This window comes from Camellia sinensis, chromosome 12, assembly GCF_055761805.1.
Source record: "Camellia sinensis isolate YWXY chromosome 12, ASM5576180v1, whole genome shotgun sequence".
Lineage (NCBI taxonomy): Eukaryota > Viridiplantae > Streptophyta > Magnoliopsida > Ericales > Theaceae > Camellia > Camellia sinensis.
This window is the reverse complement of record NC_138972.1, coordinates 147412774-147478415: the sequence shown is the minus strand read 5'-3', so window position 1 is coordinate 147478415 and position 65642 is coordinate 147412774. Positions and strand designations below refer to the sequence as shown.

Below are 65642 nucleotides of genomic sequence, written 5' to 3'. Positions count from 1 at the left end.
CAAACAAAGATATGGCTAAGCTCTTATGCAAGAAATGGGCCAAAAGATTGCCAAAGCACAAAGTATGCTAAATATCCATCAAACAGCCAAAGGCCCTTAATGAAACATTAATAATGGGCCAAAATAAGACTATCTTCAGTTCTGTAAAATGACCAAAAATGGAAGCATAATGGGCTGCCAAAGCATGCAAAAAAGGGGACCAAAGAGGGGATATAACATGAAGTGGCACATGGAGGTCCCAAACACTGATGAGCCCTTCTTCAATGTTGAAGAGGGGCTCAAAATAAGACTATTTTCAGTTCTGTAAAACGCCCAAAAATGGAAGCATAATGGGCTGCCAAAGCATGCAAGAAAATAGCATTCAAGGAAGATATTGAAGCAAGTGCAAGATGGGGGGCTCAAACAGGGTTGAGCCCTTAAGAAAAAGTGAAAAAGAGCTCAAAAGAAGGCCACTTTCAGTTAGGGCCGGAGCTCAAAACAGTAAGCATATATGGCTAAGAAATGTTGCAAAAATAAGCTCAAAAAGGGGGAAATGGCAACTCACCCTTGTAGACCAATCTTTGGTTGCTTCTTGGACCAAGTTGCAGCACCTTTAGCCTCTGAGAAGCCCTCCTTGCTTCTGAGAATGGAGTGGTGGTGGTGGTGCTTGGTGGTGATGAAGGAATGGGGTAGAACTTAGGAGTTTTTGAGAAAATGAGAGAGATGGAGGGAGATTTGGATGCCTATGCTTGAAGCAATTTTTTTCTAACCCCTAAAACAAATGTTGGCAGCTGGTTATAAGGACCAAGGAGAGGGGGAGCATGGAGGGAAAGGGTGGGGGAAAAGGACCAAAGCTTTTCCCCAAAAGGTGTCCCCCGGATTTAGATATTTCTGGGGAAGAACAGCTATCCAGCTGTAAAGTTCATATTTCATGGATCAAGGCCGGCCACCTTTTGGAGTTGCAGGTGGTCGGCCGGCCACCCCCCCTAGCCGGCCGGCTAGGGGTCAAAAAGGTCAAGTTCATTTAGTGGCCGGCCACCACATAAAGATGTCCTCCCAGGTCCCCTCATCACAACCTTGTGGTTCGAATTTGGAAATTGTAAAACAGGAGAGAGAATAGGCCATTTCTAGGAGGGGGTCAAAAGGGTCAGGGGGAATTACTGGCCAGCCACAAACTTTTAGGGTGCTCCCATGTGTGTACAACACAAATATGTCGTTTGGGGTTGAAGAAAGTGGCCCCAAGGTGTTCAACATTGGCTCGGAAGTGAGAAAAACGGGTGCCGGAGGGCAAAAATGGAATATAACTGGTTGCTAAGATAATTACTGGCCTCCCACCCTCTAGTGACCTTCCTGGTGATGAAACAGAGGCACCTACCAAAAATGAACGAAAACCGATGCAAAACGAATGCTCAGGGGCCAAAACACGCAGTTCGGGGTCCCGAAAATGGGCTGCCAAGCACCGAAAGTGGCGTTCGGCCATGAAGTGGGTTTCTCAGACCCCAGTATCCCTAAAAAGGGAGTAAATAAGATGCATGCCAAAAACCGGAGTGATAGGAGATGGTTAAGTGGTCCCGAACTGAGGCACATGCCTAACGGTCCCGAAAAACCGGAAATCGGGCTCCGAAATGGGCAAAATGGCCTACGGCCACAAAATGTAGCCCACGGCCACTGAGAGATGGTCTACGGGACCTCTCCCTCCCCTCAGGAAAAGAAACAGAGAAAACCGAGTCTGGTTCGTAAACCGAGGCAAGGCACAGAAGAGGGTTCGGAAATCCAGAGGCAGGGCTCACGGCCGCGATTCTGAAACTTCTGAACGAGCATATTATGCAATATCACTAAGCGCTCAACTGGTGACGTCTGAGTCTTAAGGTCGGTCAAAAATGGGGTGTCTACATGATGCCCGAGGTAACACCCCCAGAATCACCCGACCTTTGTACAACAGGACTGACTCGATACAACAAGACAGACCCTTAATCAAAAACACTGACTCAAGACAATGAGACAGACTCAAAACAAAGCTACAGAACTGACTCAACACCCAAGTCGGAAACTACAAAACTAGCATTCGCAAATGCTCAAAGCAGTGCGTGCCAAACGCCACATCTGAAGTAAATTGAACACCGTCCGCAGGTGGTTCATCCTCTGATCACATTCTTGTATTATCCTCGAAATTTGCTGACCTAGTGATGGTGGACTTCACCGAGCTTGGTGGGAGGACAACCCCGTTGTTAAACAGATCTTGTACTTCATGACAAAGACGGAAGCAGTTGTCGGTGGCGTGACCAGTCTGTTGGTGGTACACACAGTACATGGTAACATCATGTGAGAGAGGGAGATTACTTGGGAGAGGTCGAGGCTCGAGGGGTTTGAGATATCCCTTTTTAGCGAGGATTTGAAGTGCCTTAGACAAAGGTATGTAAAGGGCATGAAAGACCCTGCGACCTCAGGGCAGATACTTCGAGGTCTGCGAGCTTTGGCTGGACGCACTTGAAAAAAGATCGGCAGGTGCTGCCTTGGCTCTCTAATTTTTTCCCGGTGTAGAATTAGGAGTGGAAGGAACTGTTCTGGCATGATGGGGCCTATCCCGGTTTTCCACCTGGCTTGAACTGCCCTCGGCTGGAGTGGGGAAAGCATCATCCACAGTCTTAGCCACAATTGCGAATACTTGCTGTTTATTCAACCCCCCAGCTTTCAAAGCCTCGACTGCCCACAGCAGTTGTTCAACAAAATTAGCATCTGTTCCCACTTTGTTCTTACCTCTAGCCTCATCTTGATCGAGGGTTCGGGTTGCTACATCAGTGCGAAGCCCGGTTGTTGTTGACACGTCATTGCCGTAGCTTGAGACAGCTTCAGGCTAGCTGAGCTCGATCACAATTCGCCCCAATAGCCGGGGCTCCTGCGGTACAAAATTCCCGGCATATGATGCATTTGGTGGCGGAGCCGACATTCCGTAAGCGAGATCAGCCACAGACCTCTGGAGGTCGCAAATCATTCCCATCAACTCAAACGTGGTGGGCTTACGAGCTTGAAACAACTGGGATGTCCAGATCGGGTGCGCGGCAGGCGACTTGGATGGATGTGGCACTTCAACATTGGTCTCATCCTGCAAGATGATTCCTTGGTCTAATGCGGCTGTCATAACCACAATTTCCTCTGAATTTTGGGTCATCATGAGTCTGCTGAACTGAACGGAAGTGATGTGACTGGTGACTGACGGATCGAACGTCTGCCTTGCCTCGGCGAAGGAGAATACTGGCTATTCTGAACTAAATCTCTGAACCCCCCCTGAAAGAGAAAATAGGCAGCATTTGAGCCCAATTTCATCAAAACAGACATAGACATAACTGTACAACTGTATTCAACCGCTGATCACTGTTTCCCAAGTCACTGCCCCAAAAATTGAATCTGATACCCACAGGTAAAACCGATTCCCAAAATAATGAACTGGTGCCCGCAAGCCTGATGCCCAAACTTGCAAACTGATACATGCATTCTTGTAGAGACGCACTCTAAAAGCACATAACAAGCAAGTGAGAGCCAAAACACCCCTATGTTGGGGTAAGGTTTCCCTGTCCTATTTTGTCAGGAGCTAGGGTTTCACTACGCACGCAGCGGTTTCAAATAACCTATCGGGTAAGCAACCTGTCCTAGCTTGAAATGGTCACTATGGATCCGAATATGCACTAGGTCGAATGGTCAAAGGGGTGCCCCTGTAAAATCGGGGTTTGTGTTCCCATACTGCCAGAGCCCGTAACCGGTAAGTCTTATGGCACACAGCCTCTAGCAAACCACTCAGGAATAGCAGATGGCAAACATGGTGCCCTAGGCGCACCAATGCAAATGTAATGCAAAGAAACACATAAGTGTAGACAAAACCAGATATCATGAGTTCAAGTCAAGTTCTGTAATTCCCCAGCAGAGTCGCCAGAAACTGTAGACGTCCCCGAACGCCCCGGGAGGATGAATCCCCCCCGTTTTGTTCATTTGGGCTCACTACAGTTCAGGACTCAATGTCACGGTCCTGTATCTAATCTCGCAGAATGCAATGCAAGACCGATGAATCATCAAAGAGTCCAAATCCGGCAAATCGTTTTTGAAAACAGATTTTTTTGAAAGAAGTGCCAAACATGGACTGCTTTGCCAGATACAGAGTCGCCGCCTAAATATTTTATTTTGGGGAATTTAGGAAACCCTGACTCGTTGCCTAAGGCCACGTGTCCGTCATCACCAAAGTTGCCTCGGCTCGGGAACTTGGGTACGATTGGGGAAGGTCACTTCGTGAGCACCCCCGCTCGCCCGATCAAAGATCGGCCTCTACTAACCATGATATCTAGTTTTGAAAACATTGTGTGCTCTTATTTCGGTTATTATCCTAGATTTACTATGTGATGCGCCCAGCATACAAGTATAGACTGGATCACCTTAATTGGAACAAAACATCTCATGTTTGTTTTGAAAAGTGGTTTGCTACTCGCAAGTAGGCTTAAAATATAGATTTTGCCACCCTCGGGTGGGCTTAGAAAAGATGGTTTCGCCACTATCTAGTGGGCTTACAACTCACAGTCGATGATTCGTTCCAATCAAAATAACCCAACCTTCACCCACAGGCATTCAGACAGATATATCACATAAGCATATAGCCTCATGGTAAGCATGCTATCATGGCAGTCACTCACACGCATGCAAGGATGCTAAAGCACAAAAACTTACTGAGTACTCCAAGCCAAAATAGAAGCTATGTTAGAAATCCATGCATGATCCTAACTATACAGAAATGCCTAATGCAACACATGCAAAAATGCAACTATAGCAGGCTCGGCTATTCTAAAGATGGCATGTGAAATGCTACAACTAACAAGTATTCAACTCGAAATAGAAATACAATACAGTTAGTATGATGCGCCGAGCCCGGTGCATGCAAAACAGATGAATGAATGCAAACATGCTATCATACTGTATGCTAATTAAAACATGCCCTAATCTAACCATCATAAGCTGGTAAATAAAAGGGAGAAAGACGTGGGGTTGGAAGACATACATCACACACACGCACACTTATTACAGTTGTGCCCTCGCTCGGAGGGTCCGAATAAATAATACAGTCCCAAATAAATAATACAGTCCGAATAAGTACGAAACCCTAATTAATTAACAAATTAAACTAGGAAAGCAGTAAATTAGCATGCAAGCCCATGGACCGCCTCAGCTCTGTTCTGAATGGTGAATGATGCATGCTTGAGTTGCCTTGCGCAGAACTCCATTGCGATGCCCCGGTTTGCCTCTATTTGCAATTAATCCCGGAATGTTGTGCAAAGCTTTTGAAGGATGTTGATTCTGATTTGCTGCAACAGAGAGCAAGAGAGGGGCATGGCAAAGTATTTTCGCATATGTATGCATACCTCGATCCTTGTGCCACCAATCACGCATCTCAATGCATGATGGCCGAGGAGTCGAATTGCACGACTCGATGTGGAATGAATGCACATATAAACACAGCAAGACCGAGACTCCATCATGGTTAATCCGGAGTGTCGGCGACCGGGAATTGAGACACGTTTCATCACTTGGAGTACGAAACGTCCCTTGTTTCCCGTGTTTGGGATAACTCCTATCCCAAACACAATGCAATATGCATGACATGCATAAATTTAATCCTAACATGCAACCTAGCATACGCAATGCTATGAAATGGCATACACAATGCTCGATGTTACATGGCATATACAATGCTCTAACGTGCAACCTAGTATACTCAATGCTATGGAATGGCATACTCAATGCCAGATGGGCTTACACAAATATGAGTGGACCTCAGCCACACTCACATCAGCGGCCATAAGATGAAAATGAGACAACCGAAATGCGTGCACACATGCACGAATACCAAGGATCGTACCTAAGGCATCAAATGCTACTCTACCAAAGCATGGCAAGCGATGAAAGATGACATACAAACACATATGTTACAGCTCTGAAACATGATAAACAATGGTCCTGAATCATGCAAACATGGCACACTATGCGAGCTAGGGGGCCAGGGTACCGAAACTAGTGAAGTGTGTTACACTAGAGGCACCCAAAGCAATGCACTAATGACAAAACCAACCCCAAACAGACCCTAGGCAGGTCTGAAACAGTGGGAAATTGGCCTAAAATGATGGCCCAACATGCATGAAAATGAAGCTCATTCATTGATCGGTAAGCAAGGCATTCACGCACAACTCTCAAGCACACTTAAAGAGATGAAAACATGGCAATATGGCATTCAAATCAGCTCTGAAATAAGATTAAAAAATGACCTCAAAACATTAACACACCTCAGCACATGCATGCAATGGACCTCCAAAACTCAAAGTTAAGCATGGGTATTGAACTACAAGCATGCAAAACAAATATCATTTGACCATGAGGCTTAAAAATAGAGCTAGGGTAGTCCAAAATAAGCACATTATCAGTTTATGACATGGCCAAAAAGTGCTAAAATCAAGGGTCCACAAAGCATGCAAAGAAAGCTAGTGAACCACTAGTTGTTCTACAACTATATGAAGCATATGAAGGCTCATCCAACCAACCAAAAATAGAAACATTTCATGCCAAAATATGCCCAAATACCCACTGAAACTCAGTCAATGCATGCAAAAATGAGGGGCTCCTTTGGAAGGCTATGCAAGGGGGTGTTCTGCACCTATATGATAAACAAACAAAAGGGAAAAACCACCTCTGGAAATGAGTTATGAAAGCCCTAAAACCCACCAAATAGGCCCTGAAATCAGTCTAGGAAACATGCAAAGAAAGGTCCCTTTGAAAGGCCTCGAATGGGATTGCTCTACACATGCATAAGGGACATAAAATATGGCAAAATGGGCTCTTGACAGAGCTTAGGCAGACCTTAAAACCCACAAAATGAGATCTGAAACATGACTTCAATGCATGCAAAATAGAGTCCCTTTGGAAGGCCAACAATGCTAGTAAAGAGAATGAGGGGTGAGAGGGTCACCCCTCTATGATTTTGGGGCTCAAAGATACATCAAGGCCACTGAAAATCCACTGGATTTCAGTGGCTAAGAGGCCAATGCAAATGCTCAAATGCATGGCTCAAAGCATGAGGAAATGAAGCATGCAAGGAAGAAGATGACTCCAAACAGAAAAGTAACCTCAAACAAACTTAAAGAGGAGGTCAAAACAAGACTACTTTCAGTTTACACCAAGGCTCGAAAATGCTTGCAAATGGAGCTAAAGTATAGAGCAAAATAGTGCAAAAAAGGGGTAAATGAAGACTTATCCTTGTGGCACAGCAATGCAGCAACTTCTGGACCAAGAATGTGAGCTCTCAACCTCCGCAAATGACCTCCAAGGTGCTAGAATGGATGGTGGAGGTGGTAGGCTATGAGGTGTAGTGTAAATGGCCAAGAATAATGGCCTTTTGAGCTTTGGAGAAGAGAGCTATGGAGGATGGAATGTATAAGCCTTAGCAAAATTTTTTAACCCTTGCAAAATGAGATGGAGGCTTGGTTTTATAGAGGAAAAGAGACAAGGCTTCTTGGAGAAGCCTCAAGAGGGGTCCAAGCTTCTCAAAGAAGCTTAACTCAAAAGGGTCAAGCTTCTTGAGGAAGCTAGACCAAAAGGGTCAAGCTTCCTCAAGAAGCTTGACAAAAGAGTCAAGCTCCTCCAAGAAGCTAAGCAAGGGGATCAAAACCAACTAAAAAGGATCAAAAAGAGGGTCAAAATCTCGGACAGTGGGTCAAGTGCAAAACAGCTGGCACAGCTAGAACACACTCACAGAGGCAAAACTGGCTGACCAGTTCAAAGGGGCCATGGTGGTCGGCCGATCACCTCCCCTGGTCGGCCGACCAAGGGTCAAAAGGTTCAAGTTGAAATGCTGGTCGGTCTATCCAGAAAGGTGGCCTCCTAGATGAGTAGAATACAGTTGTGTGTTGAAAAACCAGAAAATGTAACCCAAGAGAGAGAAAAATCAACTTTTTAGAGGGGTTCAAAAGGGTCAAGAAGAATTACTGGTCGGCCTACCCATATTGGTGGGCTCCCAGATGAGCACAACACAATGGTGGTGTGAAAAACCAGAAATTGTGGCTCAAAAGTTAGAAAAACCAGCTTTCTATCAGAAAAACCGACTGGAGGAGAGAGAAAAAGGGGAAAGCTGGTTTTTCAGGGGAAAAGGTGGCCTCCCACCAAACCACCACCTTCCTAACCATGAAAATAAGGTCTCTACCAAAAATGGACCAGGACAGATGTAAAACAGAGGTTCGGGGACCGAAACGCGCGGCCCGGGGTCCCGAAAACTGACTATGAAGCACCAGAGGTGGCGTATGACCACAAAGGTGGTCTCTCAGGCCACAGTGTCCCTCAAAAGAGGGGAAACAAGGTGTGTTCCAAAAACTGGAGCAAACGGAGGTAGTTAAGCGGTCTTAAACCGAGGCACACGGCCGACGGCTCAAAAAATCGGAAACCGGTCTCCAAATGGGAAAAATGGCCTACGACCATGAAACGTAGCCTATGGCCACTGAGAGATGGTCTACGAGACCTCTCCCTCCCTTCGGGAAGAGAAGACAGAGAAAACAGGACCTGGTTCGCAAATCGAGGCAAAGCACGAAGGAGCCCCGAAGTCTGGAGTCAAGGCTCGCAGCCGAGACTTTGAAACCTCAGAATGAGCACAAAATGCACTATCACCGAGCACTCAATCGGTGACGTCTGAGTCTTAAGGTCAGTCAAAAATGGGGTGTCTACACCGACCAAAACTTTGGTCGCCAAAGTTTAATTGCAAACATTATGCTAGCTTTTTGGCAACCAAATTTATTTTAGTAGCCAAAAACTGGTATACCACGACTAACAAAAATTTTAGTAGCCTAAAACAAGATCTAATGCCGACTAAAATAATTATTAGTCACCTATTGTGGCATATTTAGCGACAAATGTTTTTTAGTTGCCAATAATTAAGATACAGCTACTAAAAAAAATCAGTAGCTAGAAACCATATTCAATGGCGACCAATGTAATTTTTAGTTGCCAATTTTACAACTTTTGGCGACTGAAAAAAGTTTATCCAAATTTGATCGCCAAAATTGCAAATTGTTATAGTGTGTATAGCTAGTAAATTACTGGCAAGTTAACTAGAATCGTTTTATTCTATGCACAAGATTCATAGAATCAGACATGAATAACCATAACATGCTCTACTCAATATTCTCTCAATCTAAAAATCATTCATAAATTATGCTTAGAAAAAATACCAAAAATAAATATTTAAAATATGAATTTATTATGTAAATTTAAACTTAGTGCACTAGTAAGTCATACTAAAATGAATCTAGTCAAAACATTCCAAATTCGAAATACTTTTTGTAAGCAGGAGGCACTACTAAAAAATGATATTATAAATACAATCTTGAGAGATTTTACATTATTAATTTGTTTTCAATGTTTTTGGTCTATAATCACTCGTGTGAATGCACCATAAACTCACCCTTTGACCTTCCATAAATTAAATCAAAATATTTGGAAGGTTCTTAATTTTTATCATGAATTTTTTAAATTTGAAAGTAGTTATATATGGTATGAATAATATAGTAATATAGTAAGAAAAAAGTTTTAATTTTTTTTAAAGGAAATAAAATAAGTGGGAGATGATTAGGCTGGAGAGATATGGAATATTTTTTTATCTTTCCATTTGAAACTATAAATTATGGAATTATTAATATTTTGAAAACTATTACTTTAATGGATTAGCCAATTTAAATTTATTTTTTAATTCAATAAATTTACAAATTTATTATGAGGTTTTGGAGCTTCCACAATATTCCTCACGAGTGTACAAAACAAATAAAAAAAGAAAAAAAAAGTGTACAACAGGAATTAAATGTGTGTAATTAAATCAAAATATTTTGAAACTTCCTAATTTTTATCATAAATATTTTGATCTATTAAGTCATTTTGTTTATTTAATTTCCCTTGATGATTCAAAAATTTCGGGCATCACATTTCCAGTTTTAAAACTGATTACATTATCAATTTTTTCATTTTTAAAGTTATTTATTTATTTTTTTAATCATCAAGTTATGGACACAAAATTTTCAGTTTTGCACAAAAATATAATTCAATTTTTTCAAAAAAAATTAGTTTTATTTTTTTTTGCACATAATTTTTTTAGTTTTTTCAATTTAAAAGTTGATATTTTAAAGTTTTTAAAATCAAATTAAATATCAAATTATCATATTCTTTTATAGATAATCACAAATGATAAACAATCATTGTTTGAAGGGCAACTTAGACTATTAAAAATTTAATGGGACTTGAATGTTGAAAAAAATCTTAGTTAGGACTTAATGGAGTATAAGTTCATAAATTAGGACTTGTGTGTAACTGTTCCTTTAAAAAAAAAAAAAACTTGAGGTGATATGGAATTGCCAATTGTACGCCTATCACAGTCTTTCTATTTGAATACTGATTGTCGAAGTTAGTAATAATGAAACAACAAAATCTCTCTCTTTAAATAGTTATGACTCATTTCTAGGTTTATACCTTTTGTGGTATTTATTTATAACTCATTTTTTATTAATAATTATGAGCCTCATATGATTGAATTATTCATAAATTGCATATGGTATAACATTACCTTTATAACATTATTGTAAATAATTTTAACTTGAAAAAATAAGCAAGAATTAATTGTCATCAATGCATATATATAGTTGGTACATTACTGGCAAATTAACCAGAATCGTCTCATTCTATGCACAAGATTCATAGAATCAGACATGAATAACCATAATAAACTCTGCTCAATATTCTCTCAATCTAAAAATCATTCATGAATTATGCTTAGAAAAAAATATCAAAAAGAAATATTTAAAATATGAATTTATTATGTAAATTTAAACTTTGTGTATTAGTAAGTCGCACTAAAATGAATCTGGTCAAAACATTCCCAATACGAAATATTTTTTATGAGCAGGAGGCACTACTATGAAATATCATAAGATTTTACATTATTATTTTGTTTCCAATGTTTTTGGTCTAGAATCACTCGTGTGAATGCACCATAAACTCACCCTATGACCTTCCATAAATTAAATCAAAATATTTGGAAGGTTTTTAATTTTTATTATGAATTTTAAAAATTTGAGAGTAGTTATATATGGTATGCAAATAATTGAAGACGAATGGCAATCCTGGAAAATCAGTATGTATTCAGAGCTATATAATGGCCCTATTTGGTAGAGCTGTGGGAAAGTGCTTATAACTTATGCCTCAACAGCTTATAGCTTATAACTTTCAGTTTAAACTGATTTCTAGCTTATTCTTAAAGCATCTCCTGCCCAACTCAAAGAATAAGCTGATTTCTGACTTTCAAAAAGCTATAAGTTATAAGCTATAAGCTAAACTAAACACATCAAAATAGCTTAAATTAAGCTGAAAGCTGAAATAAGCTATAATTAAGCTCTGCCAAACAGGCACAATAAACATGGGTAAATTACACTTACCTCTCCTGAGGTTTGAAAAAAATACAACAAACTCCACAATTTTAGCATATATGCATTTTAATTGGCTTTGTCATTACCAGTTTTGGATAAATATTTGCTTTTGTAGTTAATGAATTGAACTTCATATACAAACATTGTAGTATGGTTATGTAGACTAAAGCTATGCTTGAGTTTGATTAGTTGTTAAAGTGCAGATAATTGTTTGAGGCTTAGGATGAAAGCCATTCTCCACACCCCCTAACCTTTGCATGCGCTCTCCCCGTCTTCCAAAATTGTGCTAGTATGGGGACAGTTGGGGAATGGGGGATGGGGAAAGAGGATTTCCCTAGAGGTCAGAGAAAATGCAAGATGAAATATGTCTATGTACATCATGTAATGAAAATTGATGCATATGAAATTTGATATCTACTTTAACATGAATTAACAACAAAAACACGCGTTCTTCTTTCTTGCTTCGTTGAGAGGCTGAATTAACATAAATTTAACAATTTTTTTTCCTTCTGGCAACTTTAGTCTAGAAGTTTCTGGATAATCTAGTGGGGCTAAGGATGGTGTTTCTACTGCTGAATTTACAAAGAAAACTAAAAACTAAATTATCAAAACCAACATTTTTGAACTTGCAATTTGCTGCACTACTGACCAACTGTCTTGGGAAGGTCTATGCCCATTTTTTTTTCTTTTGTTTTTTTTCACCTTTCCTTTTTGGCAAGACAAGGGGGCACTTGTCCAAGAAACTAACCAAATGAAAGGCAGAAACACAGTAATGCTGTGTTTGGATCTTGAAAAATGTGAATGAAAATTGAAAAAACATTATATATATTCTTTTCTTAGGCTAGTTTTTAACCTACATTGTCAGCATCAACAAACACCAACATAATCAATATTTAAAAACTTAATAAGATTAATACAACCTAATTTCATTTTATTCATACATAAATAATTTATAAAATAATTATTTTGCACTAGTTCCACTTGGTGCAATCAGTTGGTTTGAAAGAAATTACACTTTTGACAAGATCATAACCGATCAAGAGGTTCATTTGTGACAAGTTTCCAAAGATTGGGAGTTCATCAGTAGGAACAAAGGCTAAACACACCGGACCATTTCCGTTTTGTAAGAAAGTAATCAACAGTGGCAGTTCCCGGTCAGTTCCGGTGAATTTGAATGTTATTGTAGGCAACTTGGTAATATCGATGCTATTACTATAACATAAGCTGAACAACCCTAGTGGGTCTGAAGTATGGTTTCCTGTAATGACTTTTATCAATTCTGATTATAATTTTTCATACAACTCATTTGGAAGGAGCGTTAAAGTTGTCCCCGAGTCGATGATGATGTTACCCTGATCAACCGAATTCGCTTTGGAAGGCATTGTGTATGTTAGGCTCTTGTTTCCAACTTTAATGCCCTCCAATGTGAGGTAATAGAATGTGTCGGTTGGTTTTTTGGTTATTGGAGTTGAGATGACCCCGACACCACTTTTTTTTTTTTGATCGGCAAAGAAAATCTTTATTGATGACAACATACAGAGTATGGAAAAGTACATCAATAAAGAGGAGCTTGGAGCTAAAACGAAGCTCCAAGTGCCAGTTGGAGAGAAACCAACCTCAAAGAAAAATGAGAGAAGAAAGGGAAAGAAACACAGCAGAAGAACATGAGAACAAAAACTACATCAATAAACACCTCAACCCCTTGTTCTGGATCAAAACTCCTGTATTTTCTTCAAAAGGCACCCAAAAAACACACCCCTTGAATACCAAACAACCAAAAACCCCTCTGCTGAAGCAATACATCACCACCATCAGCAGCAACTCATCACCCACAGCAGCATACAGCAGCAACAACACATCTAGCATAAGTATAACAGCAGCAACAACACATCAGCCTAAGCATAACAATGCAACAGTAGCAGGATTAGCACTGCAGCAGCAAACCAAACACTCTCCATCCCTTCAAGCAGCCTTTATTCAGCCCTTCAGCCACCCAACCCACCCCAGACAGAGCAGAACAGATCATTCATCTAGCACCTAAGCATAGCCATTCAAGCATAACATAGCCAAAACACAGCCAGAGCCTAGCCATTCATTTAACTAACAGCAAGGGCTGCCAACTCTACAGCAGCTTAAATGCAATACACCAGCAAACTAGAATTGCAACATCGGCCCCCTGCTGCCCTGTGCACTTTAGCAGATTCCAGCCCAAATGTCCAATTTTACACTCATTGATAGATCCCATTAATCAACTGAAATGAAAACCTAATAGCAACATCAAAAGCTGTCATTGGAGCTTCTGTGTAGATCTGACCCTCACATCAAACTTTCATAAACTCATTCAGCTTCTGAGGAGATATGATCCTCACCACCAAACATAGCATTGAGGAAGAATCAATTTGGTGTTTAACCATTCAAGACTGATCATATTTGAACCCCTCAACCAATTTCCACATAGATTTAGAGAAGAACAAGATACAACACAGATGGAGACCAAAACACTGATCTAACAGCAAAAAATGCAGCAGCCCAACTTAAATCCAGTGCAGTTTACCACTTCAAGAAAACTCTGATCTTACAGCAGATTACAGCAGTTTAAACACTGCATTGGAGCAGATCACAGCTTAGACCAATACACTGATCTTACAGTAGCACAAGCAGATTACAGAAGCACAAGCAAAACTCAAAAGTCCAGCCCAGATATCCACTTCAATTCAAAATCCAGCCCAGATATTTTAAAACAGATTCCAAAACACTAATATCCACCTCTGATTTGCCTCCAATTATAGAGAAGATCATCCACTGAGTAGGGGAAGACCTTGATGGAAGCTTTTAGCCAGATTGCAGCTCTGAATTTGATGAGTTCGAGAAGACCTGTATAGGTGGGTTGTGCATTAGAAAACACACTTTCATTTCTGATTTTCCAAATAAATGGGGTTGCTCTCCAAATTAATCTGTGAAGCTTATTAAATTTCCCACTCATCCACCAAGAGAGTAGACCATCCACTAACTTAGGAATACACCATTGGAGTCCCCATTCCTCAACAATAGCAGACCATATTGACCAAGAAAGATTGAAATGCAACAGAACATGAGAGGCAGTTTCTAGCTCGGAGCTGCAAAAGTGGTAGAGGGGTGATGCATTGCTATCTAGAATCCCAATTTTAAGCAGAAAATCTGCACTTTTGATCCTATTTTTCCAGGCAAGCCATGAAAAGAAAGAGACTCTGGGGGGCAATAATGAATTCCAAACACATCTGCTTATCTTCAGGTGAGGGCCAAGAAGAGATGAACTGTTGGAATACAGGGCAGAAACCGAAAAGCCAGAACCTGAATCATTGCACCAGACTTGACAGTCTTCACAGTCCAAACATAAAGTTGGAGCAGAGGATAATAGAGTATATAATCTCACTTCTTCAGCCAATTCCCAAGAATATAGCTCTCTTCTATGATGGAGGTTCCAATCAGTTGGGTTTGTTTTCCTTACAAAAAAATTATGGAGAGAGCCTTCCTTATCTGATGACAGATTATAGAGCAGTGGAAAAGAGGATTTCAGACACAAACCATTGCACCATTTGTCCAACCAGAATCTAATTCTGGTACCATTCCCAACCTTAATAGAACAGTTGTCCACAAAGAAGTTGAAAATAGGACTGTTAAGAATCCCAATTGATAAAATGTCACTCAACAGTTTGGAATGTTTATATGAAGAGCTCAAAGGTGGAACCCAACAGGCTTCATTGATTTTATATTTGCTGCATACCACTGACCTCCAGAGTGCCTTGTTTTGGTTTCCAAATTTCCACCACCACTTGAGAAGGAGACACACATTAACATCTCTAATCCTTCTGATGCCTAATCCACCTTGATCAATTCTCTTTGTAACTTCCTCCCATTTTACTAAATGAACTTTTCTTTTAAGATCACTACCACCCCATAAGAATGCGACCTCCAACCTTTCAATTTCTTTAGCCACTCCTTCAGGAATTTTAAACAAAGAAAGAAAGTGATGAATCTAATGGTGGTAAACAATACGAGAATTTTCCACTTACCACTACATTGTCGCCAAAAATTAACTTGGTTTTTGAAAGTGATGAATCTAATGGTGGTAAACAAGACGAGAATTTTTTGTGAATTGAGTGCCTTAATTGGCTTACAAATGAAAGTTTGCCGCCCCCAAGGCCAACTATACCAGTAGCTGTCTCGTTGAACGTGCCCTCATCATTATGTCCACACCCGAAGACCATGATGGGGATCGGAACTGCCCGTCCATCAGTCGATGATTTGAAGGTGAATGTTTCAGCAGCAAGGTGACCGATACTGAAAGAATTGTCTCCGTAGTGTGTGCTATACTGGCAAATGCTATCCCTGCTGGTACAAGTGGAGGGATTAGCACTCCCCATGAACTCACAAAATTGTGACCGACACGATAACTCTTTGTATGTTGATGAATGCTTGGGATCGAAGTACGGTAAATTTTGCTTGAAACACTAAGTTCAAGGCTCGCATTGTGTCCAAGTAAGATCGCTACCTGTATCCACAATCCTGAACAATGGAACAGGTGGAGTTCCAACGGATAACTTCGTGATGTACTCTCCACTAGCGTAAACAATTTGGGTTGGATACCATCAGTTGAAGATTTTAAGGTCTGCTTCAAGTGACTGGCACGAGAAAATGAGCGACAGAAAGAGTTGACGAGGCGGTTCAACTTGTTGGTGGATGGGTGGTAGAGTGGGGAGAGTGGGGAGTCGCGGTGGATGAGTTCAGCGGTGAAACCACCACCACCAAAACTACTGTCACTAGTCTGGGCTGCAATGGGATAATTAAGTACTGAAAGCTGAATGAAACAAAAGAATGCCAAAAGATAGAAGCCAGAGTATGAATTGAAAATGGTTGCCATTACTAAAATTTTGAGAGAAAGAGAGATAGTGGTGATGATTAAATGTCTGAACCATTTAAATAGCTACCTAGGCAGAGGGTGACAGAGGAGAAAGCGTCCGGATCCTCTAGAGTAACTCTCTAGAGTGATCTTCTAAAGTGGATGATCGGACGGTTCAGAATAGTCCTGAGGATTTTCAAAAAAAAAAAAAAAAACATTTTTTCCCGATTTCAAAATTCCCCCCAGGCTGAAGAATATCATTCCAGCGGGAAGAAGCAGACCTACGAAAGAAGGAGAGAGGGAAGAAAAGTTACAGAACAGGTCGCCCCGCCGTGCATCCCGTCACCCCCCCGCTGTCGCCGCCATCGTGTATCCCGTTGAACTCCACAGAACAGTGCATCCCGTTGAACTCCACAGAACAGTGCATCCCGTTGAACTCCATAGAACAGAACAGGTACAAAGATCTTCTCTTTCCATAAATCTATGTATGTATATATGTATATATGTCAACAGTGGTGAATGATGTAGAATGTATCTGAGCTATTTGTGTTCTTATCATCAACTGCAACCTGCAAAACTAGTAGAACCCATGTCAAGATTTGTAAAAAATAGGTCAGATATGTATATATGTCATCTATTGTTTTTTTAAATTGTATTTTATGCCCGTATCTTTACTATAAGATGTTTGGTCTGCATTGTGGGACTTCAACCTTGCACCTAACAAACTTCCAGATTTGTTTATCTTCCAGATTTCATTTTAGTTTATTTTTAGTTTATCTCATTCCAAAATGTCAAGTGTTTTTTAGTTTATCTGTAGATTTGATTTGATTAATTTTTATTTTTATTTTATTTTTTTCTTTGCAATTACTGGAAGTTTCTTGATCTGTCTAAATTGAAAAGGATTAGCCTTAAATTAAAGCTTTGGTGATGTATAGTTGATGAGAAGTAACCTCACAGTTGAAAATCAATTATTAATTTAGGAAGTGTCTATTGTGCTTGTTTTTCCTTTTGTCAATTTGGTTTCTAATTAAATGTGAGGAAGAAGAAGAAACTTAAAATGTTTATTATTAGAGTATTTTCTATTTAAGGCCCAAGGAAATACAAATTAAACTAAGCATATGATCAGTCTTTTTAGTTTTGTTGCACTTATTTTCCTTTGAACTCTTAGTTAGCAAACATGGGATTTCAGATTATAGAAAATGACTAGTTAGAAATATGGAAAGGTAGCTGATGCTTTACTAGTGAATTTATCTGCTTCATTTCTTATTTGGCCTGATATGGTCTAGTAATTATTGATCATAAGAGTGTAAAAATTATTAATTAGTAGAATTGTTCCTTGTTTGTTTATATATATTCAGGTGGTACGTTTGTTATTCGTTAATTATCTTATTCGGTTTGTATACAGTTTTTATGCTAATATTGAGCACTTCTTTATTTTTAAGTGACTTGGCACATTGATATGGAACCTAACAATCATGAGAATGACGGGGGTGAGTGTGATTGGAAGCCTAGAGTTTGCATGACATTTGATACAGAACAAGAAGCATATGATTTCTATAATACTTATGGAGGAAGGTTGGGCTTTAGTATTTTGGGCCGATGCTCAGATGATCATGGATTATGGGCAATTTGGTGATGTTATCACTTTCGACACTACTTACAAGTTAAATAGTGCACATAGACCATTTGCGTCTTTTGTTGGATAAAACCATCATAGGGAAACTGTGGTATTTGGTGCAGCTTTGATGTATGATGAGACCACCGATTCTTTCGTATGGCTTTTTAGAAGATTCTTGGAGGCAATGTCAAGTAAGGCTCCAAAAACAATTTTTACGGATCAGGATGCTGCAATGGCTAAGGCCATACCTATTGTCATGCCTAACACAACCCACCGCCTTCGCACTTGGCATTTGATGCAAAATGCATTAAGGCATGCAAATTCTATCTTCAAGGATAAGGCAATGGAGGATAAGGGGATGAAGAGTGTTTTATACACGTTTATGTAGGACATTGAGGATGAGGAAGAGTTTATGTTAAAATGGGAGGAAATGCTTGACAAGTATGAAGTAACAGATAATCATTGGTTGAAGTTAACATTTGGGGTAAAGGAAAAATGGGGTTGGCCATATGTTAGAAATGCATGGGGTGCGGGCATGAGTAGCACCCAACTTAGTGAATCCTTTAATGCTTTCTTGAAGGATTTCATTCAGTCTGATCATAACTTAATGCAATTTTTCATGCATTTTGATCGAGTTCTGTCTGAGAAAAGGTACAAAGAGTTACAAGCTGAATATGCTCTATGCCAAAAGTTGCCCAGGGTGAATATTAAAGTGAAGATTATGGAGCAAGCTGCAGCTGTTTACACAAATAAAATTTTTGAAGAATTTCAGATGAGTATGTCAAGTCCCTTGAAGTCAACATTGAAGAAATTGAAAATGATGGTGAGAGTACCGTTTATACGGTTCTTGATAGTGATGGTATAAAGGTGAGGAAGGTGAGGCAAGAGTGTGATGATTCGGTCACTTGCAATTGTAGGAAGTTTGAAATGAAGGGCATTTTGTGTAGTCATTGTTTGAAGATCCTTAGAGAAAGACTCAATTTGAAAGAGATTCCTTCACAATATATTCTGAAGAGATGGACTAAAAAAGCAAGATCTGAAAATGTCAAAGATAGGTGTGGGAATGATATTCAGGTTGATGTAAGATTGCATCAAACTTCACGTTATAGGTCATTGATGGCAATATTCAGATCAGTAGCGTGTAGAGCTTCTGAAAGTGAGGAAACATATAATTTGACGGTCGAGAAAGCGGATGAATTAATTGCAGACATTGAAACCATGTTAAGCGCAAAATTCAATATGCCTTGTTCAGATACTATTCAACAAGAAAGCCCCCCCAACACATGCCCCGAAAGCTTTGAAGTGGATGGTGTAGTAGATAAAAATGTAGTCCAAGCAAAAGGACTCAAGAGAAAAGAGTGCACTAGCAAGGGACGAAGGCGGACAAAAGGTGGTTTGGAGCTTGCGTTGGCAAAGAAAAATAAAACAAGTTCACATAATGCTTCTCAAACTTCCATGTCTGTTACTCCTCAAACTGCTCCCTTATTTTCGGCAAGTGCTCCTGAAGCACCTCCGTTAATTCCTCAGTCGGCTCCTTTATTTTCAAGTGTTCCTCAACTTCCTCCATTCTCGCCAAGTGTTCCTCAAGTTAGAGCTTCTCCGTCTCAATTTATGTATCCCGCCTATGATGTAAGTTAGTTTAATAAAAAGTTTTAGTACGGATTTGTAGCTGACTATTATCATTTTAGATTGATATGTGTTTGTTATTGTTGCAGCCAAGTTTTCTTCATCACAATATGCATTTTTCCATGCCATCGATGTATTCCGTCCATGGAACCTATCAAGCATTGCTTAACAATGCAAGTAGTTATCACTCGCAAGCTTCAAATAGTCCCACATGTAGTGAAGTAATTTTTTTTTCACCTTTCCTCTTTTATTTTGTCATTCATTCATGTAAAGTTCCATTTTATTTTATGGTTCCTTTGATGTAATGTTATTTTATTTTTTTTGTAGGTACTATATGGTCGTGGTCGTGGGCGTGGCCGTGGGCATGGGGATGTGGATCACACGCCAACATCTTAGCGTTATTTTGTTTTGGGAATTTTTGTGAATTTTTTGTTGGATATGTAATATTCAAACTTGTCATCAAACTATTGCTAAAAATTTTCTGTTCAAATTACTCAGTAAATGTTGCTGAAACTTCCCTTCAAATGTTGAAATTTTGATTAATTTTTGAAATATTGAAATGCTGAAATTTTCTGTTCAAATGTTGAAATGTTCCTGCTGGCAGCATTCCTTGGGTGCAGTTTGTTAATTGGGCTTGGCTGGAATTTATTCTTCATGCAACTTGTTGGTTTCAATCTAGGAAAGGTGGAATAATGAATTCACTCTGCTCTTGTGTTAGTTTTATCGTTGTCATCATCATATATGTTAGGAATTACGATTGATACATTTAGTTCAAGATATGAGAACTTCAAGAATTTAATTTAGTTGGTTCAGTTTTTGAAGAATTTCAGGAACTCGTAGGTATGTTAGATGATCTGTTTCATGGACTCTTTAAAATTGTGAAGTACCTGTCTTGGCCACAAGATAATGTGTAAGTGTGGAATAGCACTGAGTTGGGTTTGTTATCTTTGATATAATGTTGTTATGAGTTGGGTCAGGTTTGTTTTTGGCTTTCCTCCTTTTATCAACTATGATTCTTGATGAAATATTTGGCAGCATACATCAATTAAACATATTTGGTAGCATACATCAATTTCGCAGCATACATCAATGAACAGGTGCTGAATTGGCACTGATGATCTATTTGGCAGCATAGATCAATTTGGCAGCATACATCAATTAAAATACACCATATTTGGCAGCATACTTCAATTTGGCAGCATATATCAATGAACAGGTGCTGAATTGGCACTGATGATCTATTTGGCAGCATACATCAATTTGGTAGCATACATCAATAAAAATACACCATATTTGGCAGCGTACATCAATTTGGCAGCATACATCAATTAAAATACACCTTGAACCTGTTCATAATCAATACCCACTTTAACAATTCAACACATTTCATATCAAAGAAACCTGTTATACACGTTGAACCCGTTCAACCTGTTCATTGAACACCTTGTTATTCAACTTGTTGAACCTGTTCATTGAACTCATTTCAATTCAACATGTTCAACCAACATAACTCAATAGATTTCACAAACCAAAAATTCAACACATTTCATCTCAAACAAACCTGTTATACACTTGTTTTTGCAAGCCATAAGATTTTTAAGCACCAAAAAAATATTACAAAACAAGTACAAAAGTAGATTACATTCATAGCATGTTCGAAAACCTAAAATACAAAAGTACATTGTTCTTGAATACACAAAATACACAAAGTAGATTGCATTGAGTCATTTACAAGATAAAGTACAAAAATACACAAAATACAATGACATAAGTCATTGCCTTGAACATCTTCTCCATCCTTTGAAGCCTTCTATCATGCTCACCAAGCGTTGTCCTTAGATCATTAATTTCTTCTGTTCTTGACCGAGGTCCAGCATTGGTTGAAGTTGATGCAGTAATGTCGTCGTCGTCGTCGTTGTCATCATCTGCGAACCACCTGAAGTAATTGCAGTGGTCGTTCGTAGACTACAATGGACAAGAATTAGTTAATCAATAAAGGACAAACGAAATTTGTAAAAAGTAACAGATTCATTTATAAAACAGGTACTTACATATTTTCTTGGGCAAACAAAATAGACATGTCCTTTATTTCCATTTGCATTGGTTCGTACAATACGCACGGAAGCTATTCTTCCACAATTACAAAACCTTGGCTTTAATGTAAAGTTCGTATTATTAGTAGAAGATGAAGCCATTTGTTTATCTGCATAAAAAATACCAACAGATTGATCTTTAATTTTATTTTATGTTTGGGTGTGGAACAATACTTAGGATATTGGGTTTGTAGAGGGGGGGGGGGAAAGGAAAAGAAAATTGAAAAAAGAAAAAATAAAAAAGAATAAAAAGCTTCTTCAATTATTTATACATAAAGCAATAAGCATTTACAAGAAATTGTGAGAGCAACTATATTAGTACTTGTTGAAAATGTGCATTATTGTTTTGCAGCAAATAAGTTATAGTCTACCTACTGTGATTCTTGAATGAGTATCTGAAGTTACCAGAGTAGATGACAGTGCAACATGGTTCTTCAATGGGCTAAGCAAAAGTTGTGTATGAAACTAATCTTATTGAGAAGAACCTAATGAAGAATGGATAGTACAGGATACAAGGGAGGATTTTTTTCTTATGGAAGAGGTAGATGAGAGAGTTAAAAAATTGGAAGGAAACTGACAATTGAAAAACAGAGTGCAAGCAGGGCTGGTTGGTATGACTTGGGTTTGGTTTTTTTAAAAAAATAAACTCAATTATATTGCATATGTTTTCCTATTGTTTGCTCCAACATTTCTTTATCTAAAGTTATGAATCTTTGACAACATTTCTTTATCTAAAGTTATCTAAAGGGCAAGATGTGTATTTCATATATCATTCTGAGTATGGAAGAAACTATATCATTCTGTTACATACTGTTATCTACAGGAATAGTATGGAACAAAGTATACTGAGCATTTATGCATAGACATTCATCAATGCCAAAGAAAACAAACTTAATTACATATATCATTCTCTTACATTCCTCTGTCTTCCAAACTGAGAATGCCTATTTTATGATCAACCAGAGAAATACTATATTTAAATTACACACAGACTGTTACATACTGTTATCTACAGGAATAGTATGGAACAAAGTATACTGAGCATTTATGCATAGACATTCATCAATGCCAAAGAAAACAAACTTAATTACATATATCATTCTCTTACATTCCTCTGTCTTCCAAACTGAGAATGCCTATTTTATGATCAACCAGAGAAATACTATATTTAAATTACACACAGATTAAATTATACAAATAGAGGGTCATTTTAAATTACACACAGATGCCCATGTTTGGAATTTAAATGCTACAGCTCTGTGTCATTAATTTAAATTACACACAGATTAAATGCCCATTTCAGGCCCATTACACACAGATGCATATATATATATATATATATAAATATATTCATAAATTTCTTTGATGATTCCAATCATCTATAGTTCGATTCCTCTAAGCATAGATCTAAAATAAATCATGTAAAAAGTCTCAAATCAAAACCGTAAGATCATATTTTTTGATTTTTTTCCTAATTTTTTGAATCAAAGCCCTAATATTTGAAGTTTAGAGGATGAACGAACCTGTGGTTTTTTCTTTCAATCTGTTGGAGTATGGTGACCCAGCGGTGTGGCAGCGGCAGCGGCGACGGTGGCGAGTGGCAGCGGCGACGGTGGCGAGTCGGGCCCTTCTCTCTCTCTCTCTCTCTCTCTCTCTCTCTCTCTCTCTCTCTCTCTAATTTCAGATTTGCATTTCCACAGGAACCCTCGTTCGTTGTTTTGAAATCGGGAAAAAATGTTTTTTTTTTTTTTGAAAATCCTCACCAAAATGACGAGGACTATTTTGAACCGTCCGATCATCCACTTTAGGAGATCACTCTAGAGAGTTACTCTAGAGGATCCGGACGTGAGGAGAAAAGAAGCAAATAAAGGACAAAATGGAACGTCAAAGTGTGAGTTTATGGTGCATTCACCCAAGTGATTATAGACCAAAAACATTGGAAATAAAATAATGTAAAATTTCTCAAAATTGTATTTATGATACCATTTCTTGGCAGTGATTCTGTTGAGAAAAAGCGGTGGTGCTAAATGTATTAATTAGTGTACTAATTAGTATATCAACATTAGTTATAACATTATTATTGACCCCACTCATTAATCACATTATAAATCTCAAAAACCTCTTAAATTATGTCACATCATCAATTGATACACTAGTTAGTATATTAATTGGTGTGTATAGCATTATTTGAGAAAAAGTGTTTCGAATTTGTAATGCTTTGACCAGATTCATTTTGGTGTGAGTTATACTCTTAATTTTTTACTAGTTAAAATATAAAAAGGGAGATTTCGTCAAAATTTTCTCATAATAAAATTTTAATGCATTAAAAACAAGTATAAAAAGTTTTTTTTGAAAAGTTCAATACATACCATTATTATCAAGATATTAAACTTTAAAATAATAATTTTTGATGTAAATGTCAATTTTTAATAAAATTAATATTTTCAAAATTTTCTCATCAAAATCTATCAAATAAGATTCATGTTGACTATGAAATTCATAAAAAAATATATATATTACCGTCGAAATTGATATAAAGAGTTTTGTCTTATAATAACATGCTACTCTGTGTGACAGTAACATGTTACTCTGGTTTACAGTAACATGGTACTTTGACAATATTGTCTAAGAAAAAAAAAAAAAAAATATTTTATTTGTCTTTACTTAATTATGTGTTTTCTTCAGAGGGGGTTTATGAAGCAAAATAAATTGAGTTGTCATTTTCACCTAACAATGGTCCAATGGAGGGGTTTCCCATATAAAGAAGGCAATTCTTTATTTTCTTAAATTTTTTTTTTTAATCTATGTTCTCTAAGGCTACTATTTATTTTACTTATCTATATACAAAAATTGTTTAAATGGCCTCCAAAAACTCTTCAAATGTAGTTACAGTACAACATATAAGAGTTTTAGAGACTAATTTTTGTGATCTCTAAAAGGAAAAATTTTGTTACAAAAGGCATTTATAAACCAATTTCTATTGTCATGATAATAGTCGCTAAAAAGTTGTTGTCCTGAAAAGTACAAAATAAAGCTTTTAACGACAAAATTTAAAAAATGTCACTAATAAATAAACTTTTAGAGACAAAATAATTTGGTTTCAAAATGGTTTATTTTTTGAAACAAAAAATTTGGTCCCAAAAGGATAATACTTCATCAATAATATCCAATTTTCATTGCTAAAAATATAATAATGAAACTTTTCGCAACAAAAATATTTGATCTCTGAAAAATAATGTTGTCCTTAAATTTTAGTCTTTAAAACCTTAATTTTTTGTAGCCTTTAAGAATTTGGTTAAAATAACTATTTTAATAGCTAGTCTTTGAAATAACTAAAATGTAATAATACTAGCTATGATATTGGCTGTATATATCCATTGATGATGGTAAATTCTTGCTTGTTTTTTCAAGTTGAAATTATTTAGAATAATGTTATGAATGTAATCTTATATCATATGTAATTTATCACATAATTCATTTATATGGGAGTCATAACTAAAAAAAATGAGTTATAACTAAACAACATTAAAGTATAACCAATTTTTTTTTTTGGATTATAATAAAAATATATCATAATTAACACCCCCAATATGTATAACCAAGTCAACTAATGTATAACTAGGACATAACTATCAATATGACAAATTTTTTCCCTAAATTTTGCCCAGTCATTAATATTTAAAGAATTGATCAACAAGGTAAGTTGTCCAATTATATTTAATAATTTAGATCTTATATTCTAAAAATAGAAATCTATTACTTTTTTCTTCTTTTTATTTTTATTTTATTAGGCCACGTTGATATCATTAGAGTGCAATTTGGGGTACCACCCCCTATATGAGCACTGCATTTTGAAAAATGTTAAAGACTCAAAAGATATCAATTTTTTTATCAAATATTTTATATGAGAGTGGGACTTAAATCATGTGAGTTTAATATCTATGTGTGACATTTGGTAAATCTTTTCAAATTTCTAACATTACTCCTGCATTTTTTACTTTTTGGGAATGCTTGATAGGGAAATTATTATTCAGGATAATTTTTTAAAAATGATTACATAGTAATTAAAAAATTTATGATATTAATTATTAATATTTATAATATTTTCACCTTTTTGTAAATATTGTTTATTGTCAGCATGTCATTATAATTTTCACATGTTTGATTGGTATTAAAAGGGGATTTATGAGGGATTTATCGGATTGTTAATTCAGTACTTGATTGTATGATAGGGAGGAAGTGGCTGGAGGTGAGCAATATGTGAGTTCTACAGGATAGTTCAATTTGATGTTTTGTTTTACATAGTACTAAACCCTAAATAGTTTTAATGAGATGATTAAAGAGAGAGATTTTGTTGTTTAATTATTACCAACTTCTACAATCAGTATTTAAATAGAAAGATTGTGATGGACAAACAATTGGCAATTCCAGATCACCTCAGATTTTATTTTTTTTAATAAGTTAAATTTTGTTCCCCAAATTTTAATAAAAATTCAGAAAAATTTGTTCTTAGTGCGAGCGCCTTAGTTACACACTCAGCAACATAAGTTAGTTATTTCGTTTAATTCAAACTTCAAAATGTCATAAATTTTTATTGTGTATATTTTTTTTAAATAAAATTAAAATTTTTAGAATCAACTTATTGAGATATAAAATCAAAATGGATTATGAAATTATGCATATAATAAATCTTGCAGTTTTTGAAGTAAATTTCTTAGTTTTCTAAATTGTGAAATTTCGAAGTTTGTGTTTGAGAAATTATGAAATTTCAAATGTAATAGTTGTTCAAATTGAAAAATTGTAGAAGTACATTGTTTTTGTGTTTGAGTAACTATGAAATTTCACAATTTTTGAATAGAATCTGCGAATTTTTTAGAGTTGAGAATTTTGAAAATTATAATCTTTATCTATTTATGTGTTTGTAAAAATACAAGTTTTCATTTGTTTTTTTTGGCGCATAAATTGTGAAATTTCATAGAAAATTGTGAATAATTATGTAATTGAAAATTTTCTTAATTTTTTTTTTCCAAAGTTGTATATTGAACATAGCTTTGTTGTTTGACAGATATTATTGAATAGGTTTCAATTCCGCTCTTTTTGACTCTCTAAATGTGTTATTATGTCCATTCGATATTCCCATAATGCATTTAATTACATGAAACTTAACGAATCGAATAATTGAGAAATAAAAGGAAACTAAGGAAAGGTGATGTACTTACGAGTTGTGTTTTATGTGTAGGGCACATACAGGAGGGGACCATCGTTCACCCGCATCATAATGAGTGATAGTAGTGTAATATCATGTTCTATTCACGTATTGTGTTTATATATGTTGTTCGAGATCTTATTCACTCTTTTAGTAAACAACTTATGTTATATGAGATATGTTTGAACTTTGGCACATGAGATATGGACCTGAGGTCGTTCTGTTTGCTAATATGATGGGCCTAAGGCCATTTCTTTATTTCGTTGGGCCCGAGGCTGTTTTGCTATTATAATGGGCCTAAGGCCGTTTTGTATTACGATGAACCTAAGGCTGTTTTGTATTACGTTGGGCCTAAGGCCGTTTTGTCTTATGTGGGCCTGATGCCATTTAGGAAAGGAAATATGAATAACACCAACTTATGATTTAAGAACATGCATTGTTAAAATATACTCATACTCATGATCTGTTTGTGTTGCTATCATTTACTGAGTCTTGCTCACTCCATTTTTATGGATGTTTTGTAGGTAATCAGGTCGCGGGACAACCTTAGGTCAGCCCAGGAGCCTTTTGCTAGACTCGTTTTACTGAGTCACCCGAAATGACTCTTTGGTTTTATTTTTGGGAAACCGTGTGTGGGCATGTTTTGTTGGAATTTGGAAGAATAGGCATGTGAGTATATTGTCAATACCTAACTTTTGGGGTCGTTACCCTTTTCCACATTCAGTAAATGTGAATGGTGTATGAAATGTCATGTACTTATGTATGGTGATGCATTAAGATCCTGGCATGTAGTCATAGCTCAATGAATGTTTTATTCTATTATCTTGCTTTCATTCAGGTCCCCTCATTAATTAAAATTCAAGATTACAGTTAAGGCCTCAGGACAGGCCAGCCATGTCCAAACTTTTAGGGGCAGGTTTGAGTCGTGAGATATTACATCATTACACCCTCGCGAAGGAGGGTCCGAATGAATAAAGCTAACTAGCTAACTAAGCTAATTAAGCTAATTATTACAACACTTGGAATGAATTAACTAACTATTCTAAGCTAATTAATTATTACAACACACTTTAACTAATTAATCAATTAGACTAAGCTATTTAATTAATTAATTACACAACATGAACTAATTAACTATCTAAGCTAATAGTTACAACATTTACATGAATTAGCTACAACTAATTAACTAAGCAAATTAATTAATGGCGTTGGGAAACGAGGGATGCATACATGCTCGATTTTTCACCCGAAATGCCACTGATTTGCTGCTGCAAGCCTCTGTTTGCACATTTGAACACTGACAGTGTTGCTCACTTCCAAAACACCTCTGCTCCACTTTACCAACAAACTGTGCAAATTTCACTGATGGCCGTATCTAAGCTAATAGTTACAACATTTACATGAATTAGCTACAACTAATTAACAAAGTAAATTAATTAATGACGCCAGGAAACAAGGGATGCATACATGCTCGATTTTTCACCCGAAAGGCCACTGATTTGCTGCTGCAAGCCTCTGTTTGCACATTTGAACACTGACAGTGCTGCTCACTTCAAAAACACCTCTGCTCCACCTTACCAACAAACTGTGCAAATTTCACTGATGGCCGACAAGGGGCCGGTCGGCTACCAATGGTGGCCGGTCGGCTACTGGTGGTAGTCGGTCGGCCATTGGTGGTGGCTATTGGCCGCTGTTGTCCTGAACTTCCTTGCTGCAACAGAGAGCAAAACAGTGTATTTCTCAAGGGTTATTTTCACACTTTGCCTCTTTTTTTCAAGGAAAAATCAAAGGAGGGACAAATTTTAGTTCATAAACCATCAATCAAGCAATTTCTTTGCATGATGGCTTGTGAAACCAATTGTGCAAGTTCAATAAATGCAAAACAAGACTCAAAATGTCCATCACCCTATCATGCATGATCAAGGGCAATGAAGACCTAGGAAAATGACACATTTCATTACTTTTGAGTACGAAATGTTCCATTTTCCTTGTGTTCAAACTAACTTCCGATTTGAACATATGCAATGCAACACAAAGAATGCTTATCTTGCTTATTTTACTTGCCAATTTTGTTTGCACGTTTTAATTACGGAATCATTCTTTAATCGATTAGTCCATTAATTGGTGAGTATCTTCTAAAGTGAAAGAAGTGTCAACCAAGGGATAGTTTAAGGCATGAGAGAAGCTTCATGCCGTTGGTAATGAACCCTCAAAGGATGATTATACCATTAAGCATGAGCCTTAATCTCAAGCTTAAACAACCCTAAGGTTGAAACAACCCTCAAAGCAAATGAAAAAGTGAAGAAATGAGGGAGATTGCAAAGATTATATGGGCTAAAATTAGGTGAGAAAATACACTAAAACATGCACTCAACTCAAACCAATGGTGGTTAAAGCCTTAAAACACCAAGCTAGTGAAAGGACTTACACTACAACTATGCAATATAAAGCCCAAAGGACACAACCAGCCCAAAATAGTCCTAAAACAGTTCAAAACAAGTCTTAAAATGTGCTGGAATTAAGTTAGAAATAGCTAGATTAATATACTAAAACATGGAACATGTTAAGCTAGTAAACAAAACATAAGGAGGGGAGGCTACCCCCCCCCCCCCCCAAAAAAAAAATTTTGGACTTCAAAACATGATTTTAGCCACTGAAATAGCTTTGAAAATCAGTGTTCAAAAAGCTTGAAAAAAGATAATAAAAGGATGGGAAAGACAAGGGCAAAAGCCTCCAAAACAAGGTATAAAGAAGTGCTATCAACCCCTCAACCTTTAATGGCCTTAGGACCCAAGCTTCAACCCAAAAACATAGTTGAAAAAACACTTCTAAATCAACAAGAAAAGATAGAAAAGAAGTAGTGCAAAGGTGCTCAAAATTATACCTCTTGGAGTGGAACAACACTTTTGTTTACAAACCAACAAATTCTCACTCTCAAGAGCTGAAATTTGGACTCAATAATCTCAGCAAGGAGAGCTCTAATCTTGGTTTATGAAGTGTAGAGAGAGGGTGTATAGGTTGCAAGACAGAGATAGAGAGAGAATTCCAAGAATTAGAATTTTTGGAATTTTTTTGAACCTTAAATCAAGAGGTTTGGCCTGGTATATATAGAAAAACAACCTAACAGGTCAAAAATATCAAGTCTTGACCAGCTGGAGTTTGTGTGGGATAGTTAGCCAAAAATATCTAGGTTTTTCACCAGTGGCCGATCGGCTAGAAGTGTGGATGATTGGCCATTAATGGTGGCCGGTCGGCCATAAAAAATTTCCTTCCAGGCCCAACTTCAAATGGGCATATCTCCTTCATCTGGACTCCTTTGTAAGTCATTCTTGGGTCTAAATTGACGCCTCGAAAGTCTAATTTCCAATGGAAGTGGCCTCACATCAAAATTATAAGTGTGGAAAGAGATATGCCTATTCTAGTGAAGGTTTCTCAGTTTTAGCTTAATTGGATTGATGCCTAACATCAACCAGCCATATCTCCCTCATCCGGACTTGGCTTTATAGATTCTTGAGTGTAAAATAAAGCTCCAGAAGTTCATTTTCCAATGGTGGTGGCCTCACAACTTAAGTCCAAGTGTATAAAAGGATAGACCTGATTTAGTGAAGGTTGCCCGGTTCTCTCTTAACGGTTTATGCCCAACTTTTTTCCCAACTAGGTTTCTTCCCTCTCCTCTAATTTTCTTCAACTCCAAACTCTAAAGAAGATGTTTTAAAATATTTTTGAAAGAGTTCACCTCTCTTCCATTTATTTCCAATTTGTCCTTGCTTGGTTTACCAAAAAGTGCAATATTTAACGAAATGCGAGCCTCGGAACATCGTAAAAACTTTTTAAAAAATATTTTGAAAGAGAGGGTTTTAAGGTCTAAAATTGTTTTGGTCCAAAATGGGGTGTAAGGCTGGGATTTAGAGCTCTTCTTGTTGAAGAAATCGAACATTTGCATAACACAACTCTCATCATCAAGTGATCAATCAGTGGCGCCCAAGTCTTAAGGGCGGTCAAAAATGGGGTGTCTACAGTTGCCCTTCTTTGACAAAGCTTGAAATCATGAAATGACATGAGTGAATGTCAAAGCCCGAAGACGACCCATTTTGACAAGGCCGTAAGACTTGGGCAAACAAACAAAATACAGATGCAGTTGGTTGAACCTAAGGGTTGCCTACGTATCTCTTTGCAAGGAATCAAATTTGCGTAGTTCAGGGGCAGGATACAAATGATTTACACAATGCAAAGTGGTCTAAGGTTAGACTCACACGCTATGCGAAGCCAGCTATTTTGACAAACCTTATGATCATGCGAAATGATGCAACAAACAATAACAGATGCAATAAGCAAGATAACAACATATAAATGAGCAGCTTCAAGCTTTCAAGCAAAAAGTTGTAAAGCAAACTCCAACCATGCCAAAACACAAGACGAGGAAAGAAAACACCGCTTAGGATAAACTGAGAATCAAAAACTGCTCGGGGTCGCGCTTCATGCGTCCCGAGATAAAACACGCCTAGTCTCGCGTATCACGCATCCTGAGATACTCTAATCACGCTGAAATCATGAGAAGAGGAGAAAAGTCGATCGGGTTCGTGCTTCACGCGTCCTGAGATGAAACATGTCCAGGGTCGCACTTCACGTGTCTTGAGATAAATTCCAAACACCCTGAAATCATGTGAGGAAAGGAACACTCTAACCACGCTGAAATCGTGAGAAGAGGCCCAAAGAAAAGCCGTCAGGAGCATGTTCCACGCATCCTGAGATAAATTCAAAACACGTTAAAATCATGTGAGGAAAGGGACACTCTAACCACGCTGAAATCATGAGAAGAGGTCCAAAGAAAAGCTGTTAGGAGCGCGTTCCACGCATCCTCAGATAAATTCCAAACACGCTGGAATCGTGTGAGGGAATCGTGTGAGGAAAGGGACACTCTAACCAAGCTGAAATCGTGAGAAGAGGTCCAAAGAAAAGCCATTAGGAGCGCGTTCCATGCATCCTAAGATAAATTCCAAACACACTGGAATCGTGTGAGGAAAGGGAAATTCTAATCACGCCGAAATCGTGAGAAGAGGTCCAAAGAAAAGCTGTCAGGAGCGCGTTCTACGCATCCTGAGATAAATTCCAGACACACTGAAATCGTGTGAGGAAATGGATACTTTAACCATGCTGAAATCGTGAGAAGATATCCAAAGAAAAGTCGTCAGGAGCGCGTTCCACGTATTCTGAGATAAATTCTAAACACGCTGGAATCGTTTGAGGAAAGGGACACTCTAACCACGCTAAAGTTGTGAGAAGAGGTCTAAAGAAAAGCCGTTAGGAGTGTGTTCCACGCATCCTAAGATAAGCCCCGGCTGACAACAATCCTAAATGTTGCTCAGCGTAAAAGGATAAATGATACATGATAACACAAGATGCAAATAAATGCAATAAGTGTGATGATATGATACATGTTACAAGCAGTGTAGTGCATGATGCTTAGGGAATGCAATAAACAAACAAAGCGGTGCTTTAAAAAGTACCTCATAGGGTGAGTGGTGATAAACCGCTCTACTCTGACAGGGATCTCCCCTTTGTGTTCTTCAAACTCTTACCTTTAACTCACAGTTCAAAGGCCCTCAAATGCTGACAAGGGTTCTTCATGTAGATGCCATGGATGCCACTTTTCTTCATGATCATATTCATAACTTTCCCTATTCTCCAACGGGGTGACAGACTAGGTTGGTTCAGTATCCAGAATTGAGGCACACACATGCTATCTCAATTTATGGGGCTACCATACAGATTTCAAGTCGAGGATACACCCCTGGGTATTTAAACCAGACTTTAGTCTCAGAAATTCCAAACCTTTGTATTTTAGGCATCGTCGTTCGCACTCTAGTTTCCACTATCACAGTTGGTCTCCTAGGAACTCATTGCAAACATAGCCAAGATGCCTCTGGCAGGGAATGGTGCTCAGGGAGAGCATTTCTGATCACCATTTTGGCTTGAAGTAGGCTTGAGCTTGTGCTTGAGCTTGAGCTTGAGGTAGAGATAGAGGTACACTCATACTTCAGAGTATTGATTAGGCCTGAGAAGGTGCATCTGGAATGCAATCTTGAAAATTGCTGAAGTTGAAACACACTAAGATGATCCAAATTTTCCCTCTTTTCTTTGCTTTGCAGTTTGGAACCTATGTAGCTTCAGATAGGTCCTTGTTCCATTGTTCTCACATAACCTGGGTTGAACCCTACAGTTTATGAAAGAAAGAATCCTGTTTTGTACAAATGTGGAGAATGTCACAGCACTTTGAGCACAAAACGATTTATTTTTGAAATTGAAATTGAAATTGAGAAATGAGTTCTTAACCAGGTATTGAGCCTATGACTGACTACAGTCAAAATGACTCAATAAAGGAAAACAAAGCAAAACAACCTAAACACAAACATTTACACGAAATGACTCAAAACAAGAATTGAGACAAACAAACACAAACACGTGAATGTGTTCCAATGGAGAGAGACCTTGCAGTTCATGAGGAGCCTACTTCTCCGGGTATTGTTTCCCACCCTTTCTTATTTGTGATTCTCACATCACTATGGCACTCAATCTCTATTTTCTCTAAAAAGCCCTTTCCTTACTTTTCTCTCAATGCACATTTCTCTATTCTTTAATCTCTCTTATTTTTATCCCTCCCCTGGGTGGTTGATGGATAAACAGGAAGTTATGGGCTCTTGCCCCTAGTATTCTACTAGATTCTCATTCTTTCACTCACAACTAGTGAGCTCTCCCACAGAGGGGCTGTGGTGCGACCAGATGCATAGCAAATCTGCAACTGACATCGGTTGACGATGCCCTTGGCTTAACTTGATTGAGATGAACTACAATACATTTCACCGGCCAGGTATACAATGGATTGGTCTCACACGTTGCGTTTTCTATGTCCCCATTCTGGGTCAGATGCCAATCAAACCTATCTAGATGAGGGGGTCGAATACCTTGCTTCATTTCCAGTTCGTGCTTCGCACTTGGCTTGGAACCTTGCTGCTTAGAGGATGAGAGAATCTTTTGGCCTCTGCTGTTAGCTTCAGTTGCGCCCTTTCTGGCGAGTGCATTAATAACAAGGAAAAGACAGAAAACTTAACTCAACTATGCCCCTAGTTCATTATTTTGACCATTTTTTGATTTTGGCTTTCTGCTAAAATAATTTTGACTAATATGAGAGTTAGATTAACATGCTTATTCGAATTTCTGCTTTGAAATCATGCAAGTCAGGTCATGATGCAAGTTAGGTCACGAGCATTGAAAAGTTTCCTTTCTTTGGGTCCAAGAAATGGTCCAGTTTTGGAAAAATGGAATAATTTTCGAGAGAATTAGTCAACTTCATTAAAAATCCTCAAAAACGGTTTTTGCAAATGGCCATTGCTCAACCGACGTGAAATTAACTCTTGAGATGCACAATATCAGATTTGAATTTGATTTGTCTTGCAGCTAAATCTTGTAACAGAATAGAACACCCGAATTTGAACAAAGACGAGCCAATTTGCACATGGATAAGATAGTCGAGTTGAACAAGGATCAGCCAATCAACATGGATGAGACTAGCAAGCTGAAAATGGTTGTGGCCGAACTTCAAGATAAAGTTGCCTACGTATCCTAAAGGTGGGAATTAGGCTGTACGTAGTTCTGGGTTGAGGTTCACTCGGGTGTTGACACTCTCCTTTTGTGCTCTAACTTTTTCCAAGGTTGCCCTTCCGGGTTTTCAACCTTGCGAGCTATTTTTCTTTCTCTTTTTTCTTTCTTTTTCTTTTTCTTTTCTTTTCTTCTTTCTTTTTAATTTGTTTCCATTTTTTCATTTTTGTTCTCTTCTTCTTTTTTTCTTACTCTAACTTTTGCCTAGGTTGCCCTTCTGGGTTTTCGCCCCAGCTAGCCTCTCAGGGATAGAAAAGTTTAACTTGTCCATGTTGATCGATTTTGAGATCTTGAAGCTATTTGAATCTAGGAGAATGGCTGCCGTTCGCTGATGATGTAGGAGCCCATCTAATCGGGTCTAAATTTGCCCCTAGTGTTGTGGATAGGAACTCAATTGTCCTTTCAGCAATAAATTTTATTCTCTCAGATTTTGGGATTTGGCTTTCTTGCCAATAATGACCCAATTTTGAATCTTTGAGCACATCTGACATTTTTGCCCCTAGTTCAAGGGCTACTTCTAATCTAACTTTGCAAGCTTCCTGTGATCACATTTGACCTTATTGCCCCTAATTCAAGAGCTGCTTCCAATCCGGTCATACAAGCCTTATACTGTGATTGATCATTGAACATTCTGAGTCAAGGTTCAAGGTTTGAATGCAAAAGGGGTCGAGTCTCAAGGCCAAGAGCGATCCTATGTTGTACAATCCTGAGAGAGATTCCACGTATGTCTTCATAGGACCACGCAAATATTTTTTGAAATATTTGAGAAACCAGCAACCAACGAGCTAGCAACCAACGATCCCATCAATCCGAGTTTGACCTCATTCTGTAATCGGTTGTTCTCTCTGAGCAAATGCGTGAATATCAATTTCTCAAACTCGGAATTAACACATTTCGAGTCTCCGGAGTTTTGGCTGAGAGTCTTGCCTCTGGGCCTCTGAACTTTTTGTGCTTTGGCTCAGTTTGTGGACCAAATCGTGTTTTCTCTTCCCAGAGGGAGGGGGAGGTCTTGTAGACCATCTCTTTGTGGTCGTTGTAGACACCCCATTTTTGACCGTCCTCAAGACTTGGACGTCACCGCTTGAACACTCGGTGATCATCCAGGTTTGTGTTCGTTGTGAGTTCCCGGAGGTCTCGGCTACGTGCCTTGCCTCAGGATCTCTCGACTCAACTATTTTGTGTTTGGTTTTGCACCAAACACTTGTGTTTTGCCTTTGAGGGGCAGGGCAGGGCCTGTTGACCATCCCTACCCATCACCGGCCATGGCTTGAGGCCACCGGCTGTGTTTTGTTGCACCGACCAAATGTTTGGCCGGCCGGCACTTTAGATGGCCGGCCGGCCATCTTTTTTGGCCAAATTGCATTTTTGGCCGGTCGACTACTGTGCATCTGCTTTTGCAGATATTTTTATGCAGCTGGCATACACTTTGTTCCCCTCCATACACGTGTATGGAGGGATCTCCTTCTTGGCTAGCTTGTCTTGTAAGCTTGCAAGATTGAGTCTCCTATAAGAGGAGGCCTCTTCTCCCTCTTTTAGGTTAGACAACATTTATTTTTATAGAGAGCTCTGGTTTTAGGGTTTGAGTTGTGTCTCTATCCTATATCTATGTCTCTCTCTCTTGTATTTGTGTGTGTTTAGCCTTAGTTTTGCACACAAACACCCACTATTACACTATCCTCTTGGAGCTGAGGCCCTTGGATGTTGTTCTTGAAGTTTTGGAGCTGGTTTGAGCCAAAGAAGTTGCTGGTCTTCCATTCTTGAAGAAGGTCTACAAGGGTAAGGTCCTTTTCCCTTTTATTCTCCATTTTTGCATAGTATTTTTGGCTACCTTGCAACTATTTTTAGGCTTTTCATATAACATATAAAAGTCTTTTTTTTCATTGCTCTAAATAGTTGTTTAAGAGTGTTTTGAGCTTTGAGGTTGTTTGACCCCTCTTTAGGCTTGTTTGGCCCTTGTTCTGTGCCATTTTGGTGAGCTCCGAGACCATTGTGTTTGGGCCTCCTCACCACTGAAATCTTGAGGGATTTCAGTGGTGAGGATGGTGCCTTGAGGCCCCAAGAAGGAGAGGGCCACCCCCTCTCCTTATTGTCCTTGAAAAGGGCCATTTTTGCCTCATTAATGAGCACCATGTTTAAGTGTATGTTGGCCATGCCTTAGCTGATATTTAGTTTTATTTTGCCATGATTTAGCACTATTTTTAGTTGGTTTAGGTACACCATGCTTGTTTAGCATACATGCCTTGTAATGCCATGTTTAGGTCTTAACATGCTTTAGACTTTGGCCCTTTGTTCTAGCATGTTTTTGGCCAAGCTTTGTGAAGCTTTTGTGCTTGTTTTGATGTACTTGAGGTCTATTTTTGGTCATTTGGGTCATCCATGCTTTGTTTTGTATAGCTACCATGTAATCCCACTTTGCATGCCTTGATGCATTGACCATGAGCATGTCATCCTTGCATCATTTCAGTGGTTTGACACTACTTACCATGTAATTTCAGTCCTTATAACATGCTTGCATACTTGCATTTGATACCCCTTTGATGCTTTAAAAGGTTGTTGTCTTATGCCCTTTTGTTTAGGCCTTTGTGTATGCTTGCATGTTTAAGCCACTTAGATGCCATCTAGGTGTTCCCTTAGCATTGTCTAGGCCTACCTTGAACCTGTTTTAAGTCCCCTCAGCCTTGTGAGGTTTGGTTGACTTAGCCTTGGTTTAAGCCTCCTTGGCTTGCCTTGAATCTTGGACCATAATTGCATGCTATGCTTGTCTTGTTTGCTTGATTTGGTATCATCATTAACATGATTTTCAGAGCTTTCTATGCATGCTAATTGTCCATGTTTAGTCTCTTTTAAGTGTGCTTAAAAGTTGCTTGTTTGATGCTTAAGTGTTGGCCCATCAACATGTACATGTGTGTGTGTGTGTGTGTGTGTGTGTGTGTGTGTGTGTGTGTGTGTGTGTGTTGGCCCTCATTTCCATAGCATTGGCCACTATTTTAGGCATGTTTGAGGGCTGCCTAAATTAGTTTAAGTCCACCCCTTGGCATGTTGTTGCATGCTTAGCTTATGACATGTTGTTGCATGTTGAAATGGTGTTGCATTTGGCATGCATTCTCCCCCTTGTTTTGGTTGCTTAACATGCCATATGTTTTGCATGTTTGTATGTTGGCATTGTACCTTGTATGCTCATTTAACTTGCATGCTTGTTACATGCCTTGCATGTTTCCCATATGTTCATGTTGCATGCCTAGTTAACATACTTAGGTTGCATTTCACTTGCATGCATCTTTCACCTCTTGATCAAGCCATGATAGAGGTTGAGAGCTTCTTTGTTTGTTTATTTGGTTTGCATTGCATTTGAAATTAAAATGCACACTTGGTTACTTGGGCCATCATGCATGGAAATGCACGATTGGTGGTCCAAGAACCAAGGACCATGTCCCTTGCAGTCTTAAACATGATAAGGGATATGTTGGTGCATACATTTGCTTGAAATGCATTGCCATGCCATGTTTTGCCCTCTACTACTGTCAAACACAGATTCTGCAAGAAGATTTGGCCGGCCGGCTATCTGAAGTGTCGACCGGCCATCCATTGTTGGCTGATGGATCAATTTGTGGTCGGTGATCATTTCCCTTGGCCGGTGGCCATTCCCCTCAGCCGGTGGTGTTCCACAGTGTGCAGAGAGCATATCCTGGGACTTGTACAATTTTCAGAGGAGCAGAGAAGGGAAAACAGAGGCAACTTGTGCATGGTGGCGGATTTTCGAGCAGAATCGAGCACGCATTGGATTGGGCCCTCATCCCGAGGCTGTTTATTGCTTAAATTAGATTATTTAATTTGCTTAACTAGTTTAATTGTCTGTAATAATTTAATTAGCTAGGATAGTTGATTCATTATTCGGATTGTATTATTCTTTCGGTCCCTCCGACCGAGGGCTAATTTGTAATAAGTGTGGGTGCGTGTGTGCATGTCTTCCAACCCCCACTTCTTTCTCCCTTTTACTTACCTATTTTGATGGTTAGTATTAGGACACGTTTAAATTAGCATACCTTATGCTATGCATGTGTGCATCATTCATTTGTCTTGTATGCACCGGGCTCAGCGCATCATGCTAACTACATAGTATTTCAAAACAAACTTGAATACGTGCTATCTGTGCATTTCACATGTCATCCTTAGATTAGCCGAGCCTAGTCTAGTGACATTCCGTATGCGATGCATTAGGCACTTAACATGGACTTGGATCATGCATTGATTGCCAACATGTTCTTGTTTTGGCTTGGAGTATAATGTAAGTGTTTATGTTTTAGCATTTCGCATGAGTGTGAATGTTAACATGACAGCATGCTTACCATGTGGCTAGATGCTTATGTGTTATAAACTGCCTGAATGCCTGTGGGTGAAGGTTGGATTGTTTAAGTTGGAACAACTCATTAAAAATTCGTATTTTAGCCTACTTGCCAGTAGCAAGCCTCAAAACGTTTTCCAAACAAACGGATATGCGATGCTTTGTTCCAAATTAGGTGATCTAGTCTATATTTTTGTGTTGTGCGCATCACATAGTAATTCTAGCTAATTAACCGGAATAAGAACACATAACGTTTTCAAAATAGGATATCATGGTTAGTAGAGGCCGATCTTCGGATCGGGCGAGAGGGGGTGCTCATAGCTGACCTTCCCCAATCGTACGCAAGTTCCCGAGCCGAGGCAACTTTGGTGATGACGGACAAGTGGCCTTTGGCACCGAGTCAGGGTTTCCTAAATTTCCCCATTAAAAAATATTTAGGTGGCGACTCTGTATCTGGCAAAGCAGTCCATGTTTGGCACTTCTTTTCTAAAAACCTGTTTTCTCAAAACGATTTGCCGGATTTGGACTCTTTGGTTCAGATTTAGAACCGTGACAAAAAGACGAGTCTGAACTGTGGTAGCATAAGTCCCTCCCTCAGGGCACGTCCACAGTTTCTGGCGACTCCGCTGGGGAATTTAGTGAGTTTGACTCGAACTCGTGATATCCTATTTTGATTTCATTTATGTGTCTATTTGCATTGCATGTGCATTGGTGTGCCTAGGACACCGTGTTTTCCATCTGCCATTCCTGAACGGTTTGCCGGAGGCTTGTCTTGTCAAGGCATGACCATAAGGCTGACCGGTTATGGGCTCTGACAGTATGGGAACACAAACCCCAGTTTTACCGGGGCACCCTTTTCGACCATTTGACCTAGTGCATATTCGGAATCCATAGTGACCGTTCTAAGCTAGGACAGGTTGCTTACTTGATCATAGGTTGTTTGAAACCGCTGCGTGTGTAGTGAAACCCTAGCTCCTGACAAAATAGGACAGGGAAACCCTACACCAACATAGGGGTGTTTTGGCTCTTTTACTTGCTATGTGCTTTTAGAGTGTATCTCTACAGGAACGCGCATATCGGTTGGCAAGTTCGAGTATCAGGCTTGAGGGCACCAGTATCAGTTTATGAGAATCGGTTATATCTGTGGGCATCCGATTCAGTGTTTTGGGGCAGTGATTCTGGGGAACAGTGACCAGTAGTAGAGTACAGTTGTTCGGCTACAACTGTGTTTGATCCATTTGGGCAGAAATGCTGCTTGTTTTCCCTTTCAGTTCAGAGAGGTGATACAGAATAGTTAGTGTTCCCCCTTGCTGAGGCAAGACAGATATCTGAACCGTTAGTCGCCGTTCATTACAGCAGACTTATCATGACACAGAATTCGGAGGAGATTGTGGTGATGACAGCCGCCTTAGATCAAGGAATCACCCTGCAAAGTGAGACCGGTGTTGAAATACCACATCCACCCAGGTCGCCTGTTGCATACTCGGTTTGGGCACCCCAGTTGTATTAGGCTCGCGAGCCCACTACATTTGAGTTGATGGGGATGATAGGTGACCTTCAGAAGTCGGTAGCAGATCTCGCCTACGGAATGTCAACTTCCCCACCAGCCGCACCATATGCCGGGAATTTTATACCATAGGAGCCCCCGCTATTGGGACGGATTGTGATCAAACTTAGCCAACCCGAGGTGGTCTCAAGCTATAGCAATGAAGTATCAACATCAACCTAAACCCTCGATCAGGCTGAAGCTAGAGGTAAGGACAAAATGAAGGCAGACGCCATTGAACAACTGCTGTGGGCAGTCGAGGCTTTGAAAGCCGGGGGGATGAGTAAACAGCAAGTATCCTCAGTTATGACCAAGGTTGTGGATGATGCCTTCCCCACTCCAACCGAAGGCAGTTCGAGCCAGGTAGAAAACTGGGATAGGCCCCGTCATGCCAGAACAGTTCCCTTCCGTTCCTAACTCTGCACCTAGGAAAGATCAGAAAGTTAAGGCAGTGCCTGCCGACCTTTTCGCTAGTGCGTCTAGCAAGAATACCCAGACTTCGAAGTACCTTCCCCGAGGGTGCAAGGTCTTTCACGCTCTTTACATGCCGTTGTCTAAGGCACTCCAGATCCTGGCTGAAAGAGGGCATCTTAAACCCTTGGAGCCTCGGCCTCTCCCAAAGAATCTCCCTCTCACACATGATGCTGCTTTGTACTATGCATACCACCAGCAAACCGGTCATGCTACCGATAATTGTTTCCGTCTCCATTATGAGGTGCAAGATTTGATCGACAATGAGGTTATCCTCCCACTCACCTCAGCCAAGTCTGTTACTACCCAGCTATTGGACTTTAAGGATACTGCGAGTATGTAATCAGGGAGTGAACTACCTGCGGGCAGCGCTTGGTGTATTTTGGATGTGGCGTCTAGCACGCATTTTTGAGCATCCGCGAATGCTAGTTTTGTAAATTCCAGCTTGGGTGTCGAGTCAATCTTCTATTTTGTTTTGAGTCTATCTCTTCGTCTTGAGTTAGTTCTTTTTGCTTAAGGGTCTGTTTTGTTGTAGCGAGTCAGTCCCCTTGTATAGAATGTCAGGTGATTTCAGGGTTGTTGCCTCGAACACCGTTTTGTTTTGTAATTACTCTTTTGTTTTCTTTTTGAGTCTGTCTCTGCTGTGTGTAGACACCCCATTTTTGACCGTCCTCAAGACTTGGACGTCACCGTTTGAACACTCGGTGATTATCCATGTTTGTGTTCATTTGGAGCTCCCCGAGGTCTCGGCTGCGCGCCTTGCCCCAGGATCTCCGAACTCGACTCTTCCGTGTTTGGTTTTGGCACCAAACACTTGTGTTTTTGCCTCGAAGGGTGGGGAATGACTTGTTGGCCATCCCCATGTTCCACCGGCCTTTCCCTAGCATCACCGGCTGTTTAGGGGTGCCACCGGCCATGGTTTCTTAAAATAAATGACCGGTCGGCATAATATACTGCCGATTGGCACCTTTTTGTGCCAATGGCATCTTTTTCTAGCCGGTGTGACTCCTTTGCACCCTTGAGGCATGGTGCATGCCAGCTGTGCCAGCTGGAATGCACCATCACTCCTCCCCATGCGGTTTTGGCTGGTATGAGCCTTTGAACCCCTTGGTTCCTTCTAGAAGGATGAACCCTTGGCTAAGCTTCTTGGAGAAGCTTTGCCAGCTGTTTTAGCTTCTCCAAGAAGCCTAGACTCCTTTGCACCCTTTGCCCCTTTCACTTGGCTTCTTGGAGAAGCTAAGAACCATTTGCTTAATCTATATATAGAGCCCTCCTCCTCCATTGTTAAAGGTTGGAAGTTTTAAACCTAAAAACCAGAGCTTATATACATATATCTGCTAGATACATCATCTCTCTCCATATTTCCCTCTCTCTCCTCCCTTAGTGTGTGTTTGGTAGCCCAAAAGTGCATTTTAACCTTATTTTTGCACTAATACACACACCATTACACCTTGCTCCGAGGTTGAGAGGCTTGGGGGTTTGATTCTTGAGTTTTTGGACTGATTTTGATCAAAGGAAGAGGGTTGGACCAACTGTTCTTCAAAGGATCTTCAAGGGTAACTACTTTGCTTTAGTTTCCCCAAACTTGCACTAGTTTTTTACCTATCTTGCTTGCTTTTTTAAGTTTTGTGCATAACATAAAAAAAGCTTGTATTTTCATGCTTAAGAACTTTCATTAAGGGTATTTTGTGATTTGAGTTCAAACTCACCCTCTTAGGCCTTATTTGGCCATTTTGGTGCTTCCTTTGTGAGGCCTTGTTTGCTTGAGTGTTTTGGTCTTCTCACCACTGAAAAGGTGGTTTGAAGTCTTGTATAGGGGAGGGACACCCCTCTCCCTTCATTGCCTCATTTCCTTGCCTTTTGGCTTAAAGGGCAACATGTATGCTTGATTGTTTTTGGCCCTATTCCAGAACGTTTTGGGTGTCCTTAGGTCGCATATGATCTCTGTTTTTTGTCAGATTTGTACCCCTTTGCATGCTTAACATACTTGCTTTACATTCCTCTATTTGGCCTAGAAATGCATCTTGTGTTTAGGTCATGGTTCTTGCATGTATTGGCTTAATTTCATGAAGATATTGACATTATTTCACCATGTTCAAGGTCTGTTGGCCATTTGTTTCAGTCATGCTTGCCATGTTTGGTGTCCTCTCTTTGTGTTTTGGCTTGTAAGCCTCGAGCATATTGACCTCTAGCATGCGTAGCTTAGTCCATCCTCATGATTTGGCATCATGTAGGATCATATTTCAGTCCATAAATCATGCTTGTATGCTTGCATATGTGACCTCTTTCATGCTTTGAGGATATGCCCTTTTATGCCTTGTAATGAGCTTTGGTGCATGCATCTCATTGGAGCCACTTAAATTGCCATATTAGTGGGTTTTGGAGTCCATTTTTGCATGCTAAAGTTCTGTTTTTTTACTTGTCTAATTCATGCCATGATTGGTCATATTGGTAAAAGTAAAATGCCCCTTTTTGTGCCTTAGCCCTAGGTCCATTGGCTTGCATGTTGGCATGAGAGTTTGTCCATCATTTTGGGCACTTTTAGGTACTGTTTTGAGGTGAATTAAGGTCTGCCCCTTTACCATTTTAAGCCACCATTGCATACTTGTTTCATGTTTGTTGCATGATTGCTTCATTAGGTGTTGTAACATGATGATCCTATTGCTTAAATTATCCATGTTTGCATTGCATTTGCATCTTGCATGCCTAGCATTGCATATTTTCCATAGTAGTTGCATGGCATTTGGCATGCCTTGCATAATTAGTATCATGTTGCATTTTGAGCCATGTGAGCATAACATGCATTGCATTACTTGGTTTGGGGTGTAAAACCAAGTGTGAGGGTTAAGGAGCGTTCATACCGTAAGTGATGCAACGTGCCTTAACTCTCGGTCACCGGGGCCTTTGACTTCGACATGATAAGGCCTTGGTCCTCATTTGTGTGTTGCATGTATTCTTACATCAAATGGCAAGCTTGATCTCTTGGGCTATCATGCACAATTGATGGCTCGAGGATCGAGGGCCATGCTTCCCTGAGTTCAACACATGATGGGGGACATGACCATGCTTACATGTACCTGAAATCCCATGCCATATGCTGTCTGTCCTTTGTTGCTGTCAAAACTGTCTCCTGCAGGAAGTTTCTGCCGACCGGCATAATTCAGTGCCGACCAGCCATTGGTGAATGGCCGATGACTCAATCAGCAGCCGATGGAAGTTATACACTGCCGGTGGGTACTTCCTCCAGCCGGTGGTATTCTGCAGTGTGCAAGGAACCTGTCCCAGAACTTTGGCATTTTTCAGAGAAGCAAGGCAGTAAAAACAGAGGCAGCAATGGTATGGTGCGGGCTTTCCGGACGAGACGGGTTCGAGCATGCATCACTCGCGCATCCCGAGGCGGGGGGCTGTGGCCACCTTTCTTCCTTTTGCATTCATTCTGTTAAGTAAATTAGAAATTCTGTAATAATTTATTTGTTTATTATTCGGACTGTAATATTCATTTGGACCCTCCGAGTGAGGGCAATTGTGTAATAAGTGTGCGTAAGTGTGTGTATGTCTTCCAACCCCACGTCTTTCTTCCCTTTTATTTACCTGCTTATGATGGTAGACTAGGGCATATTTAAAATTAGCATACCTTATGCTATGCATGCGTGCACTCATGCATTTGTATCGTATGCATTAGGCTCGGTACATCACGCTAACTGCATTTGTACTTCAATTCCAAATTGAATACGTGCATCAATTGATCGCATTTCACATGCCATGCTTAGGTTAGCCGAGCCTACTTTGATTGCATCCTGTATGTGTTACATTAGCCATTTTAAACATGAACTAGGTCATGCATATGATTACTAAGTAGTTTCTGTTTTGGCTTGGAGTACTCTGTAAGTTCTTTCTCTTTAACATGCCGCATGCGTGTGAGTGTTGCCATAATTGCATGATTACCATGAGGCTAGTTGCTTATGTGATATAACTGTTTGAATGCCTGTGGGTGAAGGTTGGATTGTTTGAGTTGGAAAAACTCGTTGAAATCCGCATTTTAGCCTACTTGCGAGTAGCAAATTCCAAAACATTTTCCAAAACAAACGGATATGCAATGTTTCTTTCCAAATTAGGTAATCTAGTCTATACTTGTTTGCTGTGCGCATAACATAGTAATTCTAGGCTAACAATTGGAATAAGAACACATAATGTTTTCAAAAAACAGATATCACGGTTAGTAGAGGCCGATCTTCGGATCGGGCGAGAGGGGGTGCTCATAGCTGACCTTCCCCAATCGTACCCTAGCTCCCGAGCCGAGAAACTTCGGTGATGACGGACATGTGGCCTTCGGCACCGAGTCAGGGTTTCCTAAATTCCCCCATAAAAAAAAATATTTAGGTGGCGACTCTGTATCTGGCAAAGCAGTCCATGTTTAGCATTTCTTTCCAAAAAATCTGTTTCTCAAAACGATTTGGCAGATTTGGACTCTTTGGTTCAAGAATAAGAACCGTGACACAAATCGAGTCCGAGCTGTAGTGACCCCAAAATGAACAGAACGGGACTCACCCTCCCGGGGCGTTCGGGGACGTCTACAGTTTCTGGCGACTCTGCTGGGGAAAATAGAGAGCTTGACTCGAACTCGTGATATCCTGTTTTGATCTCATTTATGTGTCTCTTTGCATTGTATGTGCATTGGTTTGCCTAGGACACCGTGTTTGCCATCTGCCATTCCTGAACGGTTTGCCGGAGGCTTGTCTTGTCAAGGCATGACCATAAGGCTGACCGGTTATGGGCTCTGACAGTATGGGAACACAAACCCCGGTTTTACCGGGGCACCCTTTTCGACCATTCGACCTAGTGCATACTCGGATCCATAGTGACCATTCCAAGTTAGGACAGGTTGTTTACCCGATGTTAGGTTGTTTGAAAACTGCTGCGTGCATAGTGAAACCCTAGCTCCTGACAAAATAGGACAGGGAAACCCTACCCCAACATAGGGGTGTTTTGGCTCTTTTTACTTGCTATGTGCTTTTAGAGTGTTGCTCTACAGGAACGTGCATATCAGTTTGCAAGATTGAGTATTAGACTTGAGGGCATCAGTATCAGTTTATGAGAATCAGCTATCTGCGGGTATCAGGTCCAGTTTTGGGAACAGTGATTTTGGGGAACAGTGATCAGTATCGAGGAACAGTGTGTTCGGCTTACCAACTGCGTATTATGGATACCCAACTGTGCGTCGTGTGTGTTTATTTTATGCCGTTATGCTGTCCGATTGTTAGTTTATTTACTGCTTTATTTATCTTTTTGCTAGGTAGTTTAGCATCATTGCTTCCAACCCGGTAGATATTCCCCAAGCACTTTGGATTAGAGGTCGTCGGCTCCATCGATCTGAGGATCTGGTAGACGGACAACCAGTGTACCACTCTCTACCCCCGGTTACCAGACGGAGGACAACTAGGCAGAGGGCATCAGCTCAACAGTCAGTACAGAGGGCTTTATCTACCCCACCTGTGTACAGTAGGGATCAGAATCCTGTTTCACCCACAGAAAGGGAACATATACCGACAATTCAGTCAAAACAGAACAGCATGGCTAGTTTAGAAGAGATGGTGCGCCAACTCCAAGAAAGCATGAAAGTGATGCAGCAGGATGCTGTCCGACAGGCAGAATTCGCCAAACAACAAGCCACAGTTATGAATGAGCAAGCAGAGTTAATCGTGAGATTGCAGCAGCAAACTGGAGCATCTGCTTCACAGCAAGTCCCTCCCCCACTAAGGGTTCCGATACCCGAAGAGACGCCAAATGCCCGGAATGTCCAAGACGATACAGACATCCCAACGGGGCCGGCTCCACCCCCGATTCTGCCTCAACTATCCAAGGCACCCACTCCTATCAACCAATTGGATTCTCCCTTCGAGTCTGAGGTGGACCCCGTGGCATTAAAAATGCACAAGCTTGAAAAGTTGTTCAAGAAATCTCAAGGTGTGAAGTCCATTCCGGACATTGGAGACGGATACACTGACGCAGCCATGACGCTGCCAGATCGGTTTAAGATGCCACAAATTGATCGTTTTGACGGATCTGGGGATCCCATGGTGCACCTACGACTATTTTCAGATGTCCTAAGGCCAATGGGCCTCACTAGACTGCAGAAGTTGTCTTTATTTGGCCGGACCCTGTCGGGTGTAGCGGCCGCATGGTATGCCAAATTGGAGGATGACGTCAAGAGAAGTTGGGACAAGATGGCTGAGGCCTTCATCCTGCAGTACTCATATAATACATAAATCGAGATCACGACCCGGGATCTCGAGACAACGAGGCAAGAACCCAAGGAGAGCTTCTCAGAATTCGTAACCAGATGGCGGGCTAAGGCTTCGATGATGACCTTAAGACCCACGGACAAAGACCAGATTCGGATGATTGTGCGCAATCTTCAGCCGAAGCTAATGCAAAAGATGATTGTACTCCCCTTCCCTACCTTTTCTGATCTGCATGAAATGGGGGTGCAGATCGAGGATGCCTTAAAACAAGGCTTGATTGATAATGACCGGGAGCAACCCCGCAGAACTTTCAATCGTAATACTAATGCAGGCCTGAGTGGCGCTACAACTGCCAAGACCTCCGAAGTGAGTATGGTCACCACCAACCCTTCCCCGAGAACTATGGCAGCCACACCATTCTCCGGTGCGTCCGGAAGCAACCCACAAACAGCCAAATACCCTCCCAAAAACACCAGAAACTTCGCTCCGCTTTATAGGCCCCTGTCCAAAGCTTTAGGGGTTTTGATCAGAAAAGGGCATCTGAAGCCCCTAGAGCCGCGGCCCTTATCGGAAAGATTCCCCGCTGCCCATAACCCAGCCAAGTATTGTGCATGTCACCAGCAGCACGGTCACGACACCGACCGGTGCTTTCGATTGCGTCATGAGATTCAAGACCTCATTGATAACGGGGTGATTTTACCTCCTGAGAAACCCAATGTTACTACAAATCCTCTCCCCACACATAACCAAGCTCCACCACCCAAAAGAATCAATTTCATCCATACTGGGGTCATGTCCTACGATCCTAGTATCTATATCACACCCTCCTACCTGCCTAAGCCGGAGGTTTTCCTTCCTGATTGCACCAATTTGTGCATGATGGATGTCTCCATGACCCAACCCAAGCCAGTGGTGGTGACCATCGAGAGCAGGAGAGAGAAGACTCCAAAGGAGAAGGGGGTTGTCGAGCCAGAGTCTGCGGAGTCCGGGAGTGATGTTGGGAATGCCTATAGTCCGAGTGACTACATTTCACCAATGGGCCAGAATAGACCAGATGTGGAATTTCCAGCAGGAGGAGAGCTGTGTGCAATCCAAGGGGACAGTCCAGGACAGGGAACGGATGATTTGACAGCTGCGGAAGAGGATCATGCCAAGTTCCAGTTTTACGGTAACCAAGATCCAGAAGACTCAGCCGTCAACTGGTTCGATTATGAGGAATCGGCAGAGGCCACGGGGTGGTTGGACGATCAGCCAGATGTGGTAGGAGAGTTTCAGTCAGAACAAGGCCCGGCAGGGGCAGGAATGTCAGTAACAGCCGGGAAGGTCGAAGAACAGATTACATCGCCGGAGAGCGCCGGCGTCGAGAGTTTCGCTCGGGATTGGAGCATTTTGAGTACAGGGATTATTGAACAGTCTACTGCATTGACACAGTCAGAACGGGAAAGATTCGAAGATTCCGAGAGAATTAGGAAGGCAAAAGCCCATGTGGGGGTTGAGACCGCCGCAAGTACAGAAATGGGGAATGCTGCGAGCATAGGAATAGAAGGTACTGCAAGTATCGGAACAGTCATGCCAGAACCGAACAGGTGCCTGTCTGCAGCAGATGGCATGTGGTGGGAAGACGATGATCTATGTCTTGCCCACACGGACGAGGATTGGGGGGGTAACCAACCAGATGATACCTGGTATATCGGCGAAGTCGATCACATGACTAGGAGTGGACGGTACTTCAAGCCTCCACACCTGGATCAATCGGAGGCGTCTGGAAAAGATAAGGAGGCAGAGAAGCAAAAGGAAAAGCAACTCGAAGATGAGGCCGTGTTGAGACAATTGAAGAAGATACAAGCAGACATCTCCATCTGGGGGCTGCTTATGGCTTCTCGAGTACATAGACAGGCTGTCCTTTCAGCCATGGATAAAGCCAAGCTTTCTATAGACACCACGCCCGAACAGCTGGTGGGCCTAGTTTTTCGGGAGGGACTACCCCGATGTTGACCTTTTCTGACAAAGAACTGCCACTTGAGGGTGCGAACCATAACAAACCACTCTATATCTCTGTGGAGTGTAGAGATAAATGGATACCCGTGGTGCTTGTCGACACGGGGTCCGCCATCAACGTCTGCCCGGCAAGGACAGCCTATGCGATCGGTTTGAAAATCGCGGAGTTTGTGCCAACGGCCCAGGTGATTCGGGCGTATGACAACACAAGCCGGCAAGTAATGGGAACAGGTAAGATTCAAACAAAGGTTGGGCCGGGACAGCATGAGATAGATTTTCATGTCTTGGAGGTTCCTGCAACTTTCAACCTGCTTTTAGGGCGGCTGTGGCTGCATCAGGCAAAGGCAGTCTCCTCCACCCTACATCAAGTGGTGAAATACCCCTATGGGAAAGGAGTAGCCATCATTTTTGGAAATTCATCGATTCATCCGCCGCCAGAAGTATCTACGCCTGTTCTAGAAATTGAGCACGGTATGGAAGATGTGTTCATATCGGGCTTTACCTTGGCTGAGGCTCGGGTTGTACAGGACATCATGGCTACTAGTGAAGGGGTATATGTCAGTGCTCAGGCAGTCTATCTCATGAACAAGCTCCAACACATCCCCGGGATGGGATTGGGCAAGAGCGGCAGGAAGGGCATCGCAGCATTGGCCGAAGTGTCACACAACCCTCATACCTTTGGATTGGGTTATCTACCCACCAAAGAGGACTGGATAAGGAAAGGAAAGGAAATGGCCGGAAGAGCTAGAGCAAAGAAGGCTAGGAAGCCTTTCGAGTTGATGCATAGGCCCATTCAGGGTACCCTAAACGGACGCTTCGTCCGGGAGGGGGAGGACTTTCCGTTTTGTGGCTTCCCAGAGCCGTGGTTGAATGCGGAGAAGAAACGCGTGCCAGGTTTCGAGATCTTCTTTGACCTGCAGCTACCTGAGAATGACATCGCCGAAGGACAAACAGATCTATCGGTTGAGGCTGAACAAAGTAAGGAAGTGCAGTCTGAGGACGCTGAAAATGAAATGGGGGTAGCACTGGCATGTCTACTTTCAGATCCTCCGGTCGAACAGAAGTGCTTGGGGGATAACTCCTCGGTATGCGTGATCGGGAACGAAACGGCTGCGAGCCTACCGGCAACTATTTTGGATGCATCCATCGCACCCTCTCTCGTCTGGCAATATGAAGAAGGATTTTTGTCCAGCAGCACCGGGTCAGGTAGTGAGCTGGAATCTGATTCCACCGAGTCCTGTGAGTCGGAATCAGGTTCCAGCTTGACTGAGTCTGAGTCCGGTATTCCTGGAGGTGATAACCCAAATGCCACAGTCCTGTTTAGGTCGTCATTTTATTTCTCTTTCGAGTCTGTTGTAACAGAAGAACCAGACGGCTTAGAAGTATTTAATGAGAACGACGCGAATGTGGTTTCTGAGTATTTTTCTGTGCCTTTGATTTATTGCTTAAATCAGGATTTTCAAAATTTTGATGAAAACGACGAGGAAGAAATTCCTCTGGTTTTGCAACAATTAATTGATCAAGAGCAGGAAAGATTTGTTAAACCCTTAATGGATGAAATCACTACCGTGAATGTTGGCACTGAGGAGGACCCGCGGCTGGTCCAGATCGGGTCCACGTTGTCTTCGGAGGAATGCGAGCGCTTAGTCGCTTTATTAAAAGATTTCAAAGATGTTTTCGCGTGGTCCTACGAAGACATGCCTGGAATCGATCCTGAGATTGTGCAGCATCAGATCCCTCTTGATCCCGAGGCCCGACCTGTCAAGCAGAAACTCAGAAGGATCCGCCCTGATTGGGCCATTAAGATCAAGGAAGAGGTCACCAAGCAAATCGATGCAGGCTTCCTGCTGGTAGCCGAATACCCGACTTGGTTGGCCAACATTGTTTCGGTGCCGAAGAAGGATGGCAGAATTCGGGTATGTGTAGACTTCAGAGATTTGAACAGGGCCAGTCCGAAGGACGACTTTCCCTTGCCGCACATTGATGAATTGGTAGATTTCACGGCGGGGCACGCCTTGCTTTCATTTATGGATGGCTTCTCAGGCTATAATCAGATAGTAATGGCACCCGAAGATCGGGAGAAGACTGCATTCACTACCCCGTGGGGTACATATTGCTACAGAGTGATGCCATTTGGGTTGAAGAACGCTGGAGCTACTTATCAACGGGCAGCAACCACGATATTGGATGATATGATCCATAAAGAGGTCGAGGTGTACGTGGACGACATGATTGTCAAGTCCAAAGAAAGAGAGGGCCACTACACCACCTTACAAAAGTTTTTTCAAAGGATTAGAGAGTTTCAGCTGCGGTTGAATCCCCAAAAGTGTACATTCGGTGTTACAGCAGGGAAAATGCCAGGGTTTCTGATTACACAAAGGGGCATCGAGGTCGACCCTTCCAAAATCAATGCCATCTTGGAAATGCCACCACCAATGACTGAAAAGGAGGTGCGAGGCTTTCTAGGTAAAGTGCAATTCATAAGACGGTTTATCTCAAAATTAACCTTGACTTGTGAACCACTTTTTGGTCTCCTGAAGAAAGGAAAGAAATTCCAATGGGACGGCCGATGTCAAGCAGCTTTTGAACAGATCAAAGAATATTTACAGAACCCGCCCATGTTGTCACCGCCAGAACCAGGGAGACCGTTGATATTGTACCTTTCAGTAACTGAGACCACCATGGGCTGCATGCTTGCACAAGAGTCAGAGGACAAAGTGGAAAGGGCCATCTACTATCTGAGCAAGAAGATGCTGGATTACGAGACTCGCTACACTCCACTGGAGAAGGCTTGCTTGGCCTTGGTATGGGCTACCAGGAAGCTGCGGCACTACTTGTTAGCTCACCCTGTAATGTTGGTTTCACGCTTGGATCCCATCAAATATCTTTTCGAGAAACCGACACTTACGGGTAGGCTAGCTCGTTGGCTGCTGTTGCTTTCTGAATTTGATCTGAAGTATGTAACACGCAAGTCAGTAAAAGGAAGAGCAGTAGCGGAGTTCCTTGCCGACCACCCGGTTGAAGGGGATGAAGCGGTTGAGTACCTGTTCCCAGATGAAGCCATTCTGCACATCGAAGATGAAACTTGGACGATGTACTTTGACGGAGCATCGAACCAATACGGGTATGGGATAGGAGTGTTGCTGATAGCGCCGGACGATTCCCGTATCCCTTTAGCATTCAAGCTCCAGTTCAAAGTCTTGAACAATGAAGCAGAATATGAGGCATGTATTGCTGGCCTAGAAGCAGCCCTAGAACTAGGGGCAAGACGGTTGGACGTCATTGGGGACTCGAACCTTGTTGTATCTCAAGCAAAAGGAAACTGGAAAGTCAAAGAGGAAAGTATGATAATTTACCACCAAACCTTGGATTTGTTAATTCCTCGATTTGAGAAGCTAAATTTCACCCACCTAGTAAGAGAGAACAACAGGTTCGCAGATTCACTAGCAACTCTATCTTCCATGATAGACATCCCGTCCGGAGTCCGGATGCGTCCAGTCATTATTGACCAGAAGTTTGCGCCAGCGTACGAGTCAATTTCCGCCATAGATGAGGCTCAAGACGACAACCCCTGGTATTACGACATTTGGAACTTCTTGGAAAAGGAGGCGTATCCGCCAGGGGCAAATGCCAAGGATAAAAGGGCAATCAGAAGAATGGCTGTTCAGTTCATCATCTGCGGGGGTAAGCTGTACAAGAGAGGTCATCTGGGAATGCATAAGCTCTGTGTAGAAGCTGAAGAATCGAAGCGCCTGATGGAGACCATCCATGGAGGAGAGTGCGGTGCACACATGAATGGAGTAATGCTGGCCAGAAAGATCCTCAGACAGGGTTACTATTGGTCTACCATGGAAGAGGATTGTATCGGCTTTGTTCGGCGATGCCACAAATGCCAGGTCCATGCAAACCGCATGAACATCCCACCGTCAAAGCTGTACAACATGATGTCCCCGTGGCCGTTTTTAGTTTGGGGAATCGATGTGATCGGAGCTGTTACCCCGAAGGGATCGAATGGGCATGAGTTTATCCTGGTAGCGATAGATTATTTCACGAAGTGGGTCGAGGCCCAATCATACGCGCTGTTGAAGGCGTCGCACGTCGCAAAGTTCATCAGAAACAACATCATCTGTCACTACGGGGTGCCAAACGAGATTATTTCAGATAACGGTTCCCACTTCAAGAAGGAAGTGATTGACTTGTTGGAGAAATATAACGTGGCTTTTCGTAAGTCATCCACATACCGGCCGCAAACCAACGGGGTAGTTGAGGCCGCCAACAAGAACATCAAGCATATACTGCGGAAGATGGTGGAAACCTACCGGGATTGGCCAGATAAGTTGCCGTTTGCTCTGTGGGGCTACAGGACTTCAATTAGAACTTCTACCGGAGTGACTCCTTATTCATTGGTTTATGGGATGGAGGCCGTTCTACCTATCGAAATTGAGGTTCCGCCCTTACGGGTATTGGCTGAGTGTCAAATAGCCGAAGCAGATTGGCAGCAGAGTAGGTTTGAGGAACTCATGCTCTTTGACGAGAGAAGACTGAAAGCACTGTACCACGTTCAAAGCTATCAGCGCAGAATTGCCCGGGCTTTCAACAAGAAGGTTAAGTCTAGAAATCTAAAGGAAGAGGATTTGGTGCTCAAGGACAACCGAGCTCCCATCCACGACCCAAGGGGCAAGTTCAGACCCAATTGGACCGGTCCCTACATCATCAAAGCTATCTGGTCAGGTGGAGCTGTGGTTCTGATGGACCTAGATGGCCTGGAATTTTCCCAACCGATCAACATGGACAAGTTGAAGAAATATTACCCTTGAGAGGCTCGCTAGGCCGAAAACCCGAAAGGGCGACGTAGGCAAAAGTTAGAGCACAAAAAATTAGAAAAATATAAAAACTGAGCTCGCAAGGCTGAAAACCCGCAAAGGGCGGCTTTGGCAAAAGTTAGAGTGCAAAAGGAGAGTGAAAATACCCGAGTGAACCTAAGCCTGAACTACGTAAGGCTTGATTCCCATCTATGGGATACGTAGGCAACTTCATCTTGAAGTTCAGCCATAACACTTCCCCAATCAACTTTGTCCATTTGATCATCTTAGTCATCTTTGTCTATCAGCATCCATTGGAATCCCCAGTGCAGTGCTACTCAGACTAGGGGCAACTTTCCGTTGCCATGCAGTGCCGCGGTACTCTTCAGACTAGGGGCAACTTTCCAGTTGCAGGGATCTGGGGTTGTGTATCTCAGTGACAGATCTCAGGCGTGTCTAGTTCTGATCCACATAGAAAATGATTTTGAGAAGTTTTAATAAAAGCCGACTTTGTTCAAATAATCTTTTTACAACTTTGACCATTTTTGGACCAAAGCGAAAAATTTTCAGTACCACAACCTTCAATTTCATTGATTTCAAAACAGAGTTCCCCTGCTCTTGCATACAATCGAAGTTGCTTTTTATTACATCCATAAAGAAAACTTGAAAGTACTAATAAAGCAATAAATCTGGGGCATAGTCAAGTCAGGTGCTCCTGCGCCCCCTCCCAGAGTTGGTCGAAGCCTCTGATGCCAAGCTGGGCCCAATCTGTGCCTCCTTATTGAGCCAATCCAAGCACTCATCAGACAAAGTGCAACTGAAAGTAGGAGCGGGGGCCAGGAGTTCTCTCATCCTCCACGTGGTGGCCTGCCAAGCGAGCTGTGCACCTCGGGCTGGGAATGCAGCAGGATACTCAATCCCCTCTGGCGGGCAAGTTTGATCATGGCCAAATTGGCGTCAAATCCGAAATGGGAAGTAGAATACACAGTGAGTGAGACCAACCAATTGAATCCTAGTCTGCCGGGGCATATTGTAACTCATTGCCGGAAGGCTTAGCCAAGGGCACTGCCAAGCAATACGGTCTGTGGACAAGCAGCACATCCAAGCAAACCACCATCCCTCATCCAGGGCATTGACTAGACGGTGCCGAAAGAAGTAGCCACGAGCTGAATATGCTGGGCAAGAGTCCACAACCTGCAGTTTGTCCATCAACCATACCTGGGGAGGGATGAAAAATGAGGGAGCAAAGAATAGAGAGATGTACGAGGAGAGAAAAGTGAGAATAGGGTTTTGTGAGAAAAGACCGAGCTTGAGGGCCGAGTGATGTGAGCAAATACATATGCAAGATTGGGTGGGAAACATTACCTGTAGTAGTAGTGGACTCCCTGCTAATCTGGTTGTCTCATGACGATAAAAGGCGTCTAAGCCCATTAACGTCTCAGCCAAAGTCATGGCAATGCAGCTCTTGCCCTCCTTCAAGCCTTGGGCAACCTCAATCAGCCGGACACTAGACCCTCCAGAGCGTGAGACGAATAGAAAATGGGATAGCATGCACAAACAGAGGGCATGTCGCCGGAAGCCTTGCCAGTGATGGTTGTTGCGATCACCAGCACCAGAAAATCGATCGATCAAACCCGGAATGTCCAGCATCCCATCAGAAATTAGAGACCGAGCGTCACGGATGCTGAATCCACACATTCGCCCTAAGGATTGGGCATGGCCAAAATTAAGTTAGGGCAGGAGCTCCTCGTCGCGCTCGGACTCCATTAAGGCTCGGAAATCTTCAAAGGTAGGACATATCTCTTGCCCAGTAAAGCTAAAGACATGCGTCACCAGATTCCAAAACCTCGCCGCGGTGCGGAGAAACAGGAGGTGCAGCGGGGTACGACCCAGAGTGAATAGTGCATTTACGCCGAAACCCTGGAAATTCAACTTTTCCGAGCCATCCAAGCTAGCAATCCAAGCTGTGAGATTTTGGGCAAGAAACTTTTTCATTAGAGCAAATCAGTGTGGAATTGAGAAAAACTACGAAGTTGGGGTCTTTTGTAGGAGATAAGGTTGGGTGGAGGACAGGTGTCAACATTCTGGTGATTCCCTCATTCATAGCCGGCCGGCCAAACATCCTGCCGACCGGTCATCATCTTTTGCCGACCGAACGAATTTTAGGCCGATGGCCATTCCTTGTGGCCGATGGCCTCTCCCCCTGGCCGATGGGCTTCCTCCTGATTCCCCGAGCTGTTTATGCTAGGGGTTGGGGAACTACACCGCCCCCGATCCCTCCCCCGGTGATCAATTCTTGCGAAGTCACGCCTGTCTGCTTGTCGAGTTTTTGAACATTTGCTTATCGAGTTGTATTTCACTCTCTTTGAGTTTTTTTGATTTATTTATCGAGTTGTACTCACGCTTGTTTGGTTATATCATGCCTTTGTTTTGCTTATCAAGTTGTAAGTCGGTTCACTACCTGATTATTACGATGCCAATACTCGGCGTTCAAAATAAGTTCAATTTTGTTCACATTGTGGTGTGATACCTTGCGATGCGATGCATAGAAAGTTTACAAATGCAACATCTTTTGAACAAAATGGTTGTTTTATTCCCGTTACGTGTTTTGCGAAATGTGTAATTTTGAGAAAGAATAAAACCTGCCCGAGGCAGTGCAATGTGCTTAAACTACTAGTAAAAAGGAAAGTAAAACATTGAATGACAGGGTAGCCAAGTATCGGAATGGATACCAGCAAAACTCCCCTTGCGGTCAACGCACCTTCCATGCCTTTGTTTGGGTCAACCACCTGGCTTGGCACCTTCATTACTTGAGACCATGCGGGGAAGAGCACTTTTGAAACGTGGACCTTCGAGTTGACCTCAGGCCACAACTTCTGTGAATGATGCTCGATACGTACGACAAATGTCCCTTCCCGTATCCTTTTCATGTCTTGAGGATTCCCACAAATCGCTTCGACTACGCTGTGTTACAGTATTTTACCCCCTCCCTTGCATTATGAATGATATGTTCTCACTCACATGTGTTCAAGCTTCTCTTTATACACTTTACTTGCGTAGACCGCATGTTAATTACATTACCTGCGTAGACCGCATGTTTGTAATCAATTTCATTACTTGCGTAGACCGCATGTTAATTACATTACCTGCATAGACCGCATGTTTGTAATCAATTTCATTACTTGCGTAGACCGCATGTTAATTACATTACCTGCGTAGACCGCATGTTTGTAATCAATTTCATTACTTGCGTAGACCGCATGTTTTGTTTGCGTAGACCGCATAATTGTTCAATTCCATTACCTGCGTAGACCGCATGTTTTGCTTGCGTAGACCGCATGATTGTTCAATTTCGTTACTTGCGTAGACCGCACATTCTACTTGCGTAGACCGCATTCTTATGTCCAATTTCATTGCTTGCGTAGACCGCATGCTTGTGATCAAATTCATTGCCTGCGTAGACCGCACGCTCCACTTACATATCTGTACCTTCACAGCATTGTTATGCTCCCTATTTGCTTTGCGTTGTCACGCATTTCGAGTACACTATTATGCATGTTGTTAACGATATTGTACCTGTTAAGTTTGTTTTGTTTGCAGGCACGATATTCTATGTACGGTTCATTTGAGGCTGGTGCAACCAGACGAGCCGCACAGGTATTGTATCCTCCGAGTGAGAAGTATCGAGAATTGCATAATTCTCTTACATCCTTTCTGCATTGTAGTGTAGTTTGGTGTATGCTAGCTTAAAACTGTTGCATGTGTGCTTCGTTACAACTTTTCTTTGCATGATCATAAGTTATGTCCGGCTCTGTGCATTGTCTTGCATTTTGCCCCTGCCATCGGGCGCATATCTTGTTTGTCTTGCATGTTTGTCTGAGTCTTCGGCCTTGTCAAAAATGGGTCGTCTCTAGGCTTTGACATTCACTCCCGTCATTGTTATGACTTTCGAGTTCTGTCAAAGAGGGGCAACTGTAGACACCCCATTTTTGACCGTCCTCAAGACTTGGACGTCACCGTTTGAACACTCAGTGATTATCCATGTTTGTGTTCGTTTGGAGCTCCCCGAGGTCTCGGCTGCGCGCCTTGCCCCAGGATCTCCGAACTCGACTCTTCCGTGTTTGGTTTTGGCACCAAACACTTGTGTTTTTGCCTCGAAGGGCGGAGAATGACTTGTTGGCCATCCCCACGTTCCACCGGCCTTTCCCAAGCATCACCGGCTGTTTAGGGGTGCCACTGGCCATGGTTTCTTAAAATAAATGACCGGTTGGCATAATATACTGCCGACCGGCACCTTTTTGTGCCGATGGCATCTTTTGCTGGCCGATGTGACTCCTTTGCACCCTTGAGGCATGGTGCATGCCAGCTGTGCCAGCTGGAATGCACCATCAGTCCTCCCCGTGCGGTTTTGGCTGGTATGAGCCTTTGAACCCCTTGGTTCCTTCTAGAAGGATGAACCCTTGGCTAAGCTTCTTGGAGAAGCTTTGCCAGCTGTTTTAGCTTCTCCAAGAAGCCTAGACTCCTTTGCACCCTTTGCCCCTTTCACTTGGCTTCTTGGAGAAGCCAAGAACCATTTGCTTAATCTATATATAGAGCCCTCCTCCTCCATTGTTAAAGGTTGGAAGTTTTAAACCTAAAAACCAGAGCTTATATACATATATCTGCTAGATACATCATCTCTCTCCATATTTCCCTCTCTCTCCTCCCTTAGTGTGTGTTTGGTAGCCCAAAAGTGCATTTTTACCTTATTTTTGCACTAATACACACACCATTACACCTTGCTCCGAGGTTGAGAGGCTTGGGGGGTTGATTCTTGAGTTTTTGGACTGATTTTGATCAAAAGAAGAGGGCTGGACCAACTGTTCTTCAAAGGATCTTCAAGGGTAACTACTTTGCTTTAGTTTCCCCAAACTTGCACTAGTTTTTTACCTATCTTGCTTGCTTTTTTAAGTTTTGTGCATAACATAAAAAAAGCTTGTATTTTCATGCTTAAGAACTTTCATTAAGGGTATTTTGTGATTTGAGTTCAAACTCACCCTCTTAGGCCTTATTTGGCCATTTTGGTGCTTCCTTTGTGAGGCCTTGTTTGCTTGAGTGTTTTGGTCTTCTCACCACTGAAAACCAGTGGGTTTTCAGTGGTGAGGAAGGTGGTTTGAAGTCTTGTATAGGGGAGGGACACCCCTCTCCCTTCATTGCCTCATTTCCTTGCCTTTTGGCTTAAAGGGCAACATGTATGGTTGATTGTTTTTGGCCCTATTTCAGAACTTTTTGGGTGTCCTTAGGTCGCATATGATCTCTGTTTTTGGTTGGATTTGTACCCCTTTGCATGCTTAACATACTTGCTTTACATTCCTCTATTTGGCCTAGAAATGCATCTTGTGTTTAGGTTATGGTTCTTGCATGTATTGGCTTAATTTCATGAAGATGTTGACATTATTTCACCATGTTCAAGGTCTGTTGGCCATTTGTTTCAGTCATGCTTACCATGTTTGGTGTCCTGTCTTTGTGTTTTGGCTTGTAAGCCTCGAGCATATTGACCTCTAGCATGCGTAGCTTAGTCCATCCTCATGATTTGGGATCATGTAGGATCATATTTCAGTCCATAAATCATGCTTGTATGCTTGCATATGTGACCTCTTTCATGCTTTGAGGATATGCCCTTTTATGCCTTGTAATGAGCTTTGGTGCATGCATCTCATTGGAGCCACTTAAATTGCCATATTAGTGGGTTTTGGAGTCCATTTTTGCATGCTAAAGTTCTGTTTTTTTACTTGTCTAATTCATGCCATGATTGGTCATATTGGTAGAAGTAAAATGCCCCTTTTTGTGCCTTAGCCCTAGGTCCATTAGCTTGCATGTTGGCATGAGAGTTTGTCCATCATTTTGGGCACTTTTAGGTACTGTTTTGAGGTGAATTAAGGTCTGCCCCTTTACCATTTTAAGCCACCATTGCATACTTGTTTCATGTTTGTTGCATGATTGCTTCATTAGGTGTTGTAACATGATGATCCTATTGCTTAAATTATCCATGTTTGCATTGCATTTGCATCTTGCATGCCTAGCATTGCATATTTGCCATAGTAGTTGCATGGCATTTGACATGCCTTGCATAATTAGTATCATGTTGCATTTTGAGCCATGTGAGCATAACATGCATTGCATTACTTGGTTTGGGGTGTAAAACCAAGTGTGAGGGTTAAGGAGCGTTCATACCGTAAGTGATGCAACGTGCCTTAACTCTCGGTCACCGGGGTCTTTGACTTCGACATGATAAGGCCTTGGTCCTCATTTGTGTGTTGCATGCATTCTTACATCAAATGGCAAGCTTGATCTCTTGGGCTATCATGCACAATTGATGGCTCGAGGATCGAGGGCCATGCTTCCCTGAGTTCAACACATGATGGGGGACATGACCATGCTTACATGTACCTGAAATCCCATGCCATATGCTGTCTGTCCTCTGTTGCTGTCAAAACTGTCTCCTGCAGGAAGTTTCTGCCGACCGGCATAATTCAGTGCCGACCGGCCATTGGTGAATGGCCGATGACTCAATCAGCAGCCGATGGAAGTTATACACTGCCGGTGGGTACTTCCTCCAGCCGGTGGTATTCTGCAGTGTGCAAGGAACCTGTCCCAGAACTTTGGCATTTTTCAGAGAAGCAAGGCAGTAAAAACAGAGGCAGCAATGGTATGGTGCGGGCTTTCCGGACGAGACGGGTTCGAGCATGCATCACTCGCGCATCCCGAGGCGGGGGGCTGTGGCCACCTTTCTTCCTTTTGCATTCATTCTGTTAAGTAAATTAGAAATTCTGTAATAATTTATTTGTTTATTATTCAGACTGTAATATTCATTTGGACCCTCCGAGTGAGGGCAATTGTGTAATAAATGTGCGTAAGTGTGTGTATGTCTTCCAACCACACGTCTTTCTTCCCTTTTATTTACCTGCTTATGATGGTAGATTAGGGCATATTTAAAATTAGCATACCTTATGCTATGCATGCGTGCACTCATGCGTTTGTATCGCATGCATCAGGCTCGGTACATCACGCTAACTGCATTTGTACTTCAATTCCAAATTGAATACGTGCATCAATTGATCGCATTTCACATGCCATGCTTAGGTTAGCCGAGCCTACTTTGATTGCATCCTGTATGTGTTACATTAGCCATTTTAAACATGAACTAGGTCATGCATATGATTACTAACTAGTTTCTGTTTTGGCTTGGAGTACTCTGTAAGTTCTTTCGCTTTAACATGCCGCATGCGTGTGAGTGTTGCCATAATTGCATGATTACCATGAGGCTAGTTGCTTATGTGATATAACTGTTTGAATGCCTGTGGGTGAAGGTTGGATTGTTTGAGTTGGAAAAACTCATTGAAATCCGCATTTTAGCCTACTTGCGAGTAGCAAATTCCAAAACATTTTCCAAAACAAACGGATATACAATGTTTTTTTTCCAAATTAGGCAATCTAGTCTATACTTGTTTGCTGTGCGGATAACATAGTAATTCTAGGCTAACAATTGGAATAAGAACACATAATGTTTTCAAAAAATGGATATCACGGTTAGTAGAGGCCGATCTTCGGATCAGGCGAGAGGGGGTGCTCGTGGCTGACCTTCCCCAATCGTACCCTAGCTCCCGAGCCGAGAAACTTCGGTGATGACGGACATGTGGCCTTCGGCACTGAGTCAGGGTTTCCTAAATTCTCCCATAAAAAAAATATTTAGGTGGCGACTCTGTATCTGGCAAAGCAGTCCATGTTTGGTACTTCTTTCGAAAAATCTGTTTCTCAAAACGATTTGCCAGATTTGGACTCTTTGGTTCAAGATTAAGAACCATGACACAAATCGAGTGCGAGCTGTAGTGACCCCAAAATGAACAGAACGGGACTCACCCTCCCGGGGCGTTCAGGGACGTCTACACTGTGGAGCCAGTTGCAACCAAGAAATCTGAATAAAACAACTGTGGCTATCATGTTTCCGTGCTTATTGCTATTTTGAGCTAGTTGTGCCAGAGGATTTGAATGGAACGGCGGTGCATTCCACCTGCTCTCTTGTGTCCTGAAAATCATTATAATGACCTAAGTTTTTCAAAAACCTTTTTGAACACTGTGGTGATAAAAAACGAAGAGAAAGGAATTCCTCGGGTTTTGCAAAACTTTGATCAATTTGAGAGAAGGAGAGGCATGCTAAGCCCTTAATGAATGAAATCATGCTTGTTAGCGTGAGTACTGAGTAGGACCCTGGCTTGACCCAGACTGGTTTCACACTATCTTCAGCGCGAGCGATTTGTCGCTTTCTTAAAAACTTTCGAAAACAAAATGTTTTGCGCGGTCTTGTGAAGACCTGTGTGGAATCGCTCTTGAGATTGTGCAGCTTAGGATCGCTCTCAGCCTCAAGATTCAATCCGTTTGTTTTCAAGCCTTGACCACAATTCGGAGCGTTCAATGGTCACCCGCCATGTGAGACCTGTGTGGCCAGATCAGAAGCACCCCTCGAACTAGGGGTAGAAAAATGTCAGATATGCTCGAAGTGCCGAAGATGAATCCTTCTACAAATCAATACAGCAGCCACTCTCCTGGATATAGAGGGCTTCAATCTCAAAACCATTTGACATGGACTTGTTACACTTTTACCCTTTGAGAGGCTCGCTGGGCCGAAAACCCGAAAAGGCGACCCAGGCAAAAGTTAAAGCAAGGAAAAATATATACAAAAGAAAAAATAAAAAACAAAAGAAAATAAAAAAATGCAAATATATATATATATATATATATAAAGAAAGAGAAAAGAGAAAAAGGAAAAAAGAAAAAGAAGCTCGCAAGGTCGAAAACTCGCATCACGTGCCTTGGCAAAAGTTAGAGCCTAAAAAGTGAAGGTTAAAATACCTGAGTGTACCTTAACCGGAACTACGTAAGGCTTGATTCCCATGTTTGGGATATGTAGGCAACTTCATTCCGAAGTCCAGCCCCCAACGCTTTCATAGCGACGCCGTCCATGTAATGGTTTTGATCATCCTTGCCTTCTCTGAATCCGATAGTTCGGTTGTGACACCGTGAACTATGTAGGCTTGATTCCCATGTTTGGGATACGTAGGCAACTTCATCCTGAAGTTCAGTCACCAACACTTTCGCAGTGACTGTGTCCATATATTGGTTCTGACTGTCTTCGTCTTCTCCATGTCCGAGAGTTCGGTCGTGATTATCACTGATGAAGACTGTTTACAAAATGCTGCGGCACCATCCAAACAAGGGGCAACTTTTCCGTTGCCATGGGTTGCCATGAGTCGCCTTTGAAACCAGGGGCAACTTTCCATTACCATGCAGTGCCATTCATACCAGGGGCAATTTTCAATTGCCACCGATCCAGGTTGCGCATCTCGAGAGTAGGTTCCGCGCTCGTTGAGCATTGGCCGTTTGCAAAAATATTTTTTGAGAATTTTTACTGAGGTTGACTAATTCTCTCAAAAACTATTCCATTTTCCAAAACTGGACCACTTTCTTGGACCCAAAGAAGGAAAATTTTCAGTGCTCATAGCCTGACTCGCTTGATTTTCAAATCAAAAATCGAACAAGCATGTTAATCTAACTTTCATGTTGGTCAGAATTGTTTTAAACCAAAACAAAAAATGATCAAAATGATGAACTAGGGGCACAGTTGAGTTAGGCTCCCTGTCTTTTCCCCGCTATCAGCATACTTGCCAGAAAAGGGCACAACTGAAGCTGTCAGAAAAGGGCTAAAAGCTCTCAACAACCTCCAAGTGACGAGGTATCAAGCCAAGTGTGAAGCGCACATTGGGATGGATCAAGATACACCATTCCCTATCCGGAACATCGACTAGACGTCACCGGAAGAAACAGCCACGAGCCAACAGTGTTGGGCGTGAACCCATGACTTCCTATTCATCTATCAATCACCCTGGGGAGGGACGAAAGATGAGAGACTAAAGAATAGAGAGGTGTAAGTTGAGAGAAAAGTGAGCAAGAGGGTTTTGAGAGAAAAACAGAGCCTGAGGGCCGAGTGATGTGAGAATCACAAATCAGAAAGGGTGGGAATAATACCTAGAGGAACTGGCTCCTCGAGATCTGAGGTCTCTCATTTTTGTAAACACGTCCGTGTGTTGTGTCTTTTGTTTTGTTTACCTCAACTCTTGTTTGGAGTCTTTTCCGAGCGCGTCTCGTTGTGTTTAGGTCATGTACCTTTTGTTTGAGTCTTTCTCGCTGCGTTCAGTTTTAGGCTCGACACCCCGGTTGAAAAACCCTTTTTTTCAATTTCAAAAGTTAATCGTTTATGCTTAGAGTGCTGTGCCATTCTCTACATCTATGCGAAGCAAAAGAAGAAAAAGGGAAAATTTGAAACATCTGAGGGTGCTTCAATTTCAGCCGGTTCCACCTTCGTATTCCGTCTCGTCAGATTGGACTATTGCTCAGGGTTGCCATATGCAGAATGAACCGAGTGCTGTGTTACGGGCTGTATGCAGATTAATCCTCAGCAGAGTATGGGCTGTGTGTTCAGGTTAAGCAGTGGGTTGCTTGGGTTGTTTTGCTGTTAACTGGTTCATTATCTAGTTATTACAATGCAAGTGTTAAATTTTCAGACAATAGATCAATCTCATTTGCGTTGAGGTGTAATATGATGTAATGCGATGCAATGTATAAATGTACAAATGTAACACTTTTTTAGACAAAAAGGGTTTGTTTCATTTCATCATCTTTTTCAAGTACATAGTTTTGGAAACAAAAACCTGCCTGCGGCAGTACAAGGTACTCTAGCTACCAACCAAAAAGGAAAAAGTACAAAAAAGAAGAAAAACAACAAAAATCTGTATCAATGTCCAAAGGTCTCAGGCCTAGGGGTCCGTCCTCGTCCTTTTCCTGGACGAAGGTCCAGGAGTAGCGTCATCAGCGTCATTATCTGAGTCTGAGCCCGAGCCGTCTCCGGTCTCCTCCTCGGATGACTCTGCCTCCGCCTTAGCCTCAGCCTCGGACTCCTCATCATCGTCATCATTAGGGACTGGCGCCCATGAGCTGCTCCCTACATGAGTGTGCCCTGTTTTGGTGCGGGGGTATACTCTGCCATCTCGGGTGGAAATGGAAGGTCCGGCCGGAGCACCTCTCGCCGGAGGAATCTGGAAGGAATGCTGGAAAGTACAAAAGGCAAGTGCATTAGAATACTGTGAGCAGTTTATTAGTGCAGAATGCAGTGTATGAGTACAGTGTGTGAATACTGTGAGCAATTTATCAATGCAGAATGCAGTGCATGAGTACAGTGTGTGAATATTATGAACAGTGAATCAGTGCAGGATGCCGTGTATGAATGCAGTGTATCAGATACTGTGAGGGCCGTGTATCGGGTGTTGTGTTGACGATATGATACATCAGATTGCGTAGATTTTGAGACTGCGGTTGAAGAACATACCGGAATGGCATAGATGGCTAGAAGATCAAGACTCCGCTGGAACATCGCCATCATAGAGGCGGTCAGCTCCAGGGACTGGCAGGTGTACTCGGAGGAAGCCTGCAAAAGTATTAGATGCATCAGTATTCTGTGGAATATCAATAAATTGAAATGAAATGACAATGCAAGATGCAAGATGAAGTAGTACATACCGAAGGTAAGTCGTAGAACCCGACTAACTCATGATCAGCCGGAGGGGGAGCAATAGGAATCTGGTAAGTCGCCCCACCCTGTCCTCGG

At 41.5% G+C, this 65642-nt stretch overlaps 1 protein-coding gene across 1 annotated transcript; it reads left to right on the top strand.

The window, feature by feature from the left end:
• Positions 1 to 17803: 17803 nt before the first annotated feature.
• LOC114302901 (protein FAR-RED IMPAIRED RESPONSE 1-like) lies at positions 17804 to 19984 on the top strand. The gene is made up of 6 exons (XM_082897363.1): positions 17804 to 17919; positions 18062 to 18302; positions 18351 to 18613; positions 18727 to 19591; positions 19678 to 19809; positions 19916 to 19984. The coding sequence occupies exons 1-6, from the start codon at positions 17804 to 17806 to the stop codon at positions 19982 to 19984; spliced, it is 1686 nt and encodes a 561-aa protein (XP_082753489.1).
• The last annotated feature ends 45658 nt before the right edge of the window (positions 19985 to 65642 follow it).

What these genes read in the sequence shown, in the direction of transcription:
- LOC114302901 (XM_082897363.1), top strand. Translation starts at nt 17,804, where the DNA reads ATGGAACCTAACAATCATGAGAATGACGGGGGTGAGTGTGATTGGAAG. An exon ending in TATAATACTTATGGAGGAAG is followed by an intron (nt 17,920 to 18,061) that starts GTTGGGCTTTAG and finishes AAACCATCATAG; the next exon opens with GGAAACTGTGGTATTTGGTG. An exon ending in ATAGTCCCACATGTAGTGAA is followed by an intron (nt 19,810 to 19,915) that starts GTAATTTTTTTT and finishes TTTTTTTTGTAG; the next exon opens with GTACTATATGGTCGTGGTCG.